This window comes from Platalea leucorodia (assembly GCF_965183815.1).
Source record: "Platalea leucorodia genome assembly, chromosome: 4".
Lineage (NCBI taxonomy): Eukaryota > Metazoa > Chordata > Aves > Pelecaniformes > Threskiornithidae > Platalea > Platalea leucorodia.
Window position 1 is genome coordinate 108,285,459 of NC_138826.1, and position 72,089 is coordinate 108,357,547.

The window sequence follows — 72,089 nt, forward strand, 5'->3', positions numbered from 1 at the left end:
TTATCTGTATTAATTACATAATTTGTATTACTAGACTGTTAAAACATTAACTGGACTGCCAATAAATTCCTAGCTCCACATATATGGTGAGTTTCTTTTTGCTCATAAGAAGATTTTGAAAGTAACAAGTACAGAGATCAGACCTGTGACCATTTTAAAAACTGACATTGCATATAAAACATTTAATTTCTCTGATACCTAGCCTGTTTAAAGAAATAGCTCTGCTTCACAGTAAGCAGCTAAGCAATTTTATATTTGAGTTTGCCTGAAATTTGATTAATGATACAGTGTTAGAACACATCTTGATTCTTCAGATACTTTTCTTCTAGGCTAAATAATTGAAAATATAATTGTGGAGTCAGTGTTCAGATGACTTCAGTCTTTCACAATAGTCCTATAGGAAGTGGTAGGGCTTCAAATCTACATATAAAGATGCAGCATAGGTCAGAAAATGAAAAAAGAAATCTGCAGAGACTTAAAAGTTGCCATGACACCTTGGTCAGACTTATTCTACACCTCAGTGTCTTATGCTGCTCTTCTGAAGCATGTGTTTCCAAACACATTTCATTTAAGCCTTCCTTTAGAATGAAGGGATCTTAGAGGGGGGAAAAAAAAGAAAAATAAAAACAGATGATGAGGAGAGCTGCCCAGCAGAAAAGGACCTGGGGGTGTTGGTTGACAGCGAGCTGAACGTGAAGCCAGCAGTGTGCTCAGGTGGCCAAGAAGGCCAATGGCATCCTGGCTTGTATCAGGAATAGTGTGGCCAGCAGGACCAGGGAGGTGACAGTGCCCCTGTACTCAGCACTGGTGAGGCTGCACCTCGAATCCTGTGTTCAGTTTTAGGGCCCTCACTACAAGAAGGACATTGAGGTGCTGGAGCGTATCCAAAGAAGGGTAACAAAGCTGGTGAAGGGTCTGGAGGAAAAGTCTTATGAGGAGCGGCTGAGGGAGCTGGGGTGGTTTAGTTTGGAGAAGACTGAGGGGACACCTCCTTGCTCTCTACAACTACCTGAAAGGAGGTTGTAGTGAGGTGGGAGTCAGTCTCTTCTCCCAAGTAACAAGTGATAGGACAAGGGGAAATGGGCTCAAGGTGTGCCAGGGGAGATATAGATTAGATATTAGGAAAAATTTCTTCATGGAGAGAGTGGTTAGGCATTAGAACAGACAGCCCAGGGAAGTGGTACAACCACAGTCCCTGGAAGTATTCAAAAAGCGTGTGGATGTGGTGCTTAGAGACAATGGTTTATAGGTGGACCAGACAGTTAGGTTAATGGTTGGACTTGATGATCTCAGAAGTCTTTTCCAACCTTAATGATTCTATGATTCTATGATTCTATTCTATGAGAGGTGGCACAGTGGTAGAGACTAATTAATATGATCTGTTCATAGCATAGTACTTTAGGAACAATGTATATAAACAGTTTCAGTGGAAGCTATAGAAAGTCCTGAGGTAGGTAAATGGATGGAGGGATGAATACAAACTGTTTGTCCAGAGACAGTACATATAGCATTCTTATTGGGTATTTATTGTTTTATAATCTTCATCAAGGAAAAAGACTAAAGTATGTTGAACTTTAAGGAGATGAGTAATCTCACTGAAATCAGTAGAATCAATCATATGTCTGAAGTTCAGTGTGCGTTTGCTTCATAGTATAGGGATCAAAAGAGTAATTCATAATCTCATTTTTGTTACCCTTTTGAGTGAAATGTTTCTTTTACTGTATTATTTATTTATTTATTTATTTATTTAAACTGTGTTAATTATGCTGGAACTTCAGGGTTACTTTTGTGGCTGAATACAATAGGTTTTTTCTCTTTAAAAAATCAGATTGGGTATCTGAAGGCTTAAAAACGTAGTAATAGCGGTAACACAGATTAGATACAAAGAAAGAGTGTTTGACAAATAGCTGCAACACTATCAGAGCTCAGCACTTTATGAAACAGAGATGTAAGGCTGATGTCCAGAAACCTTTTAAAGTCAAAAGTAATGCAAACATGGATCTATTATCAGATTATGAATGTCTATTCCGATTCACAGACATCTGTGGGTTTTCGGTGGGGTTTGTTTGGTTGGTTGGTTCAGTTGGGTTTTTAATTATTATTATTTTATTCTTTTTAAATAATATTAACAAATAGAAACATTTCTGTATACTCTTTGTTTCCCAAGATCACATCAATAACCTGTTTCTAAAGAAGGGACACACATCTATAAACAGATGGATGTGAAAGCTCCAAAACTGCCTTCTTTTCACCTCAGCTTTCTGTGAACCTTCCATCCACTGCCCTCTGTTATCCCCATTACTGTGATTGTTGCACTCAAGCTGCAGCTCTGAGGAGAGACACATTGCAATATCCTGCTGATATGAATGGTAGTATTCCTATTCCGTTCACTTCACAACAGAACAACAGAACAAATAGCTAGATACAAGGGCAAACTGTCACTTCCCAACATTTTAAGTGTCTCTTTTATATAATGCATAGTTGTATTCTATAAGAAATTTTGAACAGCACTTCAATCTATGGAGCAAATCTGTTCTAAAGGCCACTACAACTCACAGCACTTGTGAGTTACCAGAAGTTTTGCCATCTGTTCTTTTATATATGTCTGCCTATCAAGACTGCACAAACATCAGGTTTATTAATTAGTAGCTGTACATGCACAAAGATTGATATTTCACTTACAAAGAAGAAAATAAAGTTTAAATTAGTGGAATATATCAATCAGTGTTACCACTATATCAGGATTTTGCTAGTGCTTATGACATATTTCTGTGTATTCACTACTTCTTTAATAAGTAATACAGAGACTAAATGGCAGCTGAGTAGCCTGTTGAGAACAATTAACTCAAAGCAGATGGCACTACAAATACAACTCTTAAAGGATCTTTTCTTGTTTGGGATTTTCGCCTTCCTTGTTGATTTTGCCCTCTGGGTGAATCAAGGTCTTTATTGATAGATTTAAGATCTCCCTGACATTTGATTAAGCAAACTTCATACAGAGATTTTATTAAATTTTAATATCTGTCAGAATTGAACAGTATTTTCTATCGGGTGTTTTCTCACCATGTCTAGTGTTTAGTATCATATAAATTGACTGATAGCTCAGCAACTACAAATCCTGAGAAAACAGTACAAGCACAAAGACCTGAACTAATAAGAGCTTTGAAACATTAACCCTGAGGGCCAATAGTGTCATCTCCAAACAGGACGGTTAATTTTCAAAGACATCAAGAAATATGGGAAGTAATTTCACTGAGCTGTATATAGAATACATTAATATACTTTTTTAAGTTCTTGAAACATCGAAGTGCTGATCCTTCAAGAAGCATCGTGCATTAATGGAGGCTGATAGACTTCACTGAGGTACTGCATATGTGTGGACATCTGCCCATCAAGATTTCAATGCAAATTTGAGGCCTTGTGTATGTAAAGTTATCAGTGAAACCTCTCTCACATTGTAACTGAGGCTTGAGAGACAAATCAGTGTCCAAGATGTGTACATCAGGTAAATTCTACACTAAAGGGAACACAATTACCCCCAAGCTGTTTGCAGTTTTAATTCAGCCATCCATTCCAGTGTTACACTAAGTAATGATTTTTGCTGCTCCTTTAGAGAGTGCTCAAAGCAGATTTCATCAGACGTATACATATGGACTTTTTAAGTATCTGTATGTATACAGAGTGTTTTAGAGGTGCAGAATGGTTGGCAGGAAGATTTGCAGTTATTAAGTACAGTCCTAGGACTGAAAATCTAAACTTTTGTAAGTGTCGTGGTTTAACCCCAGCCAGCAACTAAGCACCACGCAGCCGCTCGCTCACTCCCCACCAGTGGCATGGGGGAGAGAATCAGAAGGGTAAAAGGGAGGAAACTCGTGGGTTGAGATAAGAACAGTTTAATAATTGAAGTAAAATAAATTAGAACAGTTAAATAGGCAAAGCAAAAACCGTGCACGCAAACAAAACAAAACAAGGAATTCATTCACTGCTTCCCATCGGCAGGCAGGTGTTCAGCCATCCCCAGGAAAGCAGGGCTCCATCACGCGTAATGGTTACTTGGGAAGACAAACGCCATCACGCCCAAATGTCTCCCCTTCCTTTTTCTTCCCCCAGCTTATATACTGAGCATGACGTCATATGGTATGGAAGAGCCCTTGGGCCAGTCTGGGCCAGCCCTCCCCCTGGCTGTGCTCCCTCCCAGCTTCTTGTGCCCCCGGCAGAGCAGGGGAAGCTGAAAAGTCCTTGACCAGTGTGAGCGCCACTTAGCACCTATTTAGAGACAGCTTAGCACTACTCAGCAAGAACCAAAGCATCGGTGTATCATCGACATTGTTCTCATCCTAAACCCAAAACACAGCCCCACACCGGCTACCAAGACGAAAATTAACTCTATCCCAGCTGAAACCAGGACAGTAAGCAATAAATATTCCTTCTGGTTTATAATAAACATTTCTTCTAAGTAAAAAAAAAATATGTTTCTATACAGGAGTCTGCTTTTATAGAAGCTTGAAATACAGTTTATTGTATTAATGTTTTACAAAAGAAAAGAAAAACTGGAAGAAAGCTGCTGACACTGCTCTGAAAAAAACAGCAAACAGAAGACAGTGCTGTATCAAAATTTAATAACTGAAGCAACTTTAGTGTTGCTTCCTTAAAAGAGTTGCTTTGTTTTTTGTGGTTTTTTTGTTGTGTTTTTTTTTTTTTTTTTTTTTTTTTTTTTTTTTTTTTCCTGATCATTGCACTGCAGTTTTCTGTGCCCTTCAGAACCCAAATAACTTAAATTTCAGGTTTTTGCAGCTACTCCTTTTGGGTTGGCATCAGCCATGCTGAATGCCACCTAATCTTGATTAAACTGATTTTGAAGCTGTTGCACACAACTCACTAGCAAGATTCTGATAAATGCTAGTTTGAATGTTTTTCATGGTAGCTTGTCAAATTCTTAATCAATCAAATGTGTCAGAGTGCAACTTTACATAAGTGCAAAAATTCAAGGAATTACCTCTTTTTTAAACTTATCATCAGTCATAATGAAAATGTAAACATGTTTATATAAAGGCACAGAGTATTTTCAGATGAAAGGCGGGAAATGAAAATCATAAATAAAATAATCTTCTGAGATAGATATATATATATATATATGATAGAGCCATGCTGCCCCAAGATCGTTAATAGCTGTGTTATTTTCCACATGGCATATGTGTCTCAGTCTTAGCACTATTTTGACTTGTAAGTTTTGACTCTGTTGCAGAAAACAGGAGGCTATCATGCCTCAATGATAGTAGTTTTGCTGTGACATTTTTTAGACTTATAATCAATATTACCAACAAAATTTACGGTGTAGATTTCATTTTTGTCTTTATTATCTAAGCTATAGCAACTCTGTAAACATAATACACATAGGAAAATACATCAACTAATTGCAAGAGACAGAAAATTGTATGCAGAACAGGGGAAAATAGGAGTAGATCAAATTAACTTTAGGTTCTGTATATGTCATCTGCTCACTGCTGCAAATATAAAGAAAAAAACTTCATGACTTTCTACAGTGTACTTTTCTAGTGATTTATGTTGCCTAACAGGAAACTTTCCATAGTCTAATGACTAATACAACACATTACAGAAGCTTGGGGCTCTTTCCCTGACTCCGAAGTTCGATATGTTTCTGTCAGTTTTGTTTGTGTCTACTGTGTTCAGTGATGCCCCCTGGACCATCCTAAATAACAAGTGGTCATTAGTTGAAGAGTCCATTAGGGCATACCAGCAGGGTAATAAAGTTATGCGATGAGCAAATATGAGCACATTAGAAAAGATAAGTTTTATTACACTGAAATAATCTCTTTTAAATAAAGCTATTGAATTGTTACCCTTTGGCTCTCTAAAGTCTAATTCTGATCTACAACAAAAGACGGTATTTGTTTTGATGGTTGATTACTTTCCACAGAAAGTACTTATTACCACCAAATAGGCCAATTTTGTTGTTATTAGAGAAAAATGGTTTTTATTTTTAAAAATTTGTGAATGTTTATAAACATTTATAGTGAGAAACGACAATTGCTTGCATAGGTCTTGTAGAGATAGATGGTCATAAACATGCCAATAAACTTTTATAGATCTTTTAAAATGAACACTTAAAAAAATCTTCAGAAATACATTCAAAACCAGCTATAAAGAAGAAAGTGTCACTTCTCTATCAGGGTTTTTAAGGCTTTAAAGTTTATTGTTATTGATAAAACACATAACAAATGTTAAACTCATTTTGTTATCAGTGAAAAAATAAGCTAAACAGAAATTTTTATTAGTATTTACTTGGTCAAAAATTCTCATTCATTTATGTGTATGTAAACCAGAGTTTCAAATAAATATATACATGTTGTATCATAATTTACATAGAACAGAGAGTAATGTGGCTTTACAAAACATCTGGCAGAAAGATGTCTTTGTATGTGGGACACTCACATGAGCACTTGTCTGCTACCTGACTTTGGAGGAGTAGCTTCCCATCTCTAGGAGTCTCTTTTTGTACCCTTCCTTTGATGATTCTGTCTGCAGTAAATACTGTCTGCAGTAAATACTGTCTCTAATGTAACAGTTCAGCCTCTCCTTTTGGCTCCTGTTTAAAACAAAAGCATCTCCTATTGCATTTAATGAAGAGTGAAACCCTTGGCAGAATATATTGGGTGTGCACGTCTACCAAATCAGCCAATTGATCCTCGAGGGTAATAGCTCTGAAAAAGAATTGTGGGTTATAGTAGTTAACCACTTAAACATAGTTCTCACTGCAAAGCTATAGCTAAGAATGCTAGGAAGTGGTCTTTGGATATATAAATATCTTGGGAATACCAAGTGGGGATAGAGCATATAGCTTACAGATATTTCTTAAGGGGAGAAAAAGGTCAGATGATGGTTTTACTCCTTTTTAGCACTTCTATTTTACATATATTTGTTAGAATGGAATAAAACATTACTTTTAATGATGCTTAGGCAAATAAAAGGCTCATAATTTCAGCACTGTTCTTAAATTTTCCTTACTAGGACATCAGGTGAGATATCAATCATATTACTGCTATATCAAAAGAAAATGTCCAAATTTAATTCTTCTAGGCAGACCTTGTGTATCCCACTTTTTATAATCATTAAATAATTGAGTGAAATTACAAAAATATATCTGATTATGTGATAATAAAAATAATCTCCAGACCATACTATTTTTCATTCCTAAAGATTTTTTAAAAAGATCTGTGAAGATCAGTATTTGCACTTTTTGTGCGGTTTTGTATGTTTATATATTTCTACATGTAAATATAGTGTATATATTTTTTATTCAATCAATATATTTTACTAATTTAATACATGTATTATAATTCTTATATTTATATTTTATATAAATGTTAATATTTTATAAATTTTTATATAAAATACATATATTTTTCTAAGTACAACTGGAAATCTAACCCCACACAAAAATCTCAAATAATTCACACTAAATTTTCACCAGTCTTCAGCTTCAGCACATTTTTCAATGTACTCATTTCCTTTAGAGCTCCTGTTGCTATTTAAAACCAGTGTTCATTGATTCATTTATTTTTGAGGAAGCTATTCCTTCAGCTTTCAAGATACTGAAGACTTTACACTGCAATTCATCTTTGGATGTATTAAAGTACATTAACAATTAAAAAAACATAACCTTTGTTGTTCATTCAAAATGCATTTTGCCATTTCTTCAATTTTTACATATATTGATTACATGGCAAAGATAACACAGTATTTATTTATTCTACCACCAGATAACACAGTATTTACTTATTCTACCACCAATCCTTGTCTAGATGACATCAAAGCATTACAATCCTGCCTAGATGATACAGGATATAATTTTGTCAACATCTGAATTATTCTTTTAAATTTTCCATTGGTTCCACAGTCTATAGACAAATAAAAGATACTTTTGTGCTTGTTTTAACACATATAAATACATTTATATATTTATAGATATATACACACACACAGAATTTTTGAATCACTGGTCACTTTTTAAAATCCTTGACATAGATCTCAGTTAGGTAATTCTATTCTGGTCAGACCTCTGCTAATCCCAGCTAAGAAATGACATATTTGAATTAGCTCAAAACAGTTCCTAAAACAAGGCTGAATATTTGACTAAAGTAATATGTCTCCCTGAATCATCACTTCTGAGAGTATTTCTGGATTCAGATTAAACTAGCTGACCACTTTACAAAATGCAGGATGCTTCTCTCTCAGATTGAAGGATAGTGTTATATCTTTCTCTATCAGTTATTTTGCCCCTTGGTTATGGAGGAAATTTTCTATAGTAGTACTTAAACTCAACTTGTGAATTACCTTCAAATGCCAATTCAATAACTCTCATAAAACAAGCGTTACTTACCATAATAACAAATTATTACTTTTTTTTAAAACTTCATATGCTTGCCTTCAATGACTTCTGTAATGTATACTTCTCTTCTATTTAGCTTATCTTAAGAAAATTAAGCAAAAATTATCAAGTTAATTCTGTAAATATTAAATTACAAATGCCATTAAGTGAAGTCCATAATAACAGCAAAATATTTGAGGGAGAGAATGGACAAGATGAAATACAGATACAAGAGTACATTTAATCTTAAAGAGTAAGAGCACTAACCATTTTGAAATACCTGATCTTTTAGAATAGCCAGGTGACACCTTAGTTCTGAAGCCTGTGAGCTTTTCTCAGGGACTTGTTGAAACAATAGTCCAAGGTAGCTGCTATTGTTTCAGTGTTAAAAAAAATGGGTTCAGGTGCTAAACCAGAATGCTTGTAAGACTTGATGTTGTATGGTAATTATTTAGATTTTAGGCAAATACAGAAGACACCACACAGTTTTTACAAGCAGAGGGAGATATAATAACTTAGTCTACAAGATATGAAGAGACAGCTTGCTGGAATATATACACTGCTGAATCACCATCAAACACTCTTGAAGTGCAGAAATAGGATTTGTCAAGGAATTATCAGCCTAAAGTAGTAATAAATCTGTATGTCGTCTGCATAACAATGATATTTAAAGCCATTTTAGGTATTAATGTCAATCAGTGTAAGCACAGATAGGAAGAAAGAATCTTGGAAGTAAAATTTTAAGGTGGATGTTAGGAGGAATTCACACAAATCCTGTTAGTCATGATAAGCAGGATTTGTGTGCTTATCTCCTGTGCTTTATATACTGGGCTAATTTGTTTTGTAGTACATAGAGATTTGCAGAGTGGAGATGTACCAACAGTTTCAGAATTAGACTTACTGCACAGGCACGAGTGATATTTACAGAAGACTAATTACAGTCTGGGCCTAGTGCATCTCTGCAATACAGTTAATCCATATAGGCAGGTTGTATCCTACACATCTGAAATATTTGCAGTGGCTTTACATAACACAGATGTAGTGAGTTCAACACATCTATAAAGTCATTTTATTTAGACCATGCACAGTGGTCACTCATCCTGAAATTGAATGGATCTACTGGAGAAGAAAAATAACTATTTAACCTGACAAAACAGAATTACCATCCAAGTAATGTCTAGAATGTTCTGCAATGTCAGCGGCACATTCTTGAGAACTTTGTGGTCCTGTTGATTATTCACTTATTGCAGATAAAATAAAACTTTTTTTGGTGATGAGAATATGGTTTCTTGGGAAACTTCAGGCAACCTATGATTTTCTTCAGGGAATAAGTTCATAAAAGTCCTGTAGAGATTACTTCATATTTTGTAAAAGAGTAACACAGCAGTTAGGATTTCTAACGTTTGTACCTAAAAAACAGGCTACATTTAAAGGGAAAAAAATAAAGGGGTTTTAGATAATATTTGTGAGTGATGCTACCAATAACATACTATTCTAGTTAATGGGTCTCATTTCTAACACATTGTTACTTCACTTTTTTTTTTTTTTTTTTTTTTTTTAAATGAGAATAAATGGATATTCCAGAACCTACAATATATTTATAATTAACTTGCACTTGAGGACTGGACCAACTCATATGATGATATATCATATGTGCCTTATGTTTTTTCTCATCTAAGTCAAATCAAATTTTCATTTTTCAGAAGAATGCCCATTAGTTTCTTGCAATTTTTGACAATTGTTAAGTCCCGGTCTGATTGTCAGGCTCAGGGAAGGTTTGTAATGATCCCAAGGGCGAAATTAAGACACAAACGAGGTCATATGCCACCAATCAGGCATTTTATTGGGTAAATATAAAAGAGTAAAGCGATAGGAAAGGCAGGAAATATTAGGAGGAAATTAAGCAAGCATTCAGAGAGATAAGCAAAGGATAGTCACCACCATGGATCCAGCGGCATCCCGTTGGTCCTCAGTCTTCAGTTTTTCAGTGATGGATGGCCACACTCAGGTTTTGTTGTGCCGTCTTTTATCCGGTGTTGGAGAGGGAGTTTGCCCTCTCATTTCTGTTTGGTTACCCAGGGCAACATCACATACCCAACACATGCACATCTAATATATTGCTGGTGGGGCAAGCGGCCTGACCCGGATACGAGTTGGTGTCCTATTCTTGGTGGTGCCTGATAAGCCAAAGAATGGCCTGCTGCTTCAGCAAGTTTGCACAGGTTTCCTTGCCAGATGGTGGTACTTGATAAGCCAAAGAATGGTCTGTCCTTGGGTCTTATCAGGCAAAAGAGTTGTCTACTGTCTGGTCTTATCAGATAAACACACACAAGCAAGCTTTCAGACAATTGTTCTTAACACTTCAGTCTCTTACAACAATCAATGTTAATTCTAAACTATTACAATGATGTTATTTTAGTATTTAATAGAACAGAGGTATTTGGTTTTTTGGTTTTGGGTTTTTTTCAGTAAAACTCTATTGTCTTAAGGAATATATTCTTTATTTAAAATGAGGAAAACCATTAGAACCAGTAAAACTATTCAGACTGTTGGAAAAGAAGAATTTTTTGTTTCCTACACAAGAAGCTTCCAATATTGTGATCATCAAAAGTAAAATACATACTGGTCTATTCACTTGAAATTATACATATACATACATACTGGCATTCAAAGTCGTCTGAAGAAAAGGAGAGAAAGACACAAGAGGATAAAAAATGATCTTATAAAAGTCTTTCAGGTTATGAAACTGCTTTAGAAAAATCAATGTTTGCAATGAACACATTTATTTAAATACTTTTCATGTATTTAGATTTAATATTTCTAAACAAAAGACTTTTTGTTTTAATTTCCTCCATGTATTTTCAGGGTATTAAATTTCCCTGGCTTTCAGAATGTGTAGGTTACAAATAATAGTTGGTTGGGTGGGGTTTTTTGGTAAAAGAAAATGCCCAATATGGAGATTCTCTCACTGGAAATATTTAAGAATAATCAGTGAGGAGTAATTTAATACATTTAGAAAAGGTATGAAATGGCCTCTCAAGATACTTTTCAGCCTTGAATTCCTACAATCTGTTCAATTTTCTTTCTTCCCTAGTTTATAGTTCTTAGTGTGGGATTAATGTGAAAGTACGAGAAACAAGAAGGTTCAATGACTGCTATCATGAACCACATCTGAGCTCAAGTATGTTGGGGAAGAAGAAAAGTTCACTAAAAACTTGCATTACGTTGTCCTTAATTGAATGTGGCTTCAGGTAACTGCAACATTACTCAGAAATATGTCCAAATTCATGATGACATTGTGTCGTGGTTTGACCTTGGCCAGCATCCCGGTGCCCATCAAGCCACTTTATCACTCCGCCACATCAACAGGACAGGGGGAGAAAATATGACAAAAATCTCATGGGTCAAGATAAGGACAGGGAGATCATTCAGCAATCACCATCATTGGCAAAACAGACCTGACTTGGGGAAATTAATTTAATTTATTCCCAATTAAACAGAATAGGATAATGAGATATAGGAACAAATCTAAAAAACACCTTCCACCCACCCCTCCCTTCTTCCTGGGCTCAACTTCATTCCCGATTTCTCTACCTCCTCCCCCTGAGTAGTGCAGTGGGATAGGGAATGGGGGTTGCGGTCAGTTCATCACACGTCTCTGCCACTCCTTCCTCCTCACGTTCTTCCCCTGCTCCAGCGTGGGGTGCCTCCCATGGGATACAGTCCTTCATGACCTTCTCCAAGGTGAGTCCTTCTCACAGGCTGCAGTTCTTCAAGAACTTCTCCCATATGGGTCCTTTCCACATTGTCCAGTCCTTCAGGAACAGACTGCTCCAGCGTGGGTCCCCCATGGGGTCACAGGTCCTGCCAGAAAAACTGCTCCAGCATGGGCACTACATGGGCTGCAGCTTCCTTCAGGACATCTCCACCTGCTGCAGTGTGGGATCCTCCACAGGCTGCAGGTGGATATCTGCTCCACCATGGACCTCCAAGGGCTGCAGGGGGACAGCCTGCCTCACCTCCATAGGCTGCAGGGGAATCCCTCATCTGGCACCTGGAGCACCTCCTCCCCCTCCTTCACTGACCTTGGTGTCTCCAAGGCTGTTTCTCTCACATATTCTCACCCCTCTCTCTCACAGTTGCTGTTGTGCAGCCTTTTATACTCTTTTTAACCCTGTAAGTTATCACAGAGGCACTACCAACATCACTGTTGGGCTCACATTTGGCCAGTGGCGGGTCCGTCTTGGAGCTGGCTGGAACTGACTCTGGCTGACATGGGGGCAGCTTCTGGTGTCTTCTTATAGTAGCCTGCACCACACCCCTCACCACCCCCACCCCCCAACCCTGTTATTAAAACTTTGCCGCATAAACCCAATACACATTGTTAATGAATTTCTTTGCTCCAGAAAGTAGAACATATAAATAGGGAAATAGGATAAAAAAGGTAAGAGGTGAGTTAGAAAATGATTGTCCCACAGTTAATGATAGGGATGAGGGGGAGAGAGCGAGCCTCTCAGCAGTTAGAGTGCCAAAAAAGAACAGGAGCTGCTGATCTTCCCATGACAGCAAATAACAGTGTTTTCTACTTTCTTTCTCTTGTCAGGTTAGTACATGGAATATTGTCCCTTCACCACAGTCAAATGGTTTTATGGATTAAGTTGAGAAGTGGACAGAAGTTCAATAACAAATCATTTCCAAACAGTAATTTCTCATTTTCATTATCAGTGGTATACACTTGATTGACAGCATCCATCTCAACACAGGTATGTTGTCAGAGTTTTTGCACGGTTCTCAGTACCATTCATGCACATGACCTCTAAAGAATGAGACAATGTGAGGACAGGAGTCTTATTTGGTTTCTTATTCTATTTTTTGAGCAGTTTTTCTGCCATAACAATAAGCTTTGCACCAGGATCATTCACAGTCTTGCCTGTCAAACATCTTCAGGTGTAAATAATACACCTCTTGCTTGCTTCAGTGTTAGCTGTTAATTCACTTCACTGCTATGTTCTAAGCCTAACAAACATAATTTTTTTTTTTTTAGTTTAGCGAGTGCTTGCTAGTACTAATTTAGAACTATTAAAATTTAGCTATTATTATTATTATTATTTAGTATTGTTAGTTAAGTTGACTCATAATTGGCCTGTGCTGATCTCATGTTTTTTTCAATGCCATGGACAAATATACACATTTGTTCAGGGTGGGGTGTAAACAAATCATAATAGAAAATTACATATCTACTTGGGGACATGTCTGTGAGAAACCACTTATGGTCTCTAAAGATGCATTGCTTGTTCCTGGCAGAATTCAAGCCTGGCAAAGATCAGTAATAATCTGTGTTTCTTGCTCTTTTATTTTTCTATGTTTAAAAATAAAGTCTGTTTACATGTGTCACAACCTAAAGTGTTACCCAGCCTGCTAGTGACAGAGATCATGACTGTGGGTTCATAGGATTCCATAAGACACAAGGACACAGAAGCTTTATCCTCTATATTTCTCAACTTTATTAGAGATTATCACAAATGCAAAAAAATCACCACTGGCAGCTATACCTATGATTAACAAAACAAATTACACATATCCAGCTATTACAAATTATAATCAGCAATCAATAGTATGGCAGCAATCAATAAGAGCAATAGTCAATAATAGCAACAATCAATAGCATTGCAGCAATTAATAATAGCAGGAATAAATAATAGCAGCAACAAGTATATATAATATTACATGTTACTACAAAGTTACCACTAGTAAAGCAACTTATCAATAATATAGTAGCAGATATATTTATGATATATTACTTACATGAGTATATACAACACCAAGTACATTAAACAGATCTCAGAAGGGGGCCAAACCATCCCACAGGGGACCCAGCTGTCCCAGAAGTGGGAGGACTAACTGAACAGACCCCAGAGGTAGTCCCAGAGGGGGACCAATCCACATCACATAGTTTGGAGTCAGCCAAGTGTCCCCAGTGAGGGTTCAAGATCTCATAGAAAGTTCACATAGACCTTTTTAGGAAAGGGAAAAGTATGTGCAGCAGAGGAAGTTCACAGAGAGAGAAACTCCATTTTGGATAAAAATTAAGTCACTTTTATATTGTAGAGACATAAGAGGGCATAGGACAGTAGTACTTCAAGCAGCCAACAGATGATATTAATTTCTGTTTTTTCAGCTGGAACCCAATACATGATGATGTTTTCTGTTCTACCAGACCAATTTTTTATTTTTCCAGACTGTTTTCCTGCTCTTGCAGTTATAATAGCCAATGGCAGTTATGAATTCTTACTTTCTCATGATGTTTTCACCTTTTTCCAGATTATTTTTCACCTTTTCAGACTATAAGTCACTGTTACAGTTCTCTGTTTTTTGGCTTATTAATGGTATCTCAGGATGTCTCTGTTTTCTGGGTACACAACTGTACACATCTGAAAAGATGAACTATCATGTTTTCCTTTTCTTAATCTACTTAGTCTCATGATATTAATAAAGCATTTAAACTAGAATTCTTTAAACATTCAGACTAACACACTCCAGCTTCATAATACCAATCCAAATAATAAACTTGTTTTCAGAATTCAGCACAGAAGAAACCAATTATCTTTCAAGATACAAGACCAATTATTCTGTAGTAGATATTTTTAAATTACGATTTAACATTTAATTTCTAAAGAGGTAGGGAAAAATTTCCTTACACGTTTCTAGATCATATTCATTTGAGATCAAGTAGTGTAGAGCATTGTTATATACTTAACACATCTCTTAACACACCTTTGCGAAGAGATTACTAGTGAGAGAAAATTTTGTCACAAGTTCCTTAGCCCTGCTCAACTGGAAAGGTAAATATATGCCTGTGACAAAATACACACTTCCATCCACTTACTCTTTTGCCAGCCATAACAAAATGACTACGAATTCAGAACAGGATTTTGAAAGAAAAAAAATCCCTAATCTCTTTAACATTTCTGTGGATTTTACTTTATCATTGAGTAAAAGTTAAATATATGCTTAAGTAGCATGTTAGCTTACAGACTAAAAGAGGAACCCTGAGGAATTTTAGTGATGCTTCTTAATTCATGCTATTCCTAATTCAATCATTTTCACTATATTTTCACTATAAGCTCTATTTTCACTACAAGCTATTTCCCTATTTTCACGAGAAGCAAAACAAGAACTTTCAGCAGGAAAAGATTCTATAAAAGCAAAAAGAAAAACATTGAAGTGAAAGTGATTGGCAGCTGCAAGTTAAACTTGATTTATAAAACCAAATATGCAACGCTAGCTCAGAGGAAGTGCACATCCATGCAAGATTTGAGAAGATTATTACTTAGCTAAAGCATTTTAACTACATATTCTAGCCTTCAAGAACACTGAAACACCAGAATAAGTGAACTTCCCATAAAAACGTATATGTTTTTCAATGTACTGATAAAAATGTAGCTGTGCAACAGAGTATAATGTACCTTAACTCTACATCAGCATTTAGGATGTGTTAAGTCAAAAAAACAATGCAGCTTTATTGACAAGCATCTTATGATCTAAATTTAGTGGGCAACTGATTTTTAAATTAACTAGATGAATTGTATAAAGCAAGTGATCTCATATCATAAAAGGTACCTCATGATAAATGTGTTCAATTCCTTTTAGATACGAAAATTCGATATGAACAAGTCATAGAAATGTTTAAACGTAGTATAATCAGGTAATTAAGTCAGATAATTCAGATCATCATTGAGTGATTAAAACTCATACTAGTGACACCTGATTAAAATAAATATTTTTTGATCTCTACCTAATTGCCTGTTATGGTGAAACAACTAACTCAGTGGATGAGGGGAGAGCTGTGAATATGATCTGCCTTGGTTTTAGGAAGGCATTTGATCTGGTCTCTCACACAGTTTCCTTGTTAATGAGCTGGTAAGATATGGACTGGACAGATGAATAACAAAATTGGTGAAAAACTGATTAAGCTGCTGATCTCAAAGGGTAGTGGTAGTTAGTGGCTCAAAATCAGACAAGTGGGGTTCCTTGGGGTCAGTACTGTCTCCAATACCTTTAAATATCTTTACGACCAATCCAGATACCAGGATGGAATACACACTGCTCAAGTTTGTGGATGACATCAAATTGGGAAGAGAAGTAGATAAGGCTGGAGAGAAGAGTCACCACTCAGACTGATTTCAGCAGGCTGGAAGATAGACGAGTAAGAATTACATAAGATTTAACAAAAATAAATGTGAAGTCCTGCACCTGGGACAGAATAATTATAAACTCCATAACTATAGGCTATGGACTGATGGCTGAGAAGAAGTTCTGATGAAAAGGCCCTGGGATTCCTGGGGGACAGTAAGCTCAACATGAGTCAGCAGTGTGCCCTGGCAGCAAGGAAGGGCAACAGCCTCCAGGGGTCCATCAGAAAGAGTGTACCAGCAGACTGTGGGCTATGATTATTCTACACTACTCAGCACATGGTATGCCACACCTGGAAAAGTAAACTGTTCTGATCGTCCTAGTTTAAGAGAGACATTGATAAACTAGAGAGGGTTTAGCAGACGACTACCAAGATGATGAGGTGGCTTGGGAACTTGACTTATGAAGAAAAAAGTTGAAGGAATTGGGTCTGTTCAGCCTTAAGAACAGAAGACTTGGGACTGGTGGGGGTTGGGGGGGAACCATACTCCAGTCACTCTCTTTCATTAAGTAAAAGGTAGTTACAGAGAAGATGGATGAATTTCTTCACAAGGATAGACTGACAAGACAAGAAGCAATGGGCACAAGTTGCCTTAGGGGAAATTCTGTATTAATATAATAAATGCTTCACTGTGAGAACAATTAATTATTGGTATATGTTGCCTGGATAAGTGATGGAACCTCTCACCAGAAACATTCAAGAGTCAGCCTGACAAGATGCTGGAACAGGGCCCTGGAAAACCTAACCTGAGGCCTTGCTTTCAACAGAAGGTTGGACCAGATGAGTGCTGGAAATCTATTCCAGCCTAGATTTTCCTATAGTTCTACGATTCTACAATGATTATATCCACAAATATCTGTTTTCAGGTGGTGTTGGTTTAAAGATTCTTGGGGAAGCACTTCTCCCCCCCCCCCTTATAGAAGCAAATATACTTTGTCAAATCCCTTGGAGGGTGTTGATAGGCATATTTAATAACTTTATCTTAGCTTAAAATGCACTAAATACATTTAATATTTGAAATATTATGAGGTAGAATATACAAATTTCCATTAACATATCCCTCAGTGTCTTATGAAAAGGCCAGTTTTATTAAAAAAACCCAAACAACCAATCTGTTCTATTTAAGTCACATAAAATTTATGACATTTACATGAAGTTCTACCTGAAGAATAAGAAGTTTTCAATAGTTTCCAGCCTTCTCTACACACCAATAATTATTATAATAATGATTTATTATTTGGCTGATCCATACAGCCACACTAACCTAGAAGTAAACACAAATTCTTTTGGCCCTTAGCACTAAGCAGAGTTTAAAATTGTCTACTATGAATTCAGCCAAATATATATTCAATAATTATATTGAAGTTCAATAATTCAGCCAAAATTAATCTTCTTGTCAAAGTTCTAAGATACAAAACAATAACTTCTGTTTTGCAAGGACTGTGTCTAAGTTCTTGCAAATGCAATCTAATAACAATACTGTAAGAAACAGTGATCTATCTCATATAGCCTGGAAAATATCTTTTGAATACAATTTTGTAATAGAGTCACAGATTTATGTTTTTAGGAAATTCTGGAGATCATCTAGTCTAAACTTCTACTTAAAGCAGGACCTGGTTGCTTAGATCAGGTTGCTCAGGTCCAGTCAAGATTTAAATATCTCCAAGGATGGAGATTCCACAGCTTTACTTGGCAATCTGTTCCAGTGTTTGACCACCCTCATTGTGACTTCTTTTTCTTTATCTATAGTTGGAATTTCCCTTTTTGCAGCTTGTGTTTTTGCATCTTTTCCTGTCACTGCACCTCCAGGAAAAGTCTGGTTAAGTGTTTGAAGACAGCGAAAAGATTTTCCCTTAGCCTTCTCTTCTTAAGATTGAAATAAGTCAGTTCTCTGAGCCTTTACCATGTACACTGAACTCCTAACCATGTTGGCGGCCCTCAACTGCACTCGTTCCAGTCAATGTCTTTCTTACAATAGGGAGCTCAAAATGGGACAAGAGAATCACTTCCCTTGACCTGTTGGCTACATTTTTCTTAAACAACTTTTATCTTCCCTTAGTAAAATTGATCTGGCTCTTTCCAACCACCTTCCCAGTCACCATGTGCCTAGTGCTGGTGTCCAAGAATATTTGCTGCATAATCCTCACAGGGACTGAAATGAAGCTGCCCAGCTGGGAGCTACCCGGATCCTCTTTCTTGCCCTTCTTCAAGTTGAATTTCCCTTTTTTTGCACTCATCAGGAATGTCCTTTGATCACCATGACCTTCCAAAACTGACAGACAGCAAGCTTACAATGATATTGGCCATATCCTTCAGAAACCTTAGATACATGCCATGTGATCTCATGGACTTCTGTATATTCAATTTACTTACATAGCCCCTGTCTTTCTCTGCTGTGGGTCATGCTTCATTCCTTTACGGATTCACTGCTTCAATCTTTTTCACTCAAACAAAGTCTCTGTATTTCTTCAGGTAACCCATACCTGACCCTGCTTTCTGTGCTCTCCCTTTCTGCATCTGAGTTTAGTAAGAAATTCTTTCTTTAGCCATGCTGTCTTCTGCTGTTCCTCCCCAACAATTTGCACATTGGTATGGACCATTCCGTGCTTTGAGGAGGCTGAAGACCAATTAGCCTTTCTGGACTCAGACTGATTATCCTCAGGGTATTCAGGCCCCTGAGCTGGGAGATGGAGATAGGAAGCAGAATGAAGCCCCAATAATAATAATAATAATCAGAATGAAGCCCCAATAATAAGCAGAATGAAGCAATAATCAGCAGAATGAAGCCCCAATAATTGAAGAGGTAACAGTCAGAGACCTGCTCCTCCACCTGAATGCCCACAAGTCTATGGGGCCCGATGGGATCCACCCGAGGATACTGAGGGAGCTGGCGGAGCAGATCGCCAAGCCACTTTCCATCGTTTATCAGCAGTCCTGGTCAACCGGGGAGGTCCCAGCTGACTGGAGGTTAGCTAATGTGACACCCATCTAGAAGAAAGATCAGAACGAGTATCCGGGGAACTACAGGCCTGGCAGCCTGACCTCGGTGCCAGGGAAGGTCATGGAGCAAATCATCTTGAGTGCCATCACGTGGCACGTGTGGGACAATTGGGGGACCAGGCCCAGTCAGCATGGGTTTATGAAAGGGAGGTCCTGCTTCACTAACCTGGTCTCCTTCTATGACAAGGTGACCCACTTAGTGGATGAGGGGAAGGCTGTGGATGTTGACTACCTGGACTTTTGACACTGTCTCCCACAGCATTCTCCTGGAGAAGCTGGCTGCTCATGGCTTGGATAAGTGCACTCTGTGCTGGGTAAGAAACTGGCTGGACGGACAAGTCCAGAGAGGGGTGGTTAACGGAGTCAAATCCAGTTGGCAGCCGGTCACGAGTGGTGTTCCCCAGGGCTCAGTGTTGGGACCAGTCCTGTTCAATATCTTCATTGACGATCTGGATGAGGGGATTGAGTGCACCCTCAGTAAGTCTGCAGATGATGCCAAGTTGGGTGGAAGTGTTAATCTGCCTGAAGGTAGGAAGGCCCTACAGAGGGACCTGGACAGGCTGGATCGATGGGCACAGGCCAACTGTATGAGGTTCAACAAGGTTGAGTGCCGGGTCCTGCACTTGGGTCACAACAACCCCATGCAACGCTACAGGCTTGGGGAAGAGTGGCTGGAAAGCTGCTTGGCGGAAAAAGGACCTGGGGGTGTGGGTTGACAGCCGCCTGAACATGAGCCAGCAGTGTGCTCAGGTGGCCAAGAGGGCCAATGGCATCCTGGCTTGTATCAGGAATAGTGTGGCCAGCAGGACATGGGAAGTGATTGTCCCCCTGTACTCGTCACTGGTGAGGCCGCACCTCAAATACTGTGTTCAGTTTTGGGCGCCTCACTACAAGGACATTGAGGTGCTGGAGCGTGTCCAGAGAAGGGCAATAAAGCTGGTGAAGGGTCTGGAGGAAAAGTCTTATGAGGAGTGGCTGAGGGAACTGAGGTTGTTCAGCCTGGAGAAGAGGAGGCTGAGGGGAGACCTTCTTGCTCTCTACAGCTACCTGAAAGGAGGTTGTAGTGAGGTGGGGGTTGGTCTCTTCTCCCAAGTAAGAAGTGATAGGACAAGAGGAAATGGCCTCAAGTTGCTCCAGGGCAGGTTTAATTTGGATATTTGAAAAACTTCTTCACTGAAAAGGTAGTCAGGCATTGGAACAGGCTGCCCAGGGAAGTGGTTGACTTTCCATCCCTGGAGGTATTTAAAAGATGGCTAGACGTGGTGCTTAAGGACATGGTATAGTGGCAGACTTGGCAGCATTAGGTTAATGGTTGGACTTGATGATCTTAAGGGTCTTTTCCAACCTTAAAGATTCCATGATTCTATGACTCTTTTAGGCCTGTATCACTTGGGAAACTGCCAAGCAGATCATTGAGCAAGCTCAGATCTGCTTTCTTGAAGTTCACAATTCTAACTCTATTCTTTGTCTTCCTTGCGTGTCTCCAGATTTTAAACTGTGCCTGTTCATGACTGCAGATTCTAAGGCTGCCATTGGTCTTCAGGTCCCTGACCAGTTCTTTATTCCCGAGTAACAAATTCAATGAAGTTCCTCCTCTGGTCAGTAGGTTAATTACCTCCATCAAAACATCCAGCAGACAGAAGTACATGTGAATCCATGACTTTGAAAAAAATATGTATGTCTAATGCCTGATTAAGATTTCTGTTATTGGGTGTCCCTGTCCAGATGTTGGTAATGAGGGGGCTGCAGGGATGGTCTCTGTGAGAAGAGGCCAAGCCCCATGCCAGACAGTCGGTTCCAGCTGTCTCCAAACAGACCTTACCACAGGACACAGATCAGCCTGTCAGCCATGCTGGTGGCCCCTCTGTGATAATGTATTTAAGGGTAGAAAACACTGCACAGCAGCTGAGAGAGAGAGGAGTAAGAAAAATGTGAGAGAAACAGCCTTGGAGACACCAAGGTCAGTGAAGGAGGGGGAGGAGGTGCTCCAGGTGCCAGATGAGGGATTCCCCTGCAGCCTACGGAGAAGACCATGGTGAGGCAGGCTGTCCCCCTGCAGCCCTTGGAGGTCCATGGTGGAGCAGATATCCACCTGCAGCCTGTGGAGGATCCCACACTGCAGCAGGTGGAGGTGCCCTGAAGGAAGCTGCAGCCCATGTAGTGCCCATGCTGGAGCAGTTTTTCTGGCAAGAACAGGGGATGGGGGAACCATGCTGGAACAGGCCATTCCTGAAGGACTGTATCTCATGGAGAGGACCCATGCTGGAGCAGTTTGTGAAGCACTGTATCCCATGGGAGGGACTCCACGCTGAAGCACGTCAACACTGCGAGGAGGAAAGAGCACAAAGATTAAGTGTTATGAACTGACCACAAACTTCATTTTCCAACCACCTTGCACCACTCTGGGAGTGGGAGGAGGTAGTAGAATCAGGAATGAAGGAGTGAAGTTGAGCCTCAGAAGAAGGGTTGGAATAGGTGTATTTTTAATTTTGTCTTTGCTTCTTACCATCCTACTCTATTTTTAATTGACAATAAATTAAATTAGTCTTCCCTGAGTTTAATTGTGACAGTAATTGGTAAGTGATCTTTCTCTTTTCTATCTTATTTTCTCCCTTTGTGCTGTTGAGAAGGGGAAATGAGAGACCAGCTGGGTGGGGGTCTGGCAACCAGCCAACACTAACTCACTACAATTTCTTATCTAGCTTTCTTCTTTATAAAACCAAATAATAAATTACTGATGTGTGGGTTTTTTTAAAAAAATCTTACTGTTCATTGCATATACGTTACTATAAATTATTCTACCACCACCTTAAGGTCAAAACACTTATATTCGGCAAAACATTCATATTAACAATAACTGTAGATTAATTTGGGTGATGTGGGGTTCTTTTTTTCTAGCGTGCTATGCAATCATGCAAGGGTACACTTAGGAAACCCTTTTTGTGTGTTGACAACGACCATTGGTTTGCAACAGAGAAAAAGCTCAATTTATCAGCAGCCTTCATAAATAAATAAACTATTTTGAAGCTGCTTGTGGTCTCAGAAAGTATCAACACCAACTTCTTCTGTCTTTTCATAATCTCACAGCTGATAAAATTCCAGTTGGGGATCCATTTTAATTGGCTCCCAGAGACACTGAGTCACATAATTTTATTGTAAGACACAGCTTTCTTAAAAAACTGCATGAACTGTTTTAACTGTATTTAATACTTAAGAAAAGGGTGGTGGGCCAAAACTGTCAGTTTTGCTTGTTCTCCATTTCAGCATCAGATTAACTTAAGGTTGAAAAATTAGATTTTTTTTTTTTTCTTCAAATCAGAGACTAAGTAGAGATTAAAGATTAAGATTGATTATAAAATAGGAAACAAATTGAAGAAAGTATAAAATGATAAACAAACTGGAGAATGACAATCTGTCTAGCATTTGCCTTACCTTTATGAAATTACCTTGGAAAGATGCTCCTCAAGTCACACTCTTTCATTTCTTCAACATTGACACTCTCTTATTTTCATTCATTTATATCCTTGTTTGCTAGGTTTTTCTTTCCAGTAGGAATTAAGTTTCAATGATTTACATATCTTATCCCCAACATATCTACTCTGATTCACTTTGTTGTTTCCACCTCCTCTCTCCTGTCTTTTCCTTATCTCTTGTGTTGATCTTTTTCCCAAACCTTTTTAATGTAAATGAAACATTCAGTACTTGGCCTTAGGGCTGATTCATTGTAAATTAAGCATTCTGTTTTATCAGGGGATGAGGGAGGAATGATACACTATTTTCAAGACTGTTACAATATTTTATAAATTGTGTATCATAAAAAGTATTTATTTTACACAGATATTGTGCAATTCAGTCTTGATAACACATTTACTTTTCCACTGAGATTTTTATACTATGTATTAATAACATGCATGACAAATACTAGTTTCAGAACTCTCTTTCTAAGCTTTGTCTCCTGTTTCTGCTTCCTTTTTGGTCCTTTTCCTGCATATCACAAGTTTTACCACCCCCTCCTAAAAAAGCCCCAACAAACAAACCAACAAAAAAGCAATCAAAATTAAATATTCCCTGATGTCTTTCTGAAGCAGAATTTCCCCCTTCACATTATTCCCCCACTCATGTAATTGAGTTCTAGGAAGGACATGATCTTAAAACACTGAAAACATAACTCTAAATAGTAGAAGCGAACATGGATAAGATAATCCTAAGTAACCAACCAATTTCTCTTTTTAACTCATTTACTTTTCACAGACTCTAGTCCTTGACTATCACTATCACCAGCTTCACTCAACCTTATGACCAATGGCAAGTGCCTTGTTGCAAGTATGCTGCTAGTTCTGATGAACAGGTACTTGCATGGTTTTTACTTGAAACCTCTGTACCTAATTTAGTGATTCAGCTTTATTTGACTCTGATCATGTAATACTCCCTATAAGTAAAACCAACAATACAATTTCATCCTCCCCACAAAACTTTTTGGAAAGGTCTTCCTCACTCATTTTTTCAGAGAGACAGTACACTATGTTTTGCCACAAAACATGAGATGAGAAAAGCTTTCAAAAGAAAATATTACTTCTCTGGTTTTTTCCTACATCACGTAGTAACCTCCTCCTTAAAGTCACCAACTGTACAATAATAAGACTGAGTCAGTTGGCTAAAGACAAGCACTGGAGAAAAAGACATGTCCTAGGAAAGCCAAGGGCATCTGACCAGGGCTGGCAAAAATGGGGTTTACACAAAACCCACACTTTTCTGAATGACAGAAAAGGACAAACCAGATAGGCTATCCTTGGACAAGACCATATGGTGGTAGACATCTATGTTTAGGCAAGTCAATCCCCTCCTTGCAGTCACCTCTCACTGAAGTAGAAAGCTGAATGTGGAATTTATCCTATGCATCTTATGGAAATCTTATCCCTGCACAGTAAAAAACAAGAGTGAAGAACTAAGCATATAGTCAGAATACTTTTTATGTCTATGTAAAATAAAAAAAAAAAAAAACACTTTTCTTTTTAAAACAAGCTCAAGAAAGACTATATGACAGTGCAATTTCATTCTTCTCCAAGATTTCATTAATCTACTGGCCATCTACACCAAAAATCAATAGTCTGAAATCAGTGAAAAATTTTAGATTTGGTATGAAGAGACAATAAAGGAGTGTGACTTATAGGTTCAAATACATTTTTAAACAAAACTTAATTTGTGTCATTCTTTCCTTTGACTCTAAGCCTTGAATTTGAAGATCTTGTCTTAAATTCTGGTTACTTTCACAGATCTACATATGCCTTTATCCATAATTGCTCTTTCACTGCTACAAAATATTTCCTTTAGCTAAGCTCTTTTTTTTGCCTTTTCCCCCCTCGTCCCCACTTAAAGACATTATAAATTAAACCAAAAAGTGGAGAAGCTATTTCTTAAAGTTCAAAATTATTTCATGGTAAAATATACTAATGTGCAGTGTATTTCTCTCACTTTTTGCATATGCATTGCATGATGAAGCAATTTGTTCCTTGTGAACATTAAAACATGGACAAGAAATACCATTTTTTAATATTTTTATTTACGTTACCTTTACTAAGCCAGGTTTCACATTTCATGCCTTGGTGGTTTTAAAGTTGTTTATTGCTCTATTTTTCTTATCGCTAGGGAACATGTTGAGAATTCCTGTCACTTATCTGTCTTCAAGGACTTGTGTACTGGACTTGTGTTTTTCACAGAGGATAAATTCTTTTGTTTTACACCACCAGAGAGCACTGTTGGATCGTTAAGATTTGGCTTTTTTTCTTTCTAGACATTAACTAAAGTAATGAGAACCAGGGAGACAAATAAAACACTGCTAAATATTCTTTCTTACCACGTGACAAATGTCACCAACACATAAGACGTAATAAATCAATGGGCCTTTTTGTGTTTATAGTTCTGCATTCTTTCAACATTCTTTTCTATTAAATAAATGAAAAGACCAGTGTTCCCAAGGTTGTGATTAGTGATACAGTTTGTACTATCAACTTTCATAAATTTTATTTTACTCACCAGTCCAGTGGCACAGCTGTGAGCTGTTGTCACAGGACAACTGTGAAGATCACTTGTGGTTCCTCATTCTGGGAAACAGAAAAAGCATCCCTTGATGCCTCAGTAAATAATATGACAAGAAGTTGAAGACCATGTTGCAAATATGCCTTGCCACTGTGCCAATCAACACACCCTAGCAGAAGCCATCCATTCTTTCAACTTTACACGTGATTAATACAAAGATTGTGGCAAAGATCAAAGAAATTGCATTCAACTACAAAAAAAAAATAAAATATGGCACCTTCAAAGAATGAGGAAGAGGGTGATAGCTTGGTCTTCTGACTTAACTTTCCACCAAAACCGAGAGCTACAATGAAGAACCCAAATCTTTGGTAAGTTAGAAAGTCGTTCAGTGCACCAGCATGTAGGTATATGCATGTGTGCCTTTGGCTACTTACACATGTATATAGCCTTGCATAAAATACACATACGATGTATAACATACTAATTTGTTTAAAATTCTTTTAATTTTGCAAGGAAGCTACGTACCTCTCTCTATGCAAGTGTTTAAATGAAGCTTTACACTAAATTGACCAAGCATAGGTTTGAGGCTTTTTTTCGTAATTCAAAAAGTAATCATTAAATGAACTAGTAAAACTACTTAACCACTTGGTACTTCACAGTTTTAGGATTTAGTTTTTAAAGATGTTTTAAGACACTGCTTAGGATTTTTCAAAGACAGAGGAATCCAAGATTATTTAAGGTCCTAAATTCTACTGAGATTCCAAACTTCCCATTTAAATTTAGGTGTCTATATGCATTTTTATTTTGAAGCTTGGTGATGAAAAAATTCTGGAAAAATTGAAATTAACTTACTTTGATTAACTAATTATGAGATTTCTAGTGTAAATATATAAAAAAAAATTATAGAAAAGCTTCTAGAAAAATAAATGTGTTCTAGAAAAAAAAAAATCCTTTGGAAAGATACACCTCATAATTTTCTTACACCTAAACTTAATGACATGGTTATTGTATTGAAGAATATTTTGTGAGAATTCTACATTGCTTATAGTACTAGGAAAAGACAATCTAAAATGAACAACAACTAATGTCTTTATTCCACCCTTGATTACATCTCATTTTTCCTATCTTTCATTTTTATATAATATAAGGAAATTATTCTGAAATTATGATGTAATGATTCAGTGTTAACTACAATTTTCTCATCACATTGAGGCTTCGATATTGAAATACATAACTATCAGTTCTACTGATTATTTCTAATTTCTAGCCATAACACACAACACCAAACAAATACTTTTTTTTTTTCCTCAGCATACCTTACACTCATAATAAACTCTGGAAGAGAATACAATGCAAAAACATCTTTCAGTGTTTCTGAAGTGCAGGGTTAAACAGTTTTTTCCTTTTGATGCATCTGCAAAGTAAGTACTTTTTCTTCCTATAATTATAAAAATCAACCCTGTAATGAGCTTTCTCCCATTATACACAACCAAGGTGATACAGACTACACTGAAGTTATCTGAGATTTTCCATTGGCTCAGAGATGATGATAGAAAATGCCTGTTTCCACAATATTAATTCTTGTCCTTCTCCTCCAGGCTTTACTCAGATAAAATGTGCATTGGAATTTTTGCTTGGGTAAGGACTTCAAAATATCTATATATTCAAATGAGAAACAGGACAAATGTGATAATCTTCTTAACTTGTTTTCTTGATTATTGCACTCTTCTGTTATTGCAGTTTTTTCATATCTATATCATACATTATTTATATGTAAAGTTCATTCTCATGTTTTAAAAATAAATAAAACTCAAAATATTGAAAAATATTGTCTGTAAATAACACTTCCATATGATATTTTTTTTTTTATATCTTTAACATTAGTTTTATAAAGATATTTTCATGGGAACAAATGAGAACTTGGAACAGGGGTGAAAGGAAGAAAAAGTTTTTCTGGGGGTAGTTTTTTTTTTTCCTTAATTAATTTGATCCTTCTGCTTATTTATTAACCACTTTTAGATCCTCTATGTGTCATAACTGTATTGCTTCATGATATTAGTGCAATATCAGGATTGCTGTTGTGATTTCAAGCAATTTATAGGTAACTGAGAAACTTATTCCAAAGTAATCTTGACTGACAATATCTGTATGCAATCCAACTTGAGAAACATTTGCTGTAAATCAAAGATCAAAACATTATTGAATTATCCACTAGAGAAGGAAAGAAGAAACAAACAGAAAATCTTATTTTGTGACTCAGAGACTAATTTGAATCTTGAAAAGTTTGTGTGCAGTCACTGACTGCAATACAGATTTCCAGGATGACCTGGAACTAACTATTTAGGGTCAGATTTTTAAAAGGACTTTATATAACAGCAACAACAACTTAGAATGTTTTAAAACCTTTTCCCATAATGGAAAAATAGAAATAATATAGCAAAAATAATTTGGTTTCCAGTAACAAATGAAGGCCAATCCACTTGCATGCACAGATATGGCATCCCTACAGCAAACTAGTTGCCAAACACTAAAAAAAAAAAAAAAAAGAAAAAAAAAAGAAAAGTTAGCCAGAAGTTTATGTCCCATGGTTCATTTTAATTCAAATTAGGAGTCAGCATACCTTTTCTAACTGTAAAGGTGATTATCCACTTGAATAAGGTACCCGAGGAAGGTATGGTTTCTTCATCTTTTGACATCTTATAAAGGAAACTGAATACCTGTTGAGAAGACATATTTTAATTCAAATGCAGGGTTTTTATGTCCACACTGCATTATTTGTTCAGTATTATATACATTATCTAATATGACAAAGTCTAGCCCAGATAATCTCAGAATTTTTTAACCTTAAAATCTCTGTGACTGTCATAGGATAACAGGTGAAGTAGCTGCAATATAAATGTTAAAAATTTGGTTATATCTGTGGTTCAAGAGCTTCCACCATCCACCTCTTTCCAGATTAATTGTAAAAGTGTAAACAGAGGGCTTGAGATTAATAGGAATTTTGGTCAAAGTTTGAAGGACGTTGTTTTAATTTTGTGAGTTAAGAAAAAAAATGCTTGCTTCATGACATTACTTCAAAAACCACACCCAACTGTGTTCAGTAGAACTTCAAATCAGAAGTCTTATTTCATTTAAACAACACAACCTTCTACACTACAGCTGCCACAACTCTTAAGTCTGGTAAGCTATTATCACTAGTCTTTACAAGTACATCCCACTTCTATGAAGCTAATTCTAAAGACAACTCACATCCTTCTGACAAGATTTATTCAATTTGTTGAAGTAAAGGGCTATAGGCTATTCTACCTTCTCCTTTTTACCATGTGTGATTACATCATCTCTCATGTTAGTAACTCAGGTTTTAATGTCCTCACCTGGTAATTAATGACTTGTTCCAGTAACATCCCAACCCTACACTGTTATATTAAGTACCCTGTGGGACTGATACATTTCTGTTATAATAACTTCTTTTTCCATTCTGAAAATCCTTTTTCAGTAATGGCATTGACATGAAAATTTCCTCCATATCACTTGTGAAAATCAGGTATTAAAAAGAATCTTAATAAGTGCAATCATATTTTAATCTAAAACCATTCTTAGTAAAGGTCTTTAATCAAAACTCTTTCACAATGCTGGCAAAAATAGGACTAGATTTATGAACTTATTCAAATGACTTGACAGCAAAAATAGGTAAGTGGGATGCAAAAATCTCACATTTTTTATACAGCCTTTTGTTTCTAACAAACTTTGTCTGTTGCTTTGAAACTTTGCATTCATTGGACACTTGCAGTCTTTAAATTAGCTTTTACTCAGTAAGCCACTCATACACTCTCAAAGACCATCGCCCTGATTGCAAAATCTGCTAGCTTTAAGCACTTATAAAGTCATTGCATTTTGAAAGAGTAAGAGGATATGTATTTATGTTTGATGCAAAAGTTAAACAGACAGCCTTTCTAAGAAAGCAACCACCTTGACCCTGTTCAGACATCAAAGCTTTGCTGAAGTCATTTTTGTGTGCGGGGGGGGGGGAAAGTCCACAATCCTCTCTGAAACACTAAAACACACTATCCACTCCCTACTTGTCTCTTCTGCTGCTTTGTTTGCCCTCTCTATTTCTGCTAATATCTATGCAAGAACAGAGCTTGTCACCTTGGCCATTTTAGAAATCTGTTAAATGAATTCATATGGAAGGATAATGAATCATAAAGTGTAGAGAAGCATGGACCCACTGTGAATAGAACTTTTAGAGCATGCAAAAGTTTAAAGGATAGTTATAAAATAAAAAATGTAAATATGCTAACAATCCTTTCTGTTCCTGCAGAAAGAAAGAAAACATTTATTATCATAGCTACTTAATTTCTTTTAATTTTACACAGTGGATAATCTAGTTATGGAAATGCAGAAAATTTCCCATGACAAAAAAAATCACTTTCTACAAATACTGAATAAATTAACTGTAGTACAGCAATGAAACAGTCCCATTCCTTAAACTTCTCTTTTATGTTGAAAAGCTTTTGTCTGCTCCAAAATTTAAAAACACCACATTCTTGTTCATAATTCCATTTCCTAGTGCAATGCTTGCTTCTATAAGTTGCTATAAATCTTCTGTAAGATGCTGAGCAGCAGAGAAAACCCTAAAGGAAGCTCAGTAACCTAAAGAAAAAATCTGCCTTCATGAAAGAAAAAATTCATCTTACCAATTAAAGTATATTAGAATGCATAGTTAAACAGTGTATAAATTCAGTTCTATAGCTGGTCATGCATAAATTCCTTCTGATGCCAGTTGAGGTCCACTGCAGAAATGTAGTATTCTACACAGCTAGAACTGAGCATATATCTCCAGTAACTCTTCATGGACTATATAAGGAATACATCTGTGATTCATCATAAACTTCTAATGAATTAGAGATTTATTTCCTACTTTGCATGGACTCTGCCAGCAATTTATGGACATGGTTTAGTGGTGGATTTGGCAGTGCTATGGTAACAGTTAGACTTGATGATCTTAAAGGTCTTTTCCAACCTAAACAATTGTATGATTTTATGATTCTATTACTGTGCCCTAGTCACAGGATTCATTCAAGGGGTCCTTGAAACAAAATATTTTGTAAAAAACATCCACACTACTATAGTTACTACTTAAGGGACATGAATAAAAAGTAGCATTTTAATTAGATAAATATCTCAAAAGCAGCATTTTTCATGATTACCACTGATTACAACTGTAAATTTTTTTTATCTCATACTGGTTGACTGACAGTAGCTGAAGACAATGTCATTAAAATTGCTATATGAAGGCCCCCCATTTCCTGGGGAGAGCTCTAACTACCAAACTCTTATGATCATGATGGCACTACTTTCACTACCACTCTGCCTCTTACTTCTTGTGCTGCTCCCATTAACTCCTCAAACATCTTTTGAGGAAAGAAGATAGGCTGGCTACCTAAACCTGGATCAGAATATAGCTCTCAGAGGCAGATATCTATTCAGAAAAGGCAATTCTGAATATCTACGTGATGCTAAGATCAGCCATCCAGGAAACTTTCAGGCTAACTGTCTTACTCAATGGTCCAGAAAACCTTATAAGCATTCAAAGAGGGTTTGTGTCTCATACCTAAGTACTAGACACTCACCTCTGATGAGACTTAGGTGGCAAATATTTCATCCCTGTTTTTTAAAAGTCTGTGTTTGTAAGTGTTGTTATTATTTTAGAAAATATGGGGGGTTTATGTTTTTATGATAGAGTATGTTCTGGATTCTAGCTTTGGGTTGAAAAGCCAACTAATTCAGTTTGCACATATCTACCTTTTTTTACAATGAAAAATCTCAGTGTGTACACATTTTTCCATCTTTCAATATTTTAAAACAGCTGATCTATTCTTTTTTTATTGTGTTCATTTTTTTATCATCATCAGATGATACAAAGTAAAGTTAATATTTACCTTCCTTTATGACTCATCATTTCTTTCCTATCCAAGATTCTTCTGTATTACTATTTATTGCCCAAAAATATGAAGTAGGCAGAGTGATCAGGCAGGTTTGATAAGTGTAGCAGATACTGCAAGTCATATATATGTATGAATAAATATATGAGAAATACACCAAAAATGTGTTGTTATTCTATAATAAAAGGTCCACATTTAGCATAGAGGAATCTGTTGTTTAATAAAGACAGCCTAGCATACTGAAGTTTATTAGGTAGAATGTTTACTAAGACAGAGATGCTGTGTACACTTATATTCTTTCATACTTTTATGTCTATCGGATGCCCAAAATAACTCATTAGTTGTCACTTTTGCCTGAGTGAAGCAAATGAGTGTTGTCTATTGGCTTCATTCCAAGGACACTTCACCCACTATATATAAACTTTTCTTTCAGCTCTTACTACCTGGACTACACAGTTTCTAGATCTGTTATATCCCTACTGGAGAGGTTGCAGTCATTCTAAAGCAGAAATTATAATCACTGTGTAAGTATTTTGATACCTAACAAGTAAGAGGTATTTCAGGAACATACTGATATAAAAAATCTGCAGGACAGTTAACAAAGCTATAGAATGGATCTCCACTTTCCCAACTTCTAGGGAGTTTTAAAGCAACAACAATAAAATCATATAATGACTCCATCAAATCCTGTCATTGCATCTACATTAAACTCTGTAGCATTGTGTAAAAATAAAAATACACACGAGTACCTGGAATTCTCATTACCTGTTGAACTCAAAACTCTGAGTAACTATGAAAAAACAATTAGTACCTTGGAAGTTGAGTTGATCTTGAATTTGATACTCAAGAAAATTAGTCATTGCAATGGGAAAGTCTTGGTACAGATAAATATGTGCTTTTGAAAAGAAGTTGAAAAACCTGTTTACAAAATTTGCAGAAGAGTTAGGTCCCTTCCCTGCTTGACTCTACGTATGCATTTGTATATTTAATATTAAGCAGTCACAGGATATTAAGAAGGTATTTCTGAGAGCCTGGACTATCTCCTCTCACCTGATCAGTAAGCATCTGAAACATGCTGTTTTCACCTCCTCTGCTCCTAGTGTTAGGACTTTTACATTCTTATGCAGTTTTACATACACAGTAATGTCTTTAATACTGCAGAGAAAATGGAATACTCTGCAGCCAGCAAACAGTTGTTTTGAAATATAGAAGATATAGATTCAAACCCTGCAGACCAACCTGGAGCGAGAACTCAGGTAACCAATGCTAATTTTTAACCTCTTGTGAAAAACTTTGACACTAGCATGTCCTCTTTGTGTGGCTGTGGAAGAAGCAAGACCTGGGAGCTAACCAGATGCATCCAAATGAGTGACAAGCCTCTACATGAAGGAAATGACTGCAGCCTTTGGATCTTATTTCCTAAAGATGTTTTTCTCCATCCTTATGTTAGTGCCAAAATCCATTTTAATACATATCCTGTTATAAACATTTTGGGTATGAACTGCTGTGAATGTCAGTGTTAGAAAGCTAGATCTCACCATTCACTGGAACTTATTCACCAGTACTGTGAATCCTTCTCCCCAAGCCAAGAATTTTGATAGCACAGCACTGGGCTTCACCATGCCGAAGTCATTATTTGGGTTCAGTAAACGGTGTACAATTTGATTTTGACCATGTAAAGAGATTTCATCAATGTTCCCGACAGAGATATTGATAGAACAAAAGAGTTAGCTCCCAGAATAAGCACAACACTGAAACCTCTCTATTGGTGAGGTTTAGGCGTTTGGGTGGGTTTTTTTGTGGTTGGGTTTGGTTTTAGTTTTGTTTCTGTTTATTTTTTAAAAAAAATATATATATATAGTTACTGTACTATTGTTGCAGCCTTATCCATCATCTTAAATAAAAAAGTAAGTATTCAAAAATCCAGTCTATAATGTCTTTATCTTTTTAGTTTGCACGCAGAGTTTTGCATTGTATTATAACCTGAAGCTTATGCCTCCTGTAAGTCACATTAGTCTGTTGTTAAAAAGGCAGTATGATACAGTGGAACATTATTAAAGCATCTAGGTGCATTTCCTTAAATTTGTGGAGGAAAAATTCAGTTATGTGAGCACAGAAAAAATGAAAATTTTCTCTTCCTTTAATGAGGCACAACTTAACTAAAATGTCTGTAATCTAAGATAATTAACCTAAACATATTCTACAGGTATAGTAAAAGGACAAAAATTATTTCTAGAAATCAAAATATATGGCAGAGATTTTGTTTATTGCTATGTTGTAGTAAACAGAATCTCTTCTTTTTATGTCTGTACATGCTTCAACAGTACCAGGATCCACACAAATGTATGACATCATTAGGTTGTAGTTTTTAAAAGGCAAAGTTACCACTCATTTTCAGTGGTAAATGAATATTAGTATTCTCTTAAAATTTCACCATTAAATATACCAATCCTATGCTATGGAAGCATTTATGCATATGATGTTTGGGAAAGGGTAATTTGTGAAAGATCGCATTGTTCTTGAACTGGGTTGTTTGTTTGTTTTTTCATTTCATTTCATAGCAAAAACAAATGAACAAATATACATGCATACACTTTTGAGACAAATTAAATAATTTTGTTTTCAGAGGTGCTATGGGTTGTTAAAAAAACCACTGTCCTTCATCAGGTGTTGGCACTCTGTAGGAATGTAAGTCATGCTACTAAAGCTGTTTGCACACCTGCATGACTGGATGAGTATTCATCAACTGGTCAGACACATTCCTTTTCATTTGATAGGCACATGTCCCTTCACATGATGGAACACACAAGTTGTCTCAGTTCACATCATCCAATAGATAAACTCTTGTTACATGAGCAAATGTGCATCTACTGCATGACAGAAACCCCTTCTTCATAAGGTGCTGACATGGCAGGTATACACTCAGTAACTTCTTTCTCCAAAAATCTGTGGCCTCCTTCCTAAGAATGTAAGAAGTAAGTTCTGGATGGATTATTAGCAGTTTTGCAGAACAATCCAGTTGAGAACTGGAAAAAAGCTGAATTCTGTTTTCTATTAGCTTCCCAGAAGGCAGAGAGCACCATGAGTATACATTAGGATGAAACTCAGTTTGTGATAATTTTTAAAGTTTGTGGTTTTTTGTTTTTAAATGTAATAAATAAGTCAGCCAATAACACATTTTAAACTGTGACAGAATCTGTGCAAGGCAATCCCAAAGTCTTCTAAAAAAAGACAACTTTTGAAGTAATCATATGAAGTCCTGACAAAATAAGAAGACATAACCAGTAGCACAGTGCTGAATAGGAAAATTTCTGGTCATTAGAGAATGCCAAAATGACCTTAATTCTAAGCTGTTTCTATTTGTCTTGAACCTTTATTTCATTACAAAAATACAAAGAAGAAATGAGCTATTTCTTCTACTTGTGATAAGTTGGTAGACAATATACACTTTGGTATAAGTGTGCAAAGCATACAGAAGAACTTATGTATGAATAGTGGTAAAAATAGATCCAACAATTGGAATTATAAACTAGAAGTAGGTTTAAATTTCCAGAAAACAACTATCTCTTTTGGGGATATTTCTATATACACAAGAATGACTTCAGCCGGAACTGAAAAATACAAAAGAGCCTTTGATGTTCTGTTCTGGGTCACCTTGTTTTCTGCATTCTTTTCTTGATCTCCGCTGGCTTTACTAACTAACATTTGAGTCTTGTTTTAAGCTTCCTGATTGCATTGAGTTTGTATTTGCTATGCAATAAGCTGGCACTAAGAAGGATTTTGATCTTTAATCTGGTTCAAGGGTTTCTAAGCAGCTCTGATTGCAGCCATAGGCAATACATGTACTAAATGAGATTGAAGGACAAATTAAAATAAATAATGTTTGAGTAAAACACTTTGTCCTGGTTAAATGCATTTAACAATTTCATTTTCCCTTGTAAAGCGGGTTTTAAAGAAATTAAAAAGTGGTTTGTTTTTTTGATGTAAGTATAATGAATCTTTTTCCACGCAGAAAAACTAACGTCATTGAAGTTGTGTCTCTCCTCCATATATTACAATTGCTTCAAAGCTTTTGGGTAGAAAGCTGAGGCGAAGTCAGAGATCTGTAAAATATAGTTATATTTATTGCCAAAGGCAAAGCATGGGAAATTGGTTAAGGCTTTCTCAACAATCATAGTTCACTTGAGTAATGATCTTTTAGGCCTTTTGACTAACAGTAGCTCCTGTAGCCAGACAATAGCAACTTTATATAGTTTGCATTGCTTTAAGAAATAAAGTCTAGTAATGAACTAGCTGGAGAAAGAACAATAAAAAGCAGGTTTATTTGATCCAGTTATTTTAGTAATCTTCCACCTGCCAATATCTACATTTCTTACAGTAACATTTTTATGATGTGTTTCTATATTTGGAGAAGAGAAAATGAGACAATATACTAAAAAATTGGCCAACACAGTAATAAGGGGAAAAGCTAGAAACGATAATATGTATGGTTTAAAAAAAAATATTACACCAATAAGAAAATTAGTAGAATAACTAGGATTTGTCAGCAGATTATCCATGTTAGACAGGTAAAAATACCTGATAATCTGATATAATAAACACTGTTTGATGACAAGTCCAAACAGAAAAAAAAATAATTATAGATGTTACAGCACTTTGGGACCTACCATTTTATGTTCATCAGTTACGTCTCTGTATGTGAATATGTTTATATAATTTAATGTCTATAAATATGAAATGTCAAAAGAGCATATGCACCAGTTCAGAAAGGAAGAATGGTTACAGAATAATGTCTAAGTGATCTTTTCTGACTTCTACTTTTTTTTTTTTTTTTACTATTTAAATGCATAGTTCTGGGGAAAATTCCATGTTGTTTTCAGTACATGTTAGTGCCCTTATAGAATTCAGGGATAAAGTCCTGGCCATTTTTGCATTATTGCTAAAATTTCTGTTGGTTTCAGCAAGATAAATATTTAATCCGCATTGGATCAGGAATTATTCAACTCCTGTTTATTTCATCTAGCATTATTTTTCTAAGCTTCAGCATTTCCCTTCCATTCTTATGTAAAATTTCTTGTGTGCTACAGAGCACATGAATGAATTGCTTTTCATATAACTTCCCTCACATTTAATATTGGAGCACCTTGACAAAATTTGACTGTATACTACCGTGCTTAGAAAACTCTAGTAGTTTGAAGGTTAATTATCTGCTAATATTTCAAAGTCTTATTCTAAACAAAGGCTTATATTGCTGTTTATGTACCGTCCCCTTGTCCCCCCATCCTGCAGCTCTAAAAAGAAAATATGAAAAAAGTTTTAATTATAACTGAAAAGAAGTCTTTGGGCTCATTGAAGTTGTACTTTTCTTCAATTTTGCCCTGTGTGGGACACAGTGCCTTCCCACACTGCTGTTTTGGTAAGAAACGGGATTAATCTAGACAAGTTCTTCCATTATGGAATCCAGTACAGAATTTTGTACATACTTGTATCATATATTCAACTGATAACTATAATACTATCATGAAGACCTTATGCTTCTTTTGTCTCTTTTACAATACCCAAAGTACAAATAAGATTATAAAGGTAGCATTTCTCTAGCTGCTGCCAGCATCTTTTCTGTCCCTTCCCTGTACATTGATATTTCATCCTGTATTGTTGGCCCAGATCATTCTATATTCTAGTCTATGGTAGTACTCTGTGAATCTGAAGGACCCCTATGCATTGTTTGGAGAAAAAGATCTCACTTTAAAAGCTGGGTTTTTTTACTTTTTTACTGTATAAATCAAGTAAAAATGCAGTTTGACTCATCTTGGAGAAAAATTCTGATGCTGTATTTAAAAACTGCTGGAGAAAGAGTTCATTTCCTCTAAAAGAATTCCCAGTAGCATAACAAATAGTTAATACTGGTTTATAGCTTACTTCCCTCAAGATGATTTAAAACTGTACTTCCCAGTAGAATACTTGAATCACTAAACTATACTGTACTCCAGTGCAGTAGGTGTTAAACAGGTCTTAAGAGAGCTGTAAAGGTGGAGTGCACCTACAGAGAAAACAACAGGTTTTTGGGACAGAGATGCCTAGAGGATATGGCCTTTTAGCAAGGCTTTTGATCAGAGAAAGAAACTACATAGAAAAGAGATGTAAAATAATTCTTTTCTCTCTGAGGAATGGGAAATGTTGGCACAATGCCTCTAGCTTACTTAAAGGAAAACAGCAGTTCTTCGTCAAGGAAAGATTAAATATTTTGAAGTGTTTCATGTGAATGCAAAGGAGGGAAAAAAAAAAAAAGAAACAACTTGACATTCCCTTCTCCACCCCACCGGAAAAAAAAAAAAAAAAAAAAGGGAGGAAGGGAGGGTGGGTGGGGAGAAAAGAGATAACATATGGGAGACCAGTGCTTAATTCTCTGCAGTATATCAGCCAGATGAGTAATACAGAGTTGGTTCACCTACATGACCAAGGTAGCAGGATATACCAAAACATAGAACAAGGTAGCAGGATATACCAAAACATAGAACTCCCTGAAATGGTTGTTAAGAATGCAGATGCATTCTTAAGAATGCAGAGAAGATGCAGAGTTAATGGCCAAAGGTTGATACCACTTAAGCATGCAAACAAATAGTATTGAAACTATCAAGTAGTATGGGGATAATCTCTGATTAATATTAACAATCCCATTCATAGGATTCTGAGAAACGAAATGAGACCTTCATTGGATATTTATAGATCAGATGCAATATTGTAAAATTAAATTATAGATGGAACAGTTTTGTATTATTTGGTGCAGTTCTGCATGTTTTTAATCAAATACTGTGTTTTATGTGAACGACAGTATTCAATTACTATCTTTTGGAAATATTCAGTTGGATTTAGCAATAAAGAGCAATAGGTCGCCTGGAACCTCTTTCTTAATCCAGAAAATATTTAGTGGTCTATTCAGGATTTTGGTTGACATTTGGAGAGCATATTAGAAGATCACTTGCTGGTAAATGCAACTAGTACTTCACCTTGTTTGATAGCGTCTACATTATTTGATAGCCTGTGACATCTTTGCATTATTATGAAGCACTGTGAGCCACTCTGCATTTAATTAAAAACAAACAAAGAAATGTTTGTGGGTGGTCTTTTCATCATGCACCAAAACTGCACAGGGCTCAAATTTATATAACACAATATCTATTTACCTGTAACATAAATAGAACTTTTCTCCTTGTCGTGTTTTAACCCCAGCCAGCAACTAAGCACCACGCAGCCGCTCGCTCACTCCCCCCCAGTGGGATGGGGGAGAGAATCGGAAGGGTAAAAGGGAGGAAACTCGTGGGTTGAGATAAGAACAGTTTAATAATTGAAGTAAAATAAATTAGAACAGTTAAATAGGCAAAGCAAAAACCGTGCACGCAAACAAAACAGAACAAGGAATTCATTCACTACTTCCCATCGGCAGGCAGGTGTTCAGCCATCGCCAGGAAAGCAGGGCTCCGTCACGCGTAATGGTTACTTGGGAAGACAAACGCCATCACGCCCAATGTCCCCCTCTTCCTCCTTCTTCCCCCAGCTTATATACTGAGCATGACGTCATATGGTATGGAAGAGCCCTTGGGCCAGTCTGGGCCAGCCCTCCCCCTGGCTGTGCTCCCTCCCAGCTTCTTGTGCCCCCGGCAGAGCAGGGGAAGCTGAAAAGTCCGTGACCAGTGTGAGCGCCACTTAGCACCTATTTAGAGACAGCTTAGCACTACTTAGCAAGAACCAAAGCATCAGTGTATCATCATCGACATTGTTCTCATCCTAAACCCAAAACACAGCCCCATACCGGCTACCAGGAAGAAAATTAACTCTATCCCAGCTGTAACAAGGACACTCCTCTACCAGGATAGTCTATATCTTTCACCAAGTATTTCACAAACATTTTGTCAGTAATCTCTGTCAGAAGACAGGAGAATGAACCAATCATCATGGGAGCTTTTTTTATAGTAAAGGTTGCTGTTTCCTTCTGTCAAAAAAACGTCACTGGTCCCAAGAGATTCTTCTTGCCCTCTTTAAGTATTACATCACATAGTCCTCCTTTTTCTCTGATCTTATTACTACTTGGTTGATTTGCCTACAAATGCCTCCCTCAAAGGGATCTATTGAGTACGCGTATCTACAAGCAGAGTTACAAAATCAAGGTAAATTCATTCTCTTCAGATTCATCTCTTGACGGATTTTCACCTTGATGTTGACTTTTCTAAGAATATCAGTGATCTTAGTTACATGTGCTTCTTGCTAAAGAGCTATGCTGCATATGAATATTTTCTTGAAATCAAATGGTAATCTGGGCATGGAATAGTTGTCAAGTCAAAGTCTTAATTCCATGCAGGATTTTTCTAGAGGTCAAACTACAGAAGTCAATGGGCTAAAACTGGTATAAATGCCACAAAAGTGTAAAGAGACTTGAAACAGTGTTCAAGCCAAATGATCACAGGTGATAGCACAGACATTTTTATGTTTTCTAAGTTTTTCCTGATTTTATATACAAAATTTGTCATCAGAGAAGCTCAGAGATAACTGAAGGCTTAACATTAAGATAGGCTGAGTAATTTTGATAATTATAAAAACAAAAAGTTATGACTGGTGACCTTTTGTATTAGCAACTTCATAGTATAATATAATCTTTATGTACCAATACCAGAGTTAAAATACTTTCTTGGCCACAAAAGGCAGAATGGATGGCAGGAAGCATTTACATATGGAACACTATTCTTAAACCCTTGGGTGAAGTAAATTCTTTAATAAGGCCTTTCTGCTGTATCCTTTTTGTTTCATTTTATTGCCTTTCACTGTAATTCATAAATCCTGGTAGCTCCAAAACACATTTAGTTCAACCAGTTCATCAACTACGTATTTTTCATTATTTTTTAAAATTAACATTGATTAGGTGAAATTTGTAAATTCTTAGAAGACAGAAAAATGTTACAATGGGTACATTAGATTATGCAGTTATGACATGCTGAAAGCATTAAATATAGACAAGGTACAACACTCAGTAATCTAGGGACCCTAAAAATTTAATAAGTTTTAGCCGCGGACAAGAATCTAGCAGGTGCAGGGACAGAGGAGGAGGAAGGTCTAATCTATTGGTAGCATGTTGTTGGCAAAAGTAATGTATCATCATAACTCTTCCTTCTGTTTTATTACTGAAAGTTCTCACAGATTGTCATCTAATGCGTATATCTATGCAATTACTTATTGCTCTTTTTACATATTTTGTAAAAGTAGTAGGCAAAAACTCATACTCCAAAAAATCTTATTTCAGAATTATTTTATTTTAGAAATATTAAGGTTCTGCATGTTTATTCTTTTATATTCTGAACACAGTCCTCTGTTCCCAATAAACATTCTATGACCACGAGATTGATCGTCATGAACAGGAAATCTTTTCTGATAAATATCCTGTAGGAGGAAGCTATGTTCAGGATACAGGTATTGAAACAATATACTTTTAAAAGAAAAGGATCAGTTCAGTCTTACAGTAGTCAATGCATAAATGAAAATCACAGCATAGCATTGTTTTTTAGCTATTTATTCAGATCTGCTGTCCAACTTTATTCTCCAATCCTGCTGCAGAAGGAATGGTATTGGAGCACATATACTGAAGACTAGTACACTTCCAGCACGTGGGTTTTATTTCATACTACAGCAAAGATTCCTGGAGTCGCAGGCCACAAAAATGGTGTTCTTCATGTTTCCAGCCAATGTGGAATTTACTTTAACTGAATCTGAAAGAGTCTGAATCTTTGTTACTAAATGGAGTTCTGAATAAAAGCTGTGGCATATCTTATCACTATTGCATTATGATGTTGTGATGTCAGGATTTAGGTTGTGCACTGTGAGCGAAGTATTCAGCTTCAAAAGATATTAGAAAAATCCCACTGTAGGAGTCACTCATTCTAGAAATACTTCACTCACGGTGGGCTAAGCTACATGAGGTTAACAGACTTCTTCCCCCCCCCCCCCCCCCCCCATTTAAATTCTCTCTAGAGGTACACCTTTTTCTTTTTTAATTTATCTAATACTCTATCATCTTGGCTACAGAAAACCTGTGTCTAGAGACACAAAGGAACAAAAAAACCCAAAACAAACCAAAACAAAATTATATTATTATCTTATTTTGGGGAACAGTCTCAAGACATTCTGTTAATTGTACCTTTTCATTTGCGAACTGTATTGGGTCTGGCTGAGATGGAGTTAATTTTCCCCATAGCAGCCTTCATAGTACTGTGCTTTGTATTGGTAGCTAGAAAGCTGTTGATAACATATCAGTGTTTTGGCTACTGCTGAGCAGTGCTCTCACAGCATCAAGGCTGTCTCTCCAACATTCACCCCTCACCAGTAGACTGCGGGTGAGCAAGATCTTGGGAGGGGACGTAGCCAGGACAGCTGACATAAAATGACCAAAAAGATATTCCATATCATATGATGTCTGCTCAGTAATAAAAGCTAAGAGAAAGGTGGGGGCATTTGTTATTATGACATTTGTCTTCTGGAGCAACTGCTATGCGTACTGAAGCCCTACTTCCCAGGAAGTGGCTGGACATCACCTGCTAATGGGAAGTAGAGAATAAAATCTTTTGTTCTCCTTTGCTTCCGTGTGCAGCCTTTGCTTTTGCTTTATTAAACTGCCTTTATCTAGACCCACGAGTTTTTTTCCGATCTTATTTTTCTCCCCCCCTGTCCTGTTGAGGAGGGGAGTGATAGAGCAGCTTGGTGGGTATCTGATGTCCAGCCAAGGTCAACCCACCACATAAACATAGAGCCATATTTCAAATATACTAGTACATAACTGTGCATGTTTTTTTCTCAGTCCTAGATTAAGTGACACGCACTTCAAACTCTATGAAAAGCTGGCAACATTAAGTTGTCTACATAGAAACCTCTCAGTTCAGAAGTGAAATGCAACAACTTTAAAAGTATACACTGAAATGTCCCAGGGACAGCAAGAATAAAAACAAAAAATAAATAGCTTTAAAATAGAAAATATTATTTTTTAAATGTGTGTGTAGTGTGTTGACTCCAACAAACAATCATCCAGCCTCTTGCTCGCTCCCCTCTCCACAGGGTAAGGAGACAATAAAAGGAAGATGAGAAGTCTCATGAATCAACATAATGACAGTTTAATAGGGAAAGTAAAAGCTGTGTGTGCAAACAAAGCAAAAGAAAAAAGGGAATACACTCACTACTTTCCATCAGCAGGCAGATGTCCAGATGCTTCCTGGAAAGCAGGGCCATGCCTAACAACTGCTTGGGAAGACAAATGCCATAATCAGTAACATCTCCCTTTCCTCTTTCTTTTCCTGAGCGTTTATTCCTGAGCACAGCATCATATGGTATGGAATATCCCTTTGGTCAGTTTGGGTCAGCTGTCCTGGCTATGATCCCTCCCAGCCTCTTGTCTACTCTCAGCCTACTCACTGTGGGAGTGGGCAGGGGGAAGGAAGAGGAAGGAGGGGGGAGAGAAAAACTTGACACTGCTCAAGTACTGTTCAGCAATAGCCAAAACACTGGTGTGTTATCACCAGTGTTTCAGCCATAAATGCAAAGCACAGAACAATAGGGGCTGCTAAGAAGAAAGTTACCTCCATCCCAGCCAGACCCAGTACGAAATGATATCTTCCAAAAATGTTCAAGGCAGGTTGGCATTTATAGAGAAATTTAGTTTGGGATTTTCATTAGTTACCATTAGTACTAGTGCTACAATTTTAACAATAATTTTATTTAAAACTATTTAAGAAACAATTTTAAAAATGGAGTATTTGAGGGTAAAAGTCCTTCTTAAAATCAAACCTTTAAAAATGTTTATAGCTGAACAAACAAATATGAGATACTTAAAAATATTCATATTTTTTGGCATAAATGCATACATTGGTGAATATATTGCATCTGAGGTTTACACAGAGCAAGTATCCACATTGTCTCTTATGAAGTACTTTATGCAGTTAGGTTAACAATTATAAAATAGCTCATTAAAATTCATAAATGTATTTACAAATGAAGAACAGGCTTTTGATCTTCCAACCATTGCAAATATTATCTACAAAAGAATCTGAAACATCAGACCTACAAGGAAATTCAAAATATGCAAAGGTTATTCAGAAAATACAGACATTATCTTTCCTGTAGCTGTCAAATCAGTAAAGTAAAATTACAGCAATTTTCAAAATAAATGAAAATTCTCACTTCATGCTTAGGCTCACGCTAGGAGGGCAATAGAGAGAAAAGATGGTATAATAGTTTTAATACAGTAGGGATGAAGAAAAGTATAGTCAATGTGAGGTTGACTTGGTTGAAGTATAAGATGAAATATTACTTCTAAGTTATCAGTCTAACCCCAAGTTCATACTCACAGAGAAAACTCCTTCCAGACTACAGGTGCATAATGTTAATATTCATATTTTAATACATTTTTCATGAGATTCATCACCAACTATATAGCACTCATTATTTGTGGGTATTATAATCATTCTATGAATACTTCCTGTTGGGAAACTTCACCTAAACAGAAGATAAAATACTTACTATCTTATAAAAATCAGTCAAAAGACTGACCAAACAGACTTTAAATTGCACTAACACAGGATAGATCTGCTGCAAGAGGTAAAATTATTAATCCCTTTCATAGAGAGGTAATTCTATGTCACTCCTGAGCTCATGGAGAAGGACAGTGGAAGGGCAATACCTTACTCACCAGATAGAAAGATATACAATCACCAGAGAACAAGGTTTTCACCCTTTCCTGCTATGGTCTATTCCCAAACTCTCCTGCTTCACTAGCACTGTTAAGTAAGTCACCAAATTTGGAGTAAATTGCATTTCCAGTACAGCAAGTCCTAGATATCTGATTTCTCCACTGTACCTGCCTTTTGGCTGATTGCTTATACTTTAGAACACATGGACAAAAGATGCAATGATCCATTGGATGTAAATTCTATGGCGCTACAAAAAATGACAAAAAGTGTCATGTCCAATAGTAGAATCCTAACATCTTTCGGACTTAATGGCTCACAACAAATGACAGAGCATCAAATGTAAATCACATTAAATTTTACCAATAGAAAAATGTTACCTTTTTGCAGTAAGTTCATATTTCAACAAAAAAGTTTAAAATAAATTTGAAAACATCTAGGAAAAGCTTATAGATATAATGTGAGTCATTTCTAGCTCAGTCAAAAAAATAATCCAGAAAAATTGTTAGGATAAGAAAATCCATCAGTACAGACTGGATATGTACATAATCAGAAAAGTAGCTTTTAATTTGTATATGACATATTAAAAGTGCATTTATAGTCAGACAATACAGGCTCACTCATTTTATCACTGGGAAGAGAGAGCTCCAACATCAAGCCATGCGCTAGCATACTAATATTCTTTGTATTATAGCAAGTTTTGAACCAAGTATATATTAAGGAAAAAAAGACTAATTAAAACTGTGTTTGCAACAGCATCCAGTCTATCTATGATCACAGAATAAAAGCTAATTATCACAGTATGATTTAACAGTAGATGGTATTGATCAAAAGCATTATTGACATCACTGACTATCTTGAGCTGTAAATTAAAGTTTTTCCTGTCCCCAGATAGTGAGTGAAAACCATCTTAAAATATCAGGGAGATTATGTATCTACCAGTTTCCTGTTGTCAAAGATTTTTCTTAAGCCTCCTCTCTCCTGTTCTTTGTTACAGCTTCACTTCCTTACCAACAGAAAGAAATGTTTTCAACAAAGAATCACAGGACAGAGTGTAGAAAGAGTGTAAAAGTCACTTTGATCCAACCCCCACCTAGAACTAGATTCGCTGTTTTAGAAAGGTTGTTAGATTTAGTTTTACATTCGCTATCCTCACAATTTATATGGGACATTTTTGTGACCGTCAGTGCTGCTCCATTTCAGCCTTTGTTGTTCGGTACTGATCCTCCACTGGAAAATCAATAGTGTAGGGAATATTCCCGCATTTTACTCTTACAGTGGGACCACAGCAAAACCTAAGAATGACAGTGTTGAAGAATTATGTATCCCTCTCTATCTGATAAATAGGAAGAGCAATATACACTCCTCTAAGAATGAACTTGGCATAGCTTCAGAAATGAAGTATGCCTTTCCAAAATGCGTAAAGAGTAATTTTCCACCTGTGGCCTCTATTCAGATAACAGCTGTTATAATAAACTTCTTTAAATTAAAAGCCTGCACCTATGGTTATCAGTTGTGATGAAAACGTACCAAAATGTGGGTGAAAAATATCGCAGTTTATCTTAAAATCATTATGCAAGACAAGTCCATATGACACAAAATTTTCTCTGTTGGGTATGACAATCAGTTTTTAAATGAATGAGTGGAATGTCCACGAATGTATCAGCTTCTACAATACCCAAATGCTATATGACTCTGGTAAGTTGTCACAGTAAAAGTTCTGCTGTCTGCCTTTTCTAGGAAATGGCAGGAAGCATATCACTTTGTTTTGTGAGGATTCATAATGCTTCAAGTTTCTTTATTGCAAAATATTTCCATGCTCCAGATGTAACTTGTAGGAAAGCTTCTGGAAAATGAACTTTTTTGGGTATCAGTGCAAGTATTTGAAAGTGATTTTACAATGGAAGTATTTTCACGGATGACTTGAAAAAGGTGATATTTAGTTTCTCCTAAGTATTTTTTTTCTTTTACACAATATGATGATACAATAAAGTACTTGTGAACCACTTGTGAACAGCATACTTTCAGATTTTAAGAGAATTAAATTAATGTCAGGTGATTTAAGTAATGAATTGGACAGCAGCAGGAGTAAATGATGAATAAAGAAATCTTTAGGGAGCCATTGAATGAAATAGTGAATTAGCAGACATACTTCAAAATTAGTATGTATGAGTAATTTTTAAAGTGATTATCTGTAAGAGTTACATTTATGTATTTATTTATTTATTTATTAAATTATGACAATAAATAGACAATTATTAAATAAATAGTTATACCTGAAATAACTTACCCTTATCTCCCATACAAAATGTAGAGACATAATAATAGCATTCCTGAGAACAGTCCTCCAGCTAATCTTGATTCATTGTGCCACTTTATGCATGGGTAGTAGAACTGGGACTATTTTATCTTTTCCTAAATGTCTTTTGAAGTTCATGGTCATTGAAAAATCCATGAAAATAAATTGGTGAAGTAAATGATATATGCAGGTCTCATATAGAGTATCAAAGCATTATGGTGGCTTAAATCCCTCTAGGAGCAACAAGAGGCAGGATGAAAGCATTTGCTAACAAATGTCTAAGGTATTTTTTCCCATTCAGTGAATGAGTTCTTAAAAACAGAAAATCATATTCTAAGATCAATTTATAGTAGCTCTAATACTTTATGTTAACGGATGTTAGGAGTGAGGCTGCCTCCAGCAGCGTCAGCCCAAGACTCCCTCCTGCCAGCCACTGGAGCCCAGCCCTGTTCTCCCATGCCCAGGCTGAGGCATGCAGCTGCCACTTTCCTGTTTGCAGGTTCAACCAGTAGTGAAGCTCAGCATGTATCCCAAAGAAAGACAGACACACAGGCACACGCATGCAGGACGCTGACACGGCCGGTCACACAGGCTGCCACAGACAAGATGCTGCCTTCAGCAGCACCTACATAGAGGACTCACATAAACACAAGCACAGACAGTCAAGTCTCCTCCTCCTCTTGGGCTGGCAGAGACAGGAGGTCACTAATGCAGGCACACACATGACACTCTCTGGGTTAACAAGCACACGCACATTCGTGAATACCCTGAGTACTGGCACAGTCCCTGTTGTCCGCCGGGCACCCCTGCCTGCATCCTGGCCCCCTTACCGACCCCACAGGTCCCCCACTCACAGACTGATCTAGCTCGGTGCTCGCTGCACACATGTAGCACTCACACACTTGTCCCGCAGGCACCCCATAGTCGTAGGTCCCCTGGACACCAGCATAGATCCTCCACCCACCTGATACCTCTGCCCCAACCTGAGGCCCCCCTACTTGCTCGCTGGTCCAGCTTGACGTTGCCAGAGAATGGACATGCACATCCCATGCACACCCAGATTGGGGAAGATAAAGATGCTCAGAGCCCCAGTAGCCAGCACCCGGTACACAGGCTGTGTCTTGTGGTCCCACTCCAGCTGCCAGCACTGAGATCCTCAATCACACCAGCCCCCCCCGGTAGCTGTGTTTTGGGAAATGCACCATTCCCACCCCATGGCTGGAAGTTAAAGACTTCTGCTCACTTCAGTTGCTGATTCTGAGATCTCACTTGCTCCTATAGCTGACGCCACAGGGGCACCCACACCGCTGGTCTGAATCCAGTAGCTGCACCCATTTTCATTCACACACACAGAAGTCTCACCAGTAGCTGGCACTTATTCCTTGCAGCGCACACACACACGTGACAGAAAATGAGATTATGCAGAGAGATAGGTAAGAAAAGGTTTAAGAAGAAGGTACAAGACAATAGAATAGACTGTGGTGATCAAAAACAGGGCTCAGCTGGACAAGTGTGCTGACTGATTCCATTCTGAACACAACTGGACCCTTTTATACTCCTTTCTGTGTGTTCCCCACTTAGTTCCTCCCTGATTTTCTTCCCCTGTGTATTCCCTCATCACAGTCCCACTGATCCCCTCAAACATCCCACTGGTCCCTCAGGTTTGCATCCTTACCATTTGCAAAGTCCTGGTTTGCCTGTGGTTTTGTGATAGTCCATTAGTTAGTGCAACTGACCAGGGTTGTTTCTTGTCTGCTTCCTCCTTTGTTTGTCAGGTTTGTGTCTCTGTATATTTTGTCTATGGCTTCCCCATTTTCCTTAGCATCCCAGCTGACAAGGTCCTCAATCAGATAATCTTACTGAAATAAAGATTTCTGTGTTCCACCTACTCTTATTAGCCAGTGTTTCTGACCATGCTTGATTCTCATTATCGCCTGGCCAGGTTTGTGCCTCTGCATGACCTTGTTTATGGCTTTCCCCTTTTCTTATTATCTCCTTTTGCACTGTAAAGGTCCTTGACCAGATACCTTTAAAGGAGCAGATGATCTCGCCTTCCACATACCCTTCTTACACTATAATACTGCTACAGTGTTTGACTTTTCTCCTCTTAGACAGCATATTTCAGCCTAATGCTCTTTCTGCATGTATAGTTCAAATGTAAACAAATTAATAATATTTTTTTACAATTCTTTTCTCACCTTCAGATAATTTTTGAGTATTACTAATGATAGCTTGATTACTTTTTGAAGTAACCATTTATTTCTTTCTTTTTAGTAAATGTATTCCTTCATGCATTCTTGCCATCCTTCTTTCTGCAATTTGAATGAATTTTATTCACTAGATATTTGTTCTAGTTTCAACTTTGGATAGAAATGGGTCAAAGCACTCAACATGCCACTTAACTAAAAATCTCCTCCAGTTTAGCTGTGGACTGTACAGTACTCGATTACTTTTACTTCTCTCTGATAAATGAATTTTAAAAATGCTTCCATGTCAAATCAATGATAGTTATCACAATTATTGGTTACACTGTATATTCTCTGCCATCCTAAATAGACAGAGTAGATAAAAATATTAACACTAAAGTTAAATACAAGATTCATTCTACTTGCATTTCTAATCGAATATACAAGTTACCTTCACTGGCTTGTCATTACATTTGGGCATGTTTGTTGCTTCACAGGTCAGCCACTTTATTTTATCTGTGAAGGTCTCTACAGGATGTGGGGTTAGATTCCTAAGCTGATAAACTTCAGACTTTAAGAAAAGGAGATAGGAATTTCGTAAATTAAGATGTCACATATTTTTATTACACATTGTTACAGTGACATTGTACGGTTTGGGGGGGTGTGTCAAACAAAATTTTATTTATTTATTTATTTATTTATTTATTTTCCTCTTTGAGTAATATTTCTGGATGAATTTTATCTTATTATTTTCTCATATTAAAACTAAAGGAATTAATTGAAATGTTCTCAAGTAAGTATTTGGTAAGGTTATCAATAGGTCACAATGAAGTTGGGGTGGGAAAGAGGAATCTTTTCTCTTTTTGGAACTCAGCAGTTCTTAAAGTAATACAAATATTAGCCCAAGAACTAGTTTTCCATGGAAAAAAAAATAAATGTAGCCTGATGTATTAAGAAGACTTCCTATCCTTAGGAATTTGGGAAAGTAACTCAGAAAAAACAAGACTCTTGTCCAGATGCTTAAACTCACAGGGCAAGATCCTTTCTTCTACTGTAACACTGAATTAGTTGAAAAACTGGAAATGTTCAAAATTATCATTCTAGACTAAGAAGGTCTCTGCTCCCATTCTTATATGAAGACAAAGAACAGTCATATATGTATACTTCTACAGAAAATATTCATGTTATCATAGAATCATAGAATAGTTTGGATTGGAGGGAACCTTTAAAGGTCACCTAGTCCAACCCCCTTGCAATGGGCAGGGACATCTTCAACTAGATCAGGTTGCTCAGAGCCCTGTCCAACCTCACCTTGAATGTTTCCAGGTATGGGGCATCTACCATCTCTCTGCACAACCTGTTCCAGTGTTTCACCACCCTCATCATGAAAAATTTCTTCCTTATATCTAGTCTGAATCTACTCTCTTTTAGTTTAAAACCATTAACCCTTGTCCTATCTCTATTGGCCCCGCTAAAAAGTTTGTCCCCATCTTTCTTATAGGCCCCTTTAAGTCTTGAAAGGCTGCAGTAAGGTCTCCCCGCAGCCTTCTCTTCTCCAGGCTGAACAACCCCAGCTCTTTCAGCCTTTCCTCACAGGAGAGGTGTTTCCTCCCTCTGATCATTTTTGTGGCCCTCCTCTGGACTCGCTCCAACAGGTTCCATGTCTTTCCTGTGCTGAGGACCCCACAGCTGGACGCAGTACTCCAGGTGGGGTGTCACCAGAGCAGAGTAGAGGGGCAGAATCACCTCCCTTGACCTGCTGGCCGCACTTGTTTTGATGCAGCCCAAGATACGGTTGGCCTTCTGGGCTGCAAGTGCACATTGTTGGCTCATGTCCAGCTTTTCATCTACCAGTACCCCAAAGTCCTTCTCCTCAGGGCTGCTCTCAATCCCTTCATGTGCCGGACTGTATTGATACTAGGGGTTGCCCCAAGCCATGTGCGGGACCCTGCACTTGGCTTTGTTGAACCTCATGAGGTTCACACAGGCCCACTTCTCAAGCTCATCCAGGTCCCTCTGGATGGCATCCCGTCCCTCAGGCGTGTCAACCGCACCACTCAGCTTGGTGTCATCTGCAAACTTGCTGAGGGTGCACTCGATCCCGCTGTCTATACCTTTGATGAAGATATTAAACAGCACTGGCCCCAGTACGGACTCCTGAGGGACACCGCTTGTCACTGATCTCCATCTGGACATCGAGCCATTGACCACTACCCTCTGGATGCAACCAAGCAACCAATTCCTCATCCACCAAACAGTTCACCCATCAAATCCATATCCTTCCAACTTAGAGAGGAGGATATTGTGGGGCACCCTGTCAAAGGTCTTACAGAAGTCCAGATAGATGACATCCATAGCTCTTCCCTTGTCCACTGATGCAGTCACTCCATCATAGAAAGCCACTAAGTTGGTCGGGCAGGACTTGCCCTTGTTGAAGCTGTGCTGGCTGCCTCAAATCACGTCCCTGTCCTCCATGTGCCTTAGCATAGCTTCTAGGAGGATCTGTTCCATGATCTTCCCAGGCACTGAGCTGAGGCTGACAAGTTGGTATTTCCCAGGGTCCTCCTTTCTACCCTTTTTAAAAATGGGTGCAATGTTTCCCTTTTTCCAGTCCCCAGGGACTTCACCTGACTGCCATGACTTTTCAAATATCATGGATAGTGGCTTGGCAACTACATCAGCCAATTCCCTCAGGACTCTGGGATGCATCTCATCAGGACCCATAGGCTTACATATGTTCAGGTTCCTCAGGTGGTCACAAACCTGATCTTCTCGTACAGTGGGAGGGACTTTGCTCCCCCAGTCCTCGTCTTGCAGTCCATCCACTTGAGAGGTGTGGGAAGAGAGGCTGCCAGTAAAGACTGAGGCATAAAAGTGGTTGAGTACTTCAGTCTTCTCTGCATCTGTTGTTATCAGTTTGCCAGTCACATTCATTGTGGGGCAGGCTTTCTTTGACCTTCCTTTTCTGGTTGACATACCTGTAGAAGCTCTTCGTATTATTCTTTGCATCCCTTGCCAAGTTCAGCTCCAGCTGCACCTCAGCCTTCCTGGCCCCACCCCTGCACAACCAGGCAGTGTCCCTATATTCTTCCCAGGATACCAGTCCCTGCTTCCACTGCCTGTGCATTTCTTTCTTTCCTTTTAGTTTGACCAGCAGGTCTTGAATCATCCATGCTTGTCTCTTGCCTTCCTTTCCTGATTTATTACATCTAGGGGTCAAGAGCTCTTGTGCTCTATGGAAAGCATCCTTAAAGATCTGCCAGCTCTGTTCTGCCCCCTCATCCCTGAGGGCAGTTTCCCAGGAGCTCATAATGACTAACTCCTTGAAGAGCTGGAGTTTTGCTTTCCTAAAATTCAGGGTCCTGACTTTACTCTTCGCCTGACCCATATCCCTCAGGACTGTGAATTCCACCAGTGGATGATCACTGCAGCCCAGGCTGCCTCCAGCCTTGACGTCATTAGCTCACTTGCGTTGGTGACAAACAGGTCCAGTTTTGCATCCCCTCTGGTAGGGCTGTCTATTACCTGGCTTAAGAAGTTATCCCCGATGCACTCCAGGAGTCTCCTGGATTGCCTATAGCTTGCTGTGCTGCTTTTCCAGCAGATGTCAGGTGGTTGAAGTTCCCCAGCAGGACAGTTCATTGAGAACCTGATTCATTGAGAACACAAAAATTATCTGCGTCCCAATGGAAAAAAATGCTCTCTGCTTCCATCTCCTGGTGGACAGACACAAGCAGAGTTTCATTTGCATAAGATTTTTATTCATAATTCCTTCAGTGACACATGGGAGTGATCATCACTATACACAAACTCATAATTAGTTGAGAATTGGAATTGCATGGAGAGAGGTGACAAGGGATTTCTTTCATGTAGCTAAAGGAACATCTGTGAGGTAAGGACTCACAGATGTTCAAGCATCCTACAAGTTATTAGCTGTCAGGCCCTGCAGACTATGTGCTGTTGAGAGGTGAAATATAGGTGCCTCCTTAAAAGAATCTACAGAAGGTAGAAGAAGAGCTAAGTGGAATCCAGTGATTTTTTTTCCCTAACAGGAAAATAAAGCTACATTTCACAGCTTCAGGTCTTGCTTATTCATTAACAGCAAAGGAAGCATGGAGCTTAGGTGATCAGGAAAGCGGTTGGTTGGTTGGTTGAGTTTTTTTACAACCTAACAGAAGTTCCATCCTGGATCAAAAAATTGTCCTTGTGACATTTTCTTTAGAACACCTCATTTTGAATGAGAAAATTAGTAATTCAGAATTTCAGAAAATTTTAATAGAAGCTCCTCTTGCTATGAGTTTTAACACAGTATTAGTGAACTTAAGTAACTGTCAGCATTTTATGGAAGAATCACAGACTGTGCGTCCATATTATGAAATCGTTTCACTGCTTTGTTCCAGTGCTTTAGTCTCCTGATCATACCTGCAAGGATGTGTGTGTGCTCCTGGGCTCTGTTCAGGAAGGAATCAAGCTGTTTACTTGGCGGGAAAGTAGACCAGCTGTACACACCCATACCTACACCCAACAGACAGTATGGATAATTTTGGTCGTCCTGCTTGAAATAGTCTTCTAATAGCAAACTTACTTTTCTCCACTCAGTGTCGTCCTTCAGATCAGCAAATTGCACACTTGCATGCTACTTCCCACAATACACACATCCCAGTTTCAGCACAGTGTTGTAAGAAAACAATCTAGAGAGCTGCAAAAGCCTTCTTATTCATTTTTCTGTCTTAGGTATCAGCACACAAAAGCTGGAAGAGACTGACCACCTGTAGGGACCTTGTGTTTTCTCAAAGTTTTGTTGTCAGGAGGATTTCCCAACAGTATTACAAGGATGTCACTTGCCATACCTACCATATGGTCAACATGCCACAGATGGCTACTGTTACTCTCAAAATCTTGTTATGAACACAGGGGAACACACTCTGTACGCAGAGCCAAGAATTTATTGTTAGTACAATTAGTGTTTTAACAGTGTAATCAAAATACAGCAAAGAGTTCTTATTAGTCCAGTTACAATAATACTAACACTCATAGTCCAAATTATCTAGTCAATACAGAAAATTCTCCTTGATAATGCAGTTAAAACTATTATTGTCTAATAATATTTAGCTATTCTCTACCTTTTCTTGGGTACTGTGTTCACCCTCCCAATGTTCCTCTAGTCCTAGGTTGATGGTGCTAGCCAGTCTTCCTCAAAAAGACTTCTTCAAAAAGAATGCAGGGGAGTTATGACAAATCATCCTTACTTCTTGCCCTAGGAAGAGTATGATGTTCATAGTGGAGAGCTTCTTCCCCCTCAGATCTGAATCTGCTTTAATTTGGTTTTGAATATTTTCTAACATAATATCTGCTCCATTGCTCTTTCTTCATTAGTTACCAACTCCATAATGCATTTGGCCTTCTTTTCTCTTTGTTAGCCCTAACAGCAGATTCACATGACTCACAGGGCTGCACTTGTTTAGCGACCACTAATTAATCACTATGATATGTTTTCACAATTTTTAGTATCATTCTTTATCTGTAGTCTTCTACATCATGTTTTTATTCTAGGGTCATAAATAGGTTATTCCACACAGAATAAATACTTTTTATTACTACTTATTAATTACTACTTATTAATTAACATCAGATGTTACATCACACAACATCACAAAGCTAAATTAATGCTAAAACAAATTTAAACAATAGTCATCTGACTGCTAGGCAATTGCTATCATAGCTAAAACAAGCTTGGGTCAAAAAAAGCCCAAACATGTCCTGAGTCCATGCCGTGTCATTTTGCTAGTAATGGCAAAATCGTATTTATTTTGCAACATTATGAGCAAATGGACAGGTGTCATTTAAAATATTGACAGTACTGGATGCCAATGTCGCGCTCAGTTGACAGGCTCAGCAAGGGGATCTGATGTTCTCTAGCAGCAAAAGCATGAGCAAGGAGGAAAATGTGTTTCTGTTCTTTGTGTTTTGCAAAAAGAAAGAGGATACTCATGTTTTATATAAGGACAACAGTGCTTAAATGTATTGTAGGGAGCAGTCTCCCATGCAGAAGTGAAGGAAGTGTTTGAGGTATTGAGACCAGATACATAGTTATAGGAGGATGCAGGTATGTGTTAGGTATGAATTCTAAACTTCATGCAAACAAACAGTATTACGTATTTCTCTGCCACTCTGGCAGTCTGGGATACTGATGACAAAGGTGGCAGGCTGACACAACCTGAAAATCCCAGTCTTTCTGGGGCCATTCCCTGTGAAAATGATCACCATATTGCTTCTATAGATTGTTTAAGGCATAACAACGTGTAACATGAACTCTAACTGAATACTGTCTTGTTATTCTAGCTCAGATTCTATCAGTTGATGACAAAATCTCAACAAAACCTGTAAGAACTCAGAAAATGTCCTGGTTAGTGTCCAGTATTTGAATAAGTCTTCTTGATTCAAGCTAACCAGGCACAAACACTGGTAGTATCAGTTGATGAAATCATCACAGATTACACGGGCAACAGGGTGTCAGTTGGCCCACAATGGAAGCTAAGTGATTCGCAGAACATACGATCATTATGAAGTCAGCAAGTGCAGCCGGTTATGATGTTTGTAAATCTGCCACAATGGTGCAGAAAATCTTTATGACAAAATAGTATGTTTAACAGAACTCAGTAGAGGCAGTATGTGGAAAAAAATTTTTGATGACTAGATACCCCTTACAGGAATACAGCTACTGGAAATTGTGAAGATGCAAAATGCCAGTCTGCAGGATGGCATCACAGAAGGTGACCATAGCCCTTCCTCAAAATGACTCCATCAAGCACTAGAAGTCAGGGGCTGCTAAATTCCACATGATGGCAAAAAACCTCCTATGCTTAAAAACAGCAGATAAGAATATAGTATACCTTTTCTATAAGACAGTTATGAGAAGGAAGCATCTAATGTGACTTTTTACATCTTAAAATTCCAGAGTAACTTGTCTTTCCAGTACCATACCATAGTATAGTATCATATGAGTCATCTCTCTGTTGTAGGGGATCAAGAATGACACACCTGATAGTGACTTAGCTCACTTGAATGGCCTCCAAATTCAACATCTCTGCATTAATAGGTACTGACCAGTGACTACTAACTAAAAATTAAGGGACGAATTCCCTACATGGAATTTGCCTCTTTTGTCATTAAGTTGTACAACAAACAAACATGGTGTAAGCTAGAGAGGCCAAATGAAAAAGGATTTAAAAGTCATTCTTATTCAAGTATGTGCTGATATGCAGTACAGATTTTATCTGTCAATGTGCAAAAGCTGTAAGTCAGCCCTCATCTGTGATATAGAAAACTGAGCTCAGTCCCCGGGATATGTAACAATGACAGCACAGGCATTGTCAATGAGTACTCAAAACCAGAGCTGGATTGAACCTCATGAGTGCCTCGGTAGGATGTCACTTTGATATCCTTTCTCTAATTATTCACTGAAACTGGAACCTCATGTAATATACTCCGCAAGGCCTCATGAACAACTAAGGAGAATTAGAATGCTAAAATGACATAACAATTAGTCTAATATGAATTAACATTATTAGGCAAAAAGGATGGTCTACATTTGAAAGAGAATAGACTTCAGACTTTGTTAATCTTCAAAATCTTCCTAGTCAACAGAAAAGCAAACTAATGACAAGAAGAAGGCATTCTCCACTTCAGCATTAGGCTTTACTGTATAGCCATCCATTTACTAGAATTTGTTTTGGAATTAAAAAAATTCAAAGAAATATAAGTTTAAAAAATCTAGAAAATCATAGAAATAGACCAGCAGTGTCTAAATTTGGAAGCAGAATACATGCAAAGAACAGTGAAGTTGAAAGAGAATAGAAGTATAGAAGAACCTTAGTGTTGTGGTTTAAACCCAGCCAGCAACTAAGCACCACACAGCCCTGGTGGGATGCGGGAAAGAATCAGAAGAGCAAAAGTGAGAAAACTCATGGGTTGAGACAAAGACAGTTTAATAGGTAAAGCAAAAGCCACACACGCAAACAAAGTAAAACAAGGAATTCATTCACTACTTCCCATCAGCAGGCAGGTGTTCAGCCATCTCCAGAAAAGCAGGGCTCCATCACGTGTAACGGTTACTTGGGAAGACAAACACCATAACTCCAATTGTCCCCCCCTTCCTTCTTCTTCCCCAGCTTTGTATGCTGAGCATGATGTCATATGGTATGGAATATCCCTTTGGTCAGTTGGGGTCAGCTGCCCCGCCTGTGTCCCCTCCCAACTTCTTGTGTACCCCCAGTCTACTCACCGGTGGGGTGGTGTGAGAAGCAGAAAAGGCCTTGACTCTCTGTAAGCACTGCTCAGTAATAATGAAAACATCTCTGTGTTATCAATACTGTTTTAATCACAAACCCAAAACATAGCCCAATACTAGATACTATGAAGAAAATTATCCCAGACAAAACCAGCACACTTAATAGACCAGAAAAAAGGCTAGAAAAACCCAGAACCCCGAACAGGCAATATAATACTCACTGAACAGATAACAGGGGCATATATTTCTGTTGAAATGAGTGAAAACTGAGGATTCTTTTTCTCTTTTCAGAACTGAGATAGTGTGTTATTAGTCATCTTAATAATAAATCTCTCTGATAGGAAGTCACCACCTTTTCACTTCCCTTTTGATAGGGTTACAACATTTTGGCAACAATAGAGAAAGTTAGATCCAAGCATCTGTACATGCTCCAGATGGATTTCAGTCAATGGTGGTGTGAGGAAATGACTTCCAAGCATGCTCCCTGCAGTTCTTTTACTCCACAGTGATGAAAGTGTCCTGACAACAGCAGGCAGCTCCCGCAGTCCTGTGCATGAAGAGAGCAATCACATAGGTGCCCTAAATATTCATACTGTCTCATGCAACACTTGGGGTATGAAGTAATTCATATTACTTCATACTACTCCATAGTAATGAAGTAATAATGCTATCTGAAAGACACTTTTAGAAAACTAATGTGAAGATCATGTGATGCCTAGAAAGATAAACAGAAAGAGATACACTACTGGATTAAGATAACCTAGGGACTTTAGTGTATAATGTATATTTGCTTGGCTTCAGAAACACCCACTCCGTGGGACAATGCTTTGGCCTCATTACCGCTACAGAGGGTAACTTCATGACACTCAAAGAGGCCATCTGTTGAGTTGGATAGTCTGCAAAAAAACATTTTTCAGGCATAAAAGCTCCCCTTCCAAGGTCTTCTCACAGTGACAGAACTGTGCTGGAATCATAAGAAACCCACTTTCCCTCTACTTTCAGAGGTATAGCTTTGAAAAGAAGTGAGACTTTCCATATGATTTAAATGAACTATATCAGGATCACTGATGACTCAAGAAGATAACAGTGCCATACACATACCTGCTTGATGTTTCCAAATAGTTCTCCTTTTTAAATAAAGCAAGAAATCTGTCTAAGCTTATATATTTATTTTTTATTTTTGTAAATCAAAAACAAAACTTAGATGTCATTATGCTAATTCCAGGAGTTAAATTTACTAAACATCTGCCCACATTGCAGCGTGGTCTTGGTTAAAGAAAGATTACACCAAGGGGAACTTCTATGCTGTTGATTTCAGTGTGTTGCTGGAACATTTAAGACAAGAGTAAATGAATAAGCTCATGTAGAGAAAGCATGATAGCCAGTCTAACCACAGCCAAAGAGCTCCACGTGGCTTAATTTACCCAGCCAACGAGTCCATGCTGCAATGGTTAACATGCTTTCAGTACTCAAGTTAGCTCATAAAAATCTTGCTCAGCATTTGTAAATTTCACTGCAATCTGGAAAATGCGTATAACTTCAGAAGAAATGGCCACTATAGATGCTAATAGGATTTTATTTTTCAGGTTTTTTTTTAGTTTCCTTAGCTACTTGTTAGAGATTTTTTTTCAGATTTAATGGATAAAGTGATGAGAGCAGTGTGGATTTCATTGCGGACATGAATAGAAAGGATTCACTAGCAGGTGTGTACCATAAACCATCAATTGGTAGGGAGAAATCTTTTTGCTCTTCTCATCCACTGCTTCCTACTCTTTTGTTGTCAGACTCATTGTCACCCATGAACACATGGTGCACAAAGAAGGTTTTGTTCATGTGATACTACCCATGTAAGGGAATATTTTTTTTCTAGGTCACCGTGTAGATTTTTTGCCGCCTACAGAGATCAGTAGAAAAGCTGCTGTTAAACAGCCATTGTAAGTGAACTATTGTAAATCACAAAAGAGAACTCAAGTCTCTATGTTTTTAGGCAAAAGTCATTGACTCTTCTTAATCATTTCTTCTTCAAGTCCATTTGGATAATGATAATCTGTATGACAATAAAAGAATGAAAACATCTTTCTTTAGTTCAACCCCTTATTAGTTGTTGTAACATGCTTAAAGAATGTTAAGAATGTAGCTTCTAAATGACAGGTAGTTATATAAAGATTTTCTGAAACAAGATAATACAGCACCTTCTATATACTTTACAAGTGTCTTTTTCCTCCCCTAGATTTAACATTCAGTCTCTTACAACAAGATTACATTTCTAATCGCTGAAACATTTAATTCCTTCTTAATTTTGTGTTTACATGCATTGTTAGCCCAACTTTAAAACTCACAGCATGGATCTTGTTCATATGAATACAAAACAGTCACAGAAAATTTACTGCCTTCTCTCTGATTTCTCTTGCTTTTGTTATCAAAAAACATTTTTACATCAACAATTCTATATTAAGTCACCATGACATGGGAATTAAAAATGAATCACTACAAAGTGCTGCAACTCTTCATTTTAAATGGAATTAAATGAACTTCTATGATTAAGCGTTCCTTCTCTGCCATGGTATGTGAACTTAAAATAAATATATACTAACCTATTCTAATTCAGAACTTTAAAGTTGTGCCAAAGTGATTGATACAAAGCCAAAAAAGATATCAGTTGTTGCTGGTAGCATAAAAATATTAGAACACTTCAAAAAAAAAAAGGTGATTGGTGTCAGAATAAGATTTTTATGATTAATTGGCTTTTCAGAAAAAAATAATTAAGGTTTATAAATGTCTTAGAATTTGTTGTGATTTGTGATATTTTGTCTACAAAAAAGTTATTCGTAATAGTGTATGTACATATTTTATCATCCCAAATATTGCTGATCTTTTATTACGTAACATACAGGATATTAAAAGAAAAAAAAATCCCTTTAATATATTGAATACATAAAAACTCATGTTGCTGGTGATTATATAGTTTATATACAAATAAGAATAAAATGTATAGCCCAGTAAATGTAATTTTTGCTATTCCTATTAAAAAGCTGTGGGAAGGGTCGGGCAAACCTAGGGAGTCATTGCCCAACAAAAAAAAGCCCCTGGGGGGGCTGAGCCTGGGGGAGGTTGTGGGGCCATGCTTACAGTCAGCTGGGAGCAGCCAGAAGGTAGCAGCCCATGGTGAGGAAATATGTAAAAATAAACTCAAGCAGGTGCCTAATATTGAGGAGCAGGGGACCCCCACCATGAACATCATATTTGTCTCAGGAAAAACTTCAAGATGCTGTTGACTCACCATAGCCCTCCTTCTTGAGGAAGATTCCACTGTCACCTTCAGGATGCCAAGAGACGTTGGAATGGTGAGATCCAGGAAGAGCTTTTTGTTATAACAATATAACAATTGATATAGCAAAATGTACAATAGTACATTTTTATTGCTTTTCTGTTTTGGACTATTAGATTATTAATGCATAAATGACACCAATATTAAATTCTTAGCTCTGTATATATTTGGTGTGTTTTCTTTTGCTAGTAAAAAAAGATTTTGAGAGTTACAATGTATAGGTTAGCCATAGTCTTTCAGACTTGAACTCACTAGTGAAGTTAAAATATTTTTCAATGTTTGGATACACCAAAGCAGAGTGACTTGGGCAGTACGTATCCAATAAATGTCTTGTTTCCCTTGATCATGAAATCTGCTCACCAAGTCATTTTTAGATGACACTGCCTGTGTTGGGAGCAGTGCAAGTGGGATCATCTCACACACCCCCCAGGAGGGTGAGTGGAGCTGGGGGTGGTAGCAGCAGGACTCATCCCCAGTTCAGCCATCACTGAGCAGCAGCAATACACTTCTGGCCTGAGGTTAGTCTGGGAAGGTGGAACGACAGTTTTGGACCAGCAGAGGATAGGCTGGAAGCAAGCAGCAAGAGTAAGGCTCAGTGAGGCCCAGGGCTGAGCCAAAATGGGGGTCCTGGCTGAGGTGGGTCAGAGCAGTTATGGCCCGGGGGTGCTCACTGACAGCATGTTAACCTAACCCCAGGGTTAAGAATATTAAATTAAATAATTAAATTTAAAAATACATTTTATATCATTCAGGCATGTACGGTGTTAGACTTTGACGCTTAATAACACCTCTGTCTGGCTGGGTTGATTTGAGGTTTTTTGCTTGAAGTATGGCAGCATCTGCCACATTTTTCTAGAAAGCAAACACAAAAATTGCTGTTTCAATACATGTTGGTCATTACAGTGAATTAATTTGTTTCTGGTTTTCACAGTTATTTATTTTCAGAAAAATAGCCGTTGAATCTTTCAGTTATTTTAATACCATTGCATGGTTGAGTACAACTGATGAAGTCAGTGGAGCTACGACTATAACAAGCAATTATACCATGAATATTTTGTTCTTCCTCATAAAAATTTTTATATCTTTATTATCAGGTTTGAGCTTCTCTGAACCTGAGCTTCAGAACTTAAGTCTTCATTTATATTTTTGCTCAAAATATTCAGTCAGTTTTATTTTCCTAAATTATCTTCCCTTTTGCTAAAACTAAACACAGATACACACTCCTTTTGAATGTCTATGCTCTTGAGAGTATATTAAAGCAGTTCAGTTTATGCATGTGATATATATATATTCTGTGTTTATAAAGTTGGTAAATGAGAAAAAATATTAAATATCATTTACTAAAAACATATTTATGTAGTATTTCACCCACCTAGAACCTCTCACGCATGTGTGTCCTATAACAAAGACCTTCTCTATCAGTTGTCGAGATCATTTTAACCCTGGTAATCTATGTTCATTATTGAGCTCCTCAGCATGAAAGACTTGTGAGTTATTTTTGATTGCTAAGAAGTGTCTTTCCAGAAAGATATGTGTCCAGTGCTTGTAAAGCCCTGTGGCAATCCAAAGTCTAATTTCCTAATTCCCAGAAAAGTTTAACATGCTGTGGTTCAGGACTAAGAACTTTACTGGTGCTGCTGAAACTCATTTTTTACATGATAATCTAGAGGTTATAGTGCTTATCTAAGTCGTGGGCAACATGGATTCTAGGCACTTTTTCTGCAGATGAAATCTTCACTGACTCAGTCACAGCACTGAGAATCCCAAGTGGAAAAATGGGGGCAAGTATTTTCTAGTGGTTTGCTGTGCTCTTAATGGAGAAGAAAAAATCTAACTCAGGAAAGAGAATTTCCCTCTTCAGATATTGGAATTGTCTTCCTCTACCCACTTATGAAACATTTAGTCATTTTAGGGGAACAAGCTTATCCTCCAGTGCTAGACACCTAAAATTTAGTGGAAAAAGTGCAGAGATTAAAGTTTGAGTATAATAGACTGGGTCCTATCACTTATTATCTGCCAAAATATTGTCAAAGTCAACATATTCCTATATGATATTTGTTTCCACAGGCCAGCATTTTCTCACAGCAGCTTATTCTAGGAGAACATTGCTAGACATGTTTAAAACAGAAATTGTAAATTCATATTAATAACATGATAATATTAATATAATAAAACAAGAATGCCCACTGAAGAAGCAAGTTCTGCAGTAACACAAGCAGAGAAAAGAACTCAGCTTACTTATTGGTATGAAAATACATAGGAAGTGAAAATAATGATGGTGTGGGACCTAAACAGCACACATGCCATTAGTTATATGTACCATATACAACACAAATACAAAACTTTAAGGGTTAAGTGTGAGTCATCTGAGCAATTTTGTTATAAAAGGAACCACTACTTTTGCAACCCAAGTGGATGGAAATTTGCTTTTTTTTCTTTATTTTAGCTCTTCTGGGAGCCTTGCCAATATCAAAAGATCTCTGTGGATAAAACACATCATACTACAATGCTTAAAGTGTATTTCCATTCTAAAACATGATTCTCTGAAAATTATATTGTGTTGATACCATGTTTATATGACCCTTGATGCTAGCCAAGGCAACATATGCTCAGTTTAGTCTGGAAGATAATTCTTCCAGTCTTGCAAAGTCACCATGGAATTCAAGAGTTAATGTATGTGTGCTCTTGTCTAATATAAAAAGTGAAAATGAGGCCAAAATTTGCTGTTGAAATTAAAACTTAATGAAGAGTTCTGTCGATGATGTACAAGGCACAATAGAATTTAACTTACTCTTTCAGATTTCCATCAGGTCTTGAAAGATAATACGATGTAGATTTTTTTTTTCTGCAAAAAAAATAAGCAGCTATGACTGCAAAATGTGTATATGAAGCATTCTGTTTCAATGAGAAACCAACCCATACAAATAATTACTTTTTAAACAACACTTCACATATTAACACTGTCTGTCTGCCTCTACTCATCATTCCCAAATATTAAAATGAATTCCCTTAAATGGTACTCGAAAAAAATGAAATGCAGTCTTAAATGGAGTGTCTGCCTTAAAGCGATTCAATAAATAAAATGACTGGCTCCTTGAATAATATAAACCTATAACTCTAGTATTTGGACAACTGATTAATTGACATGATTTTGTTTTTACCTTGCCATTTCAATTAGGTGGATAACACTGTACCATAACTTAATAAAATTTGTTCAAAAGCAATGGAGGAAGCAAATGTATCAATTTTATTTGCATAATGTTATCAGTGGGATAACTTAATGGATACTGCAAAAATATAACTCTGACAGAAGAAAATAGGTTCATCACAATTGTGTAAATTACTCTATCACACAAATGGCCTTTACTTGTTTGACAGTTTGAGAAAGAAAGTGAATAAATTAAAATTAAAATCAATTTCTAGCTCCTTGATCACAATTTTATGGTCTTTTATACTTAAATGTGTTGTAAGCAATTTATTTTAAAGAGTACGGAGGACTTGAATCCTTGCCATTTTCTGGAAGTGAGGGTTATATGCTAATTTCATTTATACCAATGAAGTTACAATTATGTCTTGAAAGATGGATTTAAATTATAACAATTTCCCAAGATTCAGAGGTCTGAATCTCAATTCAATCTTTTGCATCCATTATGAGAACCACACTTCCGCTGTGACTGTTGAAATCACTTTACAAATTAATTCATTAGTGAGCATATCTATTTGAGAAAAAGAAATCTACCAGCCAATGTTTAAAAAAGTGAAAACCTAAAGCCTTCAAAGTCTACATTTTAGTAACCACCTAAATATGCAAATAGCTGACTACCTTTTGTTTCAATTGCAGCTGCTAGAAGCAATTCAGGAAGATGCATGCTCAGAGCAATTCAGTGAACCATGAAAAAATTTACTTCTGGCTTTAATAGGTACTGAGTTCAGGTTCTCACAGAGCATTTCACAGATTTATTTTGCACATGCATAATAAAATGAAGAACAGAACAGAGAATACAATAACAATCCTTTACTGATTTTGTTCCTGTGATTTTCATGATGGTTAACTGTCCTGGTTTCTGCTGGGATAGAGTTAATTTTCTTCCTAGTAGCTGGTATAGCGCTGTGGTTTGGATTTAGGATGAGAATACTGTTCAGAACACGCTGATGTTGCTAAGTAGTGTTTATACTAGTCAAGGACTTTCCAGCTTCCCATGCTCTGCCAGGTGCACAAGAAGCTGGGAGGGGGCACAGCCAAGACAGCTGATCCAAACTGGCCAAAGGACTATTCCATACCGTATGATGTCATGCTCAGTATATAAACTGGGGGGAGTTGGCCAGCAAGTGGTGATCTCTGCTCGGGACTGGTTGGGTGTTGGTCCACAGGTGGTGAGCAGTGGCATCACTTTTTTTTTCCTGGGTTTTGTTTCTCTCTGTCTCTCTTGTTGTTTTCCTTTTAATTACAATTTGTTGTTGTTGTTGTTGTTATTATTATTATTATTATTAAATTTTATTTCTATTATTAAACTGTTCTTATCTCAACCTGCAGGTTTTCTTACTTTTGCTCTTCAGATTCTCTCCATCCCACTGGAGGGGAAGGGTGAACGAGCATCTGTGTGGTGCTTGGTTGCCAACTGGGGATAAATCATGACATCAACCTTCTGTTTTCTTTCCTTTTTCAACAGAGTGTAAATATTTATTATTAAGTTTTCTAAGTATGTGATGACTGATTAAATGCTTATAGTCTTACATGTACTATTAATTTCTATTATGCCTGTCACCGATTGTCTTAGAGTAATATCAATAATCATATTGTATCACAACAGAAAATGGATGATTCACTTTTTGTTGATAGTATAAAAATATCAAAATCCTTTTTAGTTTTGTTTTCTAAAGATGTGCCCAAGATCTATAAGTGAAATACTTACCCTATTTTGAAATTCAACCTATTAAACATGATGTCTGATGGTAACATTAGGTCTAAAGTTTCTCTGCTACTCTGACTTTTCCCAGAACTGGGACATGTTTCTCTGCTACTCAGACTTGTCTGTTAGCACTGGGCAGACACAGTGATATTGAAGTCAGGTAAACAGTGCATATTTAGTGGCAGCAGAGAAGGCCAGGAAGTAGCTATACAGTTTTCCTGCTTTATTCATATTTTACAAACCCATTAGGTAGCTATTGGTTGCTAATTATACAAGGGACAATGTTAATGCCACTATTATGTTATTAAAGAATTTCACCTATATGGAAATCTGTTAATCTGCAGTGGTTTTCCCTTCAAATACATCTCAGATGAGAGCAGAAGGGAAACTTGTCCATGATGCAGTTTGGGGGAGTACCAGTGTGCTTGAAGGAACACCACTGATGTCCCATAGCCTATTCATTTTTTAAGGATTTTGTGCTAGCATAGTAATCCATGGCTAAGGCATAAGTCTCCATATCTCAAGTAATTAATGTTATTCCACAAGATACCTCATCTATTCATAATGGGAATGCATGTTTATTCAGAGATCCTAGGCAGGCTTGTGAGTTGACAGGGCCTTCACGTCCATCTCAGGTTTATAACAGAGCTGGACCATTGCTGGGTAGCATCAGGTAGACAGCTTGACACTATATATATACTCTTTACATTGTTTACATTAACCATATATTAATACTTGTCCCTCATTGTTCACATGTGCTTCTTTCCTACTTCAAAAATGTATCTTTTTTAAGTCAAATGGTTACTAAGATATGAGGTCTAATCCTCTAATTTCCTCATTATACAGACTCTTATTACGCTTGAACACAAAGTTTTTATGAAAATAGTATGACAAAATAGTTATAGTTGTTCTATCAAATGTAATATTCAAATATAATTAAATTTCAGCTTTTCCCTACTATCATTTTAAATTTTTATTTAGTTTTATTAATATATTTAACATTCAGCTGCACAAGTTTTCTAAATGTTTATAAAACTAAAATTTACAGCTATAAAAAAATTCTGAAGGCTTTATGCCAAAATGTTAAAAATTCGTAAAGGCATCTCTCAAAAAGGATGGTAGAGTGTTACCAAAGTCTAGAAGCCCTAATTTTAATAATGATTAAAATTTAAATGAGAAATTGAAATTACTAGTGTAAAAACTCTAAAAATCATCCTGCAGTAACTGATCTTATGCGTGCTTTTAGTCAACTTCTAGGAAAAGTTAAGGGAGCATGTTTAAGCTGTCTTTGAAAAGAAGGGGCTTACATACTTATGTTTAGCAATAGAGTTACAAAGCAATCTGTACATTTCAGTGTATTTAACTTAATTTTGTTAGCTCTCCAGCTTTGGAAGTGTCTAGCACTTTTAAGTAGGTCAGTTCCTTCCTTGTTCCAGAGATGTAATGGAAGGCCAAGAGGCATGCTTATGAAAGCATTTGCTACACTCTTAATCTTTCTTGTTAAAGCTGGAATGCCAGAGCATTTTTCCATTTGTTAGTGAACACTCAAAATGCACAGACAATAAATCTGATATCAGTACTTGACAACAGCAATTAAGATATGGTCATTATATTTGCATAGTCTCTGAAGAAAAAAAAATTCAAGTATGGCTCTAAGGCACCAAATCTGCATAAGACATGTACCACACACACCAGCAGTAATTGGCTATATTGCTATAAACAGTATGCTAAACCCCTTGTATATTCTTTGTAAACTTTGATTGATTGTCTCTGTTTAACTCATGCCCTTGTGTATCTCTTTTGAGAACTATACTAGACCTACATAGAATTAAATACTCCCGGCTCACAATGGACTCCTGATACATTACAATATCTTTAGGAGACAGACCTGATTTTTAATGAGCATGTATTATTCTTGAAGTACTACTTTCTGAAATCAGAGCTTAGATGATTAGAAAATCTGATTAGCAATCAGAAAGAAATTGGTCACAAAAGACAGTAATAAAACACTAATTTTTCTTTCAGGTTTCTTAGTGTGTATTTGTTCATAAAAAATTCTCTACACTGAAATAATTTAGAACATTGTTATTCAAACAGTACAGGTTTGATAATGGAAACATTTAAGAGATATTTTAAATATATATTTAAATATGGATATTTTAATATATGTCTATGAATGAAAAAGTAATGTTATAAAAAACATTTCTATTAGATTTTTCAGCATGGAATTCAGTATCCATGCACAGAGAAAACAATGTCTTTTACATTGTTCTGGTTTAAAATCTTGTTTCAGAACTTGCATAAGATGAGTACATATGTGGTTGTCTTACAGGGAGGAAATCTAGCATACAGACCTGAACTGTTTCTCTGACAACCTTTATCACCTTCCTTCCAAGAAATGTTATGTATCTCTGGTATAATGGGCTTTTTTCACTGGATTAGCATAAGTGAAAAATCACTTTCCACCACTGATTCCAGTTACTGATTCTCCTCCATTAGAATAAACTGTGGCACAGGATTTCTAAGCATGAAATTCAAACACAGAAGAACTGTAGGAGTCTTTTGGGGCCGAGTATGGACCTTAATATTAGCAATAATGATGCTTGTTGTTAGTAAGCCTCCACACAAGCACTCACCACTAGAGACATCCTGGACATTGAAAACATCCACACTGGGCCAAAGAGATGTCATAAGGACTGAAGAGATGTCATAAGGACTGAAGAGAGAGCAAAGGATCTACACATGACACACGGTCTAGAATGGCAGCTGAAAGCCAAATATTCAAAATGATATATGACCATTGGTGCACTAAATCAGACTTTGCTATCTGTACTGATGCTCAACAGAAACCTTCTTCTGCAAGCAGTAAATAAGCTACAGTAAGATTTGGAGAAAGGAAGTATTAGTAAAACAAGATTTGGCTGTCCTTACACAATTATTAAGTATCATTCCTTTTGTTGTTGAACTTTCTTTTGTGTCAGTGTTCCAGCTCTCTGTATTAGGTATTTTATATACAACCCATCAAGTAAATGGTAGTTTAACCTTGAGGGTAAAGATTAGATGTCTTTCAGGCAAATACTTTGAACTTGTCTCATTTGTATATGTCAACCTAAACAAAAGTGCCAGAACTTTTATTGGTGAACAATTCCTCATGATGATTGCATTTGTGTTTTTCTTAATTGTTAACATACAAGTTATACCCAGCTTTGGTAAAGAGGAGATTTTAAGCATGGAAGTCTATAGTTTGCTAGTAGTCTGTTGTGTGCTTTTCTTCCCTGTACTGAGGAAACAACCCCCAAAACTACAATTTGAAAGACTTACTACCTTTACTTTGGTGTGAAAAGTAACTCAATGAAAGAACATATAGCAAGGCAACAACAATAACTTTTTTTTTTTTCCCCCACATTGAGGGAAATTAAGGGATATCTTAAGATTCCTCCCTCCCCCCCAAAAAAAATGGTGCTCAGTGTCACATTTGCTAGATATTCTGAGAAAGGGGGTTGTACTGGGTCTGCTTGGGATGGAGTTAATTTTCTTCATAGCAATTCATATGGTGCTGTTGTAGAGAACCGGTACCAAATGCGGTTTTGTCCCGACATTGCCGCTGTAGCGCCATCCAGCGTCGCGCTTCGAGAAGACCCTCTTCTCCACAGCTTTGAGAAAGAACAACCTCGTGCGCCTGCGCAGGGACTAAAGGCGCGAAAAGAGCGGAGGCGGGGACAAAAAGGCGCGAAAAGAGCAGAGGCGGGGGCAGCACGTCCGTGGCGAACCGCACGTACACATTTGTGATCTGCGCATGCGTGGGAGCCCCTATATAAGAAGCACACGTGGCCCTCAGCGGTGGCGGTGTGCGCGAGACTGTTCCTTCCGTTCCTGCACCCTCAAGGCTCACCCTCCTTCCCCCCCCGGTCCCCGACGAAGCCTGAGGCCACCGAAGACCCTGCGGAACATCCTCGGACTCGAAGTGGTGGTGACAAACTCCTCCTCCTCCTCCTCCTCCTCCTCCTCCTTCTCCTTCTCTTTCTAACTCTCTCTCCCCTATTCTTTTCCTCTCCTCCCTTGCCCTCCCTCCTCCCTCCGTTCTCTTCTCCCCTCCAATAAAAGTGAAAGGTTGTACGACATCTGACCGATTCCAGCATCTTAATCTCGTCCTTGGGATCGTATCGAAACCTCCCCCGACATTGGATCGGGACAGCTGTGTTTTGGATTTGTGACCAAAACAGTGTTGATAACACGTTGGTGTTTTAGCTATTGCTGAACAGTGCTTGCACAGCATCAAGGCTTTCTCTGTTTCTCACTCTGCCACCACCAGTGAGTTGGCTGTGGGTGCATGAGAAGCTGGGAGGAGACACAGCCAGGACAGCTGACCCCAACTGACCGAAGAGATATTCCATGCCATATAATGTCATGCTCAGCAATAGGAAAGGAGGGGAGGTGGGTTTTGGGTAGGTATTCATTGCTCAGAGACTGGCTGGGCATCAGTCTGCTTGTGGGATGTAGTGAGTGATAGCCTTTGCTTCATTTGTTTTTTTGTGGGGTTTTTGGTTGTTTTTTTCCCCCTCTCTCTCTTTTTCCTCTTCCCCCTAAACTGTCTTAACCCACAACTTTTCTTGCTTTTGCACTTCTTGTTCTTTGCCCCATCCTGCTACAGGGTGGGGGCAGTGAGGGAGCTGCTGTGTGGTCCTTAGCTTCTGGCTAGGGTCAATCCACCTCGGGACACGAGTATTACAAATTAAAATCGTTAAAGAAATGTGAAAACTCTTGCTTATAAGTTCCTCAGAAATGAAAGAAATTCCATCTTTTAAAAACACATGTATTTCAACTCTTAAAAATACATGCAATGGGCCAATATTTGCATTTTAGAAAAATGGTGATTCGTTTTTTTTGTTTTTTTGGTTGGAATGGCTAATTAGTTGAAACTATAGCTGGGCTTCTAAATATGTGTGAAAAATTTCAAATATGTTCAGTATAACTGATACTTATTTGGGAGCAAAATAAAAAACCCAAAGCGACAGTCAATTCATTTTCATCTTTATATTCTCATTAACAACATATATTTCCCAACAGTAATATCCAACCAGTACATGCGACATCAAGAAAGTTAGGAAACTCTCAAGGCAGAATGAGGGTATTGTTTTTAAAATGGAAAGACAGCTTCACAGATTCAATGGAGAAAGAGGGACCTGAACAAATGAAATTTATGTACGAAACTATAAAATGTATTATAGTGATAATAAGATTAAAAACTTGAGTTGAAACATATGAGTCCATAAAACATAAAATCTTCAATATTAATGCATCAAACATCCCATGAGATGATTTTTATAGCTTTTCTTCCTTCCAAAAACATCATCAAGTTAAGTCAAATCTCAAAGATTTCATTGCAAATTTCTTTGACTTAGTCCCAATAGCTAGATTAAACAGAAAGAAAGAAAAAAATACATAAGGGATGTACTATCTACTTTGTATTAATTTCTATCTACTAGAGTTATTAATCTTAGCCGAAAAGCCTTTGAACTAGAAATTTATTCTTTTTACTTAAGTAGTCCATCCTCAATATTTTTTAAAAGTCTAACATTCCTGGGAAGTATATTAATTATTAACCTTTGATCAGGCTCATTTTTGTATCTTATATGTCTATGTAAGAGCAAATGTTATCTGATTCCACTGTAGCTGAAACCACGCTGACATTGTGTATTACAAATTAAAGCTTAGTATTGTTGACTGCTGAAAACTGAGGGAGGTGTGGAATCAATGTTTTAAAATGTTCCTAGTTTCAGAGGAACCATAAAGAGAAATGCCAGGAAGGGAAGTGACATACAATATGGCTGTATCTTGTAGATTTTAGATTAAATTAGGCCATTCAGGTGAGAGTTAAATCTTTGGCAGAATTTGGAACAACCTCTTGTTCTTGCCTCAGGATGGTTTCCATCCTCTTCAGTTCGTAGTGTGATCCTGTGGCTTGTTTCTTGTCCTGTGCTATTTCTCTGATACTTTCTACACTGTTATTTAGAAACGCTTTCTTGAACCACTGCACAATTCATTACTTACATATATCTCTCTTTTCCCATTTCTCTTCTTATTTTACTGATCATTGCCCCACTGATTCTTCAGAAAATCTTGCTGTTACCATATCCTTGTCAAAGGGCCAATGATAGACCAAAAAACCGGCTGTATAGAAACAAAAAAAAAAACCACCACTTTTTTTTTTTTTTTTTTCTCTCCAGTGGATTCAGTGTCTTAGGCCAAGTACCATTAAGCTGAACATACTGCCAGATTGTTTTTGTGTTCCCTGTGCAGCTATGGGCTAATGACTGTTGCTGTCTTTTGCTTTCCTGAGTGCATGTAAATCACTCGATATAAAAAGGGCCCATAAAGCTACCCACAACATAGGTCTCTCAAAGACCTACCATCTTAGATTTGCTTGAGTTTCTAGAAGTATGAAAAAACATTTAATCTCAGGAAAGTCTCAGTGGGTGATTGCTGAGGCTTCTCAGCGGCCTGGGTTTGAGTAAGTGTATCAGCTTTGAACTCTTGATTGTCATGTGAAGAACTTCAGTCCACCATCATAATTTCAGACAAGTAACTGATCCATGAAAGCTCAAGTCTTAATTTTATCCTATTGATCATTTATAAATGGCAAGAAAATTGCTAAAATGTAATGTTATTTAAAAGTCTAAATATGGGAAAGGACAGATGGTCCAAAGATTCGGACATTAAGCTGAGATGCAGGAAGCTTAGGCATTGTAACATCTAATGTCTAAAGTTTGAAAATTTAAAATTGTTAAGCTTG